At 50.0% G+C, this 60948-nt stretch overlaps 1 protein-coding gene across 1 annotated transcript; it reads right to left on the bottom strand.

The window, feature by feature from the left end:
* Window positions 1–609: 609 nt before the first annotated feature.
* FBLN2 (fibulin 2) lies at window positions 610–52748 on the bottom strand. The gene is made up of 13 exons (XM_083155765.1): window positions 52657–52748; window positions 43459–44773; window positions 23876–23981; window positions 14304–14433; window positions 10166–10352; window positions 9354–9488; window positions 8109–8252; window positions 7298–7426; window positions 5276–5401; window positions 5037–5153; window positions 4594–4722; window positions 3851–3974; window positions 610–2897 (listed from the first exon to the last, which is right to left on the bottom strand). Exons 2-13 carry the CDS (start codon window positions 44720–44722, stop codon window positions 2540–2542), a joined length of 2949 nt encoding a protein of 982 aa, XP_083011891.1. The 5' UTR covers window positions 44723–44773; window positions 52657–52748; the 3' UTR covers window positions 610–2539.
* Window positions 52749–60948: the final 8200 nt, after the last annotated feature.

The raw sequence follows: 60948 nt of genomic DNA, 5'->3' as shown, positions 1-60948 counted from the left end.
GGGGCTACAGCCAGCATGGGGTTCTCGTTGGGTCTTTAGCAGTGATAGTTGGTGAGTGCAGACCGTATTCTCAGCTTTGATGGGATCCTAGTAGGGTTTGTGTTTTTATCAGTGGTTGGGTCTTCAGTAGTTTGGGGACGTTGGGACGGGCCTGGTACACTGCTATCTCAGTATTCTTTTTACCGCATGGCACTACAAGTCTCAGCATGATAGCACCTCATGTTTGAAATGAGGGTTTACAGTCTGACCCTAACCTTCAAAATAATGCACAGTAATGGGACTTACACACGTAATGATTTAGAAGCATTTTCTAAGTGCTATCACTAGATCACATCTGTGTACCAGGTCAGATCACCTCGCATGCATGCACCCGAAGGGGAGAGAAATCATACAATGGTCGACAACTTTTATTTCCGTTGGTGTCTACCGAAGCCAACATCAGAATGGGGCCAAATTCACTTAATTGCGTTAAAGCCGAATCACCCCCTTTTTTCTCTGTTCTTCTCAATCAAAACTTTTTCATTTCCTAAATAATATCTCTACGACTCTGAAATCTGGCTCACAGACGAGGGTCCCTCAGGTACATGACCATGTTTCATTTGATTAGGAAACTTTTATTTGGATTAAACAATGTTACAGCCATTTCCATAAATAATAACGTAATAAATTAACCATAGCACAGATGTGACATGCAGCCGTTATTCCGTGTACAGGAGCGGAGTTACTACCGGATAACGTCTCGTCAGCTTCACCAGATGGAATCTGATCCCTCAGTTCTTACAGAGGAAACAAAGCGACTGAATGAAACCCCAAGAACATAAACATGGGGGACTTCCAAATTACGAGGGGTAATGCATGATAGTGTAATGTGTATACCTGTTTTTTTTTTTTTTTAAACATTTACATTTTAATACAAAAATATTATAAAATTGATAACAAGAAGCTTCAGTTGCCTTTTAGTTACAGACTAAAATATCTATTAGCTAGTACAGCGCTATTCCTGGGCGGAACCAATATTCCTGTGCGTGACATCACTGAGATGCAAAGTACCTCCTCCCTCGGTGATGTCACTCAGCCCTAGAGCATTGATTGGATGAAGAACTCCCCCAGCACACTCTAAATAGGCCGGCATAATGGGATTTAATCCCTACATGATAATAGTAATACAGAGATCTCTGTTACATACATAGCAAACACACGGTAAGCCACCAGCCACGGTAAGTGGTCTCTGCTCTGGTGGTAATACACTACATGATGATAGTACTCACTGTGGGTCATATATGTTTCTAAATTGAGAGCTAATTTACCTGGAGGCCTCCAGACAAGGATTAGTATATTAACTACGTACTGACCCCTACCATGCCCCACATGTATCATCTCCTCAGCCTCCCCAGTCCATCCAGTTCCAAGGAAAGCTACGAGGGGCAACAGCCAACGGTACTTGTGCGTCTGAGTCCCCTTGCGGGGCTCGCTTCGCTCGCCCACGCTGCGGGCTCGGTGACTCGCTACGCTCGCCACGCTATTTAAGATCAACTCCATGCCAACATGGATAGTGGAGGTATGAACTATCCATGTTGGCATGGAGTTAAGTTACTTTTTTTAACATAGTTTGTGGCGAGCGTAGAACCCGGAAGTAGCACGGCGCCATGAAACTACACAAGTACCCAGCCAACACCCAGGAGACTTGCTTACCCTTTCAGGTGTCTTCCTGACCGATTCGGGAGCGTAGGCAACATTGGGTTAATCTAGAAAAGGCCACTTGCAGTGTGCTGGGGAAAGTTGTTTGTTGATTTTACTATGGTTGTGGATGATTGGGTTGGTTGACGGGCAAAAATTCGACACATATTAGGTCAACATGGCCAAAAGTTTGAAAAGATCGACGTGGTCAAAAAGTCATCTCGAGGTTTGAATTTTTTGGGGGGTGTCTATGTCGACATAGGTCAACATGAACACCGTATTAGTGTACTGCGTGCCCTCGCCATTCTTCAGGCACAAATATATTCTCCCTCTGCCTACTAGGATGGTAAAGTCGGTTTTTGAAAAAAATCTGTGTCAACAATTAACTTGTGTCCACCTTTTCACCATGTCACTCTAATGCATGTCAACCTTTTTGAGGTGTCCACCTGTCTGTTGACCAATAGTAGTTAACCTTTTGATGACCAAGACACTGTCAACTTAATGACCGCATAACTTTTTTTATAGTCTAGATTAACTCCTCCCTTTCATACACCTGTGATATGCCCTCAATAATGATCCCGCCCACAAGATGGCCGCCTGCTCTGTGTACAGAGCTTCAGATATGAAACCGGAACTGGAAGTGTCACCTGAGTAAGACATTTTTTTTGGTCCATGTATTTAACAAACCTGTATTCCACCCCACCCCCACGTATAGCTGTATATACACAGATACCAAGATGTGATATGACCTATTCTTAGTATGTCATATACACAGACAGCGAGATGTTACATGATCGATACTTAGTATATAATGTACATTAATGTGCATCCCTAGGGTCACCACCTGCCCACTTACAATACATTAAGATATGGGCGCAGTGATAAATATGTAGATTCTGGAGAGGAAACTCGTCACCATTCCCTGTCGGAACAGTTTCATCTCAACGTCCAGCAGGAAATCTTTGGGCTTCCGGACGGGTCTCTGCAAGTAAAGGATCCCAGTGTAGGGGTTGAATTTCCTTGCGCTGAAATAATTTTCCTCATTTCCCTTCTTGATGTCCATGATGATATTATCCCCGGCATATGCCGGAGATGGGGCGATGCGGAATATCTGTGCCGGCACCACCACGCCGGTTGGGAAGGTGAGCCGGTGGTAGGAGATCCGCAGAGGCGTGTTCTGGCAGTCCTGGTAATTGGAGCAGGTGTTTCGCTCACATTTCCTGCACAATTGAAATACATTCATAAGACTTATTCTTAAACAGTGTCATTCTTTTGGGAGAGACCACACCCCTTTTTGTAACAGGCCACGCCCATCCCAGCTTCTGAAATGCTGTAAAGTGTGGGAAAAATGACGACTGTTGGCAAATACTTTTGTCAGGAGACACAGGGAGGTGCTCAGCCCTGATACATTCTCAGATGATAAAAATGGGCTGATATCGAGATAATTGACCGATGGTCATTATCGCAGTAAGCAATTATTACAGATTTGAGCAACTGTTAAGTATACATGATTAATGTGATGTATATGCAATATATTGCAAATGCAATTTGACCTTGTGTGAATTCATCCCTAAGCATGTAAGTATGTTTTGCATAGATTACATTTATTTTATTGTGAACACTGACTGTCCGCATCTTGTAGGCACTACCTATATTTAATGGATGTCCTGTTTTCCATACTATTTTAGCATTAACCAAATCAGAACAGACACCAGATATTCTAATTAAACAAATGCAGCAGCACACTATGAATGAGTGCACACAAACACAGATAAGAACACCCTGTGTGATCATGTGATGTTGTATCTCTCTCCTGTCAGGGTTTACCACAAGGTGGATAATTAGTTGTCAGCAAATCCTTGCAAAGAAACTCCTTAGTGGCACCCCTGGCAGAATCTGAAGAATCCGGGAGATTAGAAGTACAATGCAGTGCAGCAGGAGATTAATTACTGAAACGGGAGCCTCCCGCAGGCTGCAGGAGGTTAGGCAACTATGGGTCACATCTGTAGCTCAGTCCATTTTGTAAGACAGGTATCACTGCTACTTAGGGTAACCCAGGTGCCCTGGTTCTAATACCGGGGACTCATGGGAAAGGAATATTTAGGGATACATGAGGAAAGCTGCGATATGTACAGACAACAAAAACATATTTCCTATAGTGCATAAAACTTACATGTTTGAAACCCGTCTGTAATTTTCCGGACAGTCGAACGCCAGGCACTTGTAGCTGCCCTGGATATTGTAGCATTCCTCCGACGATGAACAGTTGTGTGTCCCAATTTCACATTCGTCAACGTCTTACCCAGAAGCAAACACAACACATGAATATAAAGCATTTATATTACATGGAAGTCACAGATGCTATGGGCCAGTGAGAACCTGAAAACTGTCAGCAACTCCAGCGCACGCTATATAATTATACTAAAAGGATATTAAATAGAAGATTCATATATTAATATTGCATATATTCTGCATCCTTGCTGTCCAGAATTGTTGCTGGGACCGTCTGACAATTGGGATGCAGCTGATGCTTCATACTTGTACAACACACCCTACATGAATAGTACAGGAGTGTTGCACTAAGCATATTCTGCCACTAGGTGGCACTAGACGGGTTGGTTGGTTTTTAGCTGATGTGAAAGATGGATGTGACTTAATAGATAGGTCCATGCATACATGTTACTTCCTGGCTCCTAGCATTTGAACAATTGTATTAGAGATGGTCAGTGCAGATCAGTGCAGTCACCATCGATGGTTGCCATCCAGCTATCAATCGCAACAAACTAGATGATGGGTGACCATTTATACTTTTATCTATCGATGGTCATCCATTTCCTTTGACTGATTGGCCCGTGGGCCAATCAGAACGTGGTAGTGGGGCTTCAAGGCTGTTAGGGGTGGAGCTATGCGTCGTACCTTTGCAGGAGAGGCCGTTGGCTGACATTGTGTATCCGTGTTCGGGGCAGGCGCACTGGTAACTCCCGGGGGTGTTGATGCAGGCGAAGACACAAATGCTTCCGATGCTCTGAACACATTCATCAATATCTACAATTGGAAAAGAGAAATCGATGAGTGAGTGATGTCATAGATTCCTCACCCCTAGAACGCCGTGCCAGGATCATCTGCCTCAAACACTGGGAACTATGTACTAAGCATTGGAGAGAGATAAAGTAGCAAAGATTCAGCTCCTAAAGCTGGGTACACACTGAGCAACCGTGCAAACGACACAATATCGTGACCGATTTCCCTTGAACTCCCAGAGGCAGTATGCATCAACTGTCATTTTTCAAACCCTGCCTTTAACACAACAGTTAGGAGCTGATTGACTTGTTTTATCTCTCTTCACATGCCCCCGTTACCTTCGCACGTGATGCCGTCATCGGCCAGCTTGTAGCCCGGCTTGCAGTAGCACTGATAGGAGCCGTAGATGTTGCTGCACTCCTGGTTACACGGGTTCTCCTCACACTCGTTCACGTCTGCAGAGAGGAGACATGTCAGTGGGCACTGCCGCCTGTCACGTATGGCATTGAGCCAACGTCTGCGCTCCAAGACGTGCCATACTATGACATAGCAGGTAAGCTGTGGTGCCAGTAATTACCTTCACAGTGTTTCCCATCCTCCGCTAAGCGAAACCCAGCAAAGCACGAGCACCGGTAGGAACCCACCGTATTGTCACAGGTATGGTGGCACAAACGCCCTGGGTACATCCAGCATTCATTTATGTCTGAAATAACACCAAGCTGAGAATAAGTAATATAAGCGATAACAGGCCGTCAATATTACCAGGCCATCTTACCGGCAATATAGGCCATGGGCAAAGTAATGCCCAGTGGCGGCTCCAGGGGTGGGTGCTGCAGCACAGTTCAAAATACAAATAGTGCAGCCACACCCACTGCCATCAACTGCCATTCCAAACGGACTCTCTGGCAGTGGGTGTGGCTTCCTTATTTAATTTCTGAACTGTGCTGTCTCTCCCTTCTCTGGATCCGCCACTGTTAATGCCCCTACCCACCCATTCATGGGACCCGATACAAAAATTGTGACTGTGGTACTGCGCCATCTCTCGCCATGCTTACACTGAGGGGCCGGGAACTAGTTCATAATGATGCAATAAATGAAAGCGTTTACAGAATATGTTGGCCCCATATCAGTAAATGTTAATAGATTATACCATCCGTATGTGATATCTGATTTGAAGTTCGGCCACGGACAGTCAGATCTTTCCTCCGCCCCAGGTGATGGTGATCTGTACTTAGCTGCACCTAAAACTGTGATGAGCCATCGTGGCTCATGTATATGGGGTGGCCAATAAGGGAAACATATCTCCCAACTATCCTGGTAATATAATTGCGGGAGAAAATAGGAAAACCTCAAGTTTCAAGCTCCTCACACTCACTTACAAAGCCATAGCCCATTCCTCTCCCTCCTACATGTCTGACCTTATCTCTCCCTACCTCTCCCTACCTCTCCGCTCCACAAATGCACGCTGCCTCTCCTGCCAACTGGTTACTTCCTCCCACTCCTGCCTCCAGGACTTTGGCCGTTGTGCTCCTTACCTCTGGAATTCTCTACCTCTCCCGATCAGACTTGCCACCTCCCTACAAAACTTTAAACAGGCTCTCAAGACCCCACTTCTTCACTAAGGGCCTTATTCTGATCGGTGCGGATTTCTCCGCATGCGGACGGACCGCCGATGTTGATCGTCTGCGCATGTGCAGAGGTCACTCTGCGCATGTGCAGGCGATTTCGCAGCACGAATTCTTTACACGCCGCACAGGGGGCGTAGAGGGGCGTGAGGGACTACTAAGCCTCATTACCCTATGCATACGCCCCGCGTTTCATGGGCGTTCCCATGCAAACGCGGGGCGTATGCATGGTAATGAAGCCGTGACGCGTGTGTAGGGGGCGGGCATCTGACATCGCCGGATGTCAGCTGCCCGCCCACATACATGATTTCACACGGACAAGTGTCCGTGTGGTCTTGGGTGGCGGGACCTAGTGGAGCGTGCGGCCCTGCATTCGATGTTTGGCGCGTTCGAATGCAGGGGCTGCTCCCAAGACGGAGGAGGCGTATCCCCGTCCACTTTCATGCGGATCGCCACATATCCGCGTACGGACGGAGGTGGCGATCCGTATGGAAGGCGGGGATTCGCCTGCACGGTCGTGGCCGCATATTCTGATCGGGCAGCACCGATCAGAATAAGGCCCTAAATCTAACCAATTCTCATTAGAAAATGATGATCATGCTCACTTCTATCCCTGCTGTGTCACCCCAGTCTGCCTGCCCCTTCCCTTTAGATTGTAAGCTCTCACGAGCAGGGCCCTCTCTCCTCATGTGCTTCTCTAAGTATACCGTATATCTTTGCGACTGGTACAATAGTGTGAATGTCAGCTGCTGCAACTGTCTTTTATTTACCATGTACTTGTCCTAACTTGTATTTGTACTGTCAATCACTGTTTTCTTGTATCTTTGCTCATCTATGTGTTGTCAGGCGCTGTGGAACCCTTGTGGCGCCATATAAATAAACAATAATAATAATAAAATAATTAAGGATGTAGCTCAATAGTGCCAGTGGGGACAGGGGTATGTCCATCTGTCCGATGATGTTACAGCACTTACCCATGCATTTCCTTCTGAACGTGTCATAGCGGTACCCGGCCTTGCAGTCACAGCGGTACGTTCCGGGGAGGTTGTGACAGGCTTGTTCCGCAGAGCAGTTATTGGCGCCGTTGCTGCATTCATCGATGTCTGCAATGATCACAACAAACCATCGGTTACATCGATGACATCTGATGGGAACTGATTGGTATCCGGATATCTGACAAACAATGTCAAGATCAATAGGTCAACATCATACGGTGAATATGTCGACATTAGCAATAGGCCGACATGGCTATGGTTGTCATATTAAAAAGTCGGAAGCAGTTTTTCACATTTTTTTCGCCATTTTGTTCGGACTATTGCACTTTACCATCTACGTACACTATGATTGGGAATGGTAAAGGGCCCGGAGCCTGTACGGGGACGTAGTTTGCTAATTGGGCACCCATTTGCTCAGATGTCAACATGGACAAAAAAATCATGAAAAACTCATATCGAAATTTTTCTGCCTCAACCTTTTCATTGTTTCGACCTGTGGCGATCTTATGCATGTCAACCTTTTGGGGTCAACCTAGACATCGTCGACTTGCTATACAACACCTGAATTGACTGACAGGTGTATGTGTGCGGGGGATGTAGGGTAGGTGGTGGAGAAATTGCCCATAGCAACCATCAGATGATGATAGCTAGAAGCTGATTGATTGGTGACATCACGGTCGTGAGGTCCGTAGTTACATCAGGTGCAGGAGACAGAGACGTCCGCTGGGAGCAGAGCCACATTCCGCCCCATGCTGTCCTCGCAGTGTCCTGTACCGTAACTATGTCTCACCGATGCACACTGTCCCGTTCTCGTTGGCTTTGTATCCTCTGTTACAGTTCAAGTGTTTTCTCTGGCACACGTAGGACCCCAGGGTGTTGACGCAGGTGAAGCCTTGCTTGCAGGGGGCCTCCGCAGATGCACATTCATTTATATCTGCAGGACAGGAACAACATGTACAAAGCACGGTTACTATTTATATTACTTCTCATTTATTACCAGTCTCTGATACAGGGGCCAATGTATCCGCCTGCACCATTCTGTGCTAAATAAGCGCCCAATAGACGGTCACTAAACAGTCATCTGGTGCAAATCTGAAAAGTGTGCGGTGAAGTTCTGCGGCAAAAGAGACCATGCGGAGCAGCATAGACGTTCTGCGGCAGAACAGACCATGCGGAGCAGCAGAGAAGTTCTGCGGCAGAACAGACCATGCGGAGCAGCAGAGACGTTCTGGGGCAGAACAGACCATGCGGAGCAGCAGAGAAGTTCTGCGGCAGAACAGACCATGCGGAGCAACAGAGAAGTTCTGCGGCAGAACAGACCATGCGGAGCAGCAGAGAAGTTCTGCGGCAGAACAGACCATGCGGAGCAGCAGAGAAGTTCTGCGGCAGAACAGACCATGCGGAGCAGCAGAGACGTTCTGCGGCAGAACAGACCGTGCGGAGCAGCAGAGAAGTTCTGCGGCAGAACAGACCGTGCGGAGCAGCAGAGAAGTTCTGCGGCAGAAGAGACCATGCGGAGCAGCAGAGGAGTTCTGTGGCAGAACAGACCGTGCGGAGCAGCAGAGGAGTTCTGCGGCAGAACAGACCATGCGGAGCAGCAGAGGAGTTCTGCGGCAGAACAGACCATGCGGAGCAGCAGAGAAGTTCTGCGGCAGAACAGACCATGCGGAGCAGCAGAGAAGTTCTGCGGCAGAACAGACCATGCGGAGCAGCAGAGGAGTTCTGCGGCAGAACAGACCGTGCGGAGCAGCAGAGGAGTTCTGTGGCAGAACAGACCGTGCGGAGCAGCAGAGAAGTTCTGCAGCAGAACAGACCTTGCGGATGATAGAGAGATAAATGGATAGATAGATGATATATAGATAGATAGATCAATAGATAGATAGAGTGATAAATGGATAGATAGATAGATAGATAAATGGATAAATAGATGGACAGAGAGATAAATAGATAGTAGATAGATAGATACTGTATATAGATTGATAGATAGATAGACAGACATAGAGATAGATAGATGAATAGATAGATAGATAGATACCTTGACAAACTCCTTCCTCTAACAGAAATCCGATCTGACATCTGACCTCCGGTACACACAGGAACGACTGTGCGGTGTTAATGCACCGCTCGCCGCGCACACAAGTGTGTGTGTTCAGGGCACATTCATCCACATCTGCAGATCAGCACAGAGGAGAGAAGAGAGACATAATTAGGACACTGTGTATCTGTACTGTCATTAGAGGTTCATAGCCCACATTCTGCATACCGGGGGGAGAGTGTACGGTGTCTATTCAGCCTATCACACAGAACATGATCTCATCACCCCATAATATAGATGTCCAGGGCTTAAAGTGGTCATGGAGAGGTGGTGGAACTCTCCTTGCTTGCCGACTGGTGTAAGGGTTAGCATTACTGCCTCACAGCACTGATGTCATGGGTTCAATCCCCACCATGGCCCTAAATGTGCGGAGTTTGTATGTTCTTTCCGTACTTGTGTGGGTTTCCTCCGGGTACTCTGGTTTCCTCCCACAATCCAAAGACATACTGGTAGGCTAATTGGTTCCCAACAAATATAACCACTAGAATGTCTGTGTGTGCGTGTACATGTGGTAGGGAATATAGATTGTAAGCTCCACTGGGGCAGGGACTGATGTGAGTGTTCAAGAAACAAACTTTTATTTCTGTCAGAGTGCGCTGAAGAGGGGATGTCATGTGACATCAGCCGCCCCCGCCCCCTGCTGCCATCGACCCGCCTGTGTCCCCAGGGGAATCCCTCTCTATAGTGAGGGTGCCTGTCTGCACACAGAGGCGAGACGAGCGTTCTAGGTCTGTGTACCGGACTGTTATTACCTCTGTCAGGCTTAGGCGTCGCTTCTGTCCTAGACAGGAGTTTTACATCGGGCGGAATCAGCTGCTCCTCTCCGTTGCAGCACAGGACGATCATATGGTTACAAGGGTAGCCCAGATTTAGGTTGGACTCACAGGAGTGACCCTCATTCCTGATCTTCAGGCCTAACGCGCAGCAGTCGCAGCACAGCTGGATGGAGGCAGGAATAGGGCATAACAGACATGACAAACGTTACAGTGTGTCCTCATTATATATATAAAACTAATAATAATAATAATAATAATAACAACAATGATAAAATATAAAGCCTTGTGTTTTACACAATTATCTTCTATAGTGCAATATCCATAACAGCCAGCAGGTGTCACCATCGCTATCAGTATAGGATAAGAAGGAAGGAATTTACTGGCTGGGTGGAATTTAGCAGGTCAGACATTGAGCAATCTAGGTGGATTTTAGAGAGAACAATAACCACCATCATCTTCTCACTTCATATGATTTTTAATAAATTAAGTTTAATCTACCTCATAGTTGCCTACCCTCCTGCATTCTGCAGGAGACTCCCTGATTTAGCAGCAATCTCCCTCTCTCCCTCATAAGTCTAGCAATTTCCCTCATGTCATCTAGCCTACATTACACTGTTACACCATAGTTACCTCCCCTCCTGCATTCTGCAGGAGACTCCCTGATATAGCAGCAATCTCCCTCTCTCCCTCATTAGTCTAGCAATCTCCCTCATGTTATCTAACTCACATTACACTGTTACATCATAGTTACCTACCCTCCTGCATTCTGCAGGAGACTCGCTGATATAGCGGCAATCTCCCTCTCTCCCTCATAAGTCTAGCAATCTCCCTCATGTCACCTAGCCCACATTACACTGTTACACCATAGTTACCTCCCCTCCTGCATTCTGCAGGAGACTCCCTGACATAGCAGCAATCTCCCTCTCTCCCTCATTAGTCTAGCAATCTCCCTCATGTTATCTAACTCACATTACACTGTTACATCATAGTTACCGCCCCTCCTGCATTCTGCAGGAGACTCCCTGGCATAGCAGCAATCTCCCTCTCTCCCTCATTAGTCTAGCAATCTCCTTCATGTCACCTAGCCCACATTACACTGTTACATCATAGTTACCGCCCCTCCTGCATTCTGCAGGAGACTCCCTGACATAGCAGCAATCTCCCTCTCTCCCTCATTAGTCTAGCAATCTCCTTCATGTCACCTAGCCCACATTACACTGTTACATCATAGTTACCTCCCCTCCTGCATTCTGCAGGAGACTCCCTGATATAGCAGCAATCTCCCTCATGTCACCTAGCCCATATTACACTGTTACATTTTTGGGAAAAAAGGAATGAGAGATAGATACATTTACATTGAATCATCAGCACCATTTCCCAGCACGTTACCAAGTATAGTAGCTCTTACTAACTGCTTTGGGGCTCATCTACATTTGGATATAAGTCATTTTAGAAGATTCCTCTCAGATGCAGCAGTACACACCCACGCTTCTAGGTGCCACGTTCACAATCTCTTTTCACAATCTCTCCATATATGGAACTAGACACGCCCTTTGGGTGGAGCATGATACGCCCCCTCAATGGTGCTCTGTGCAAAATTCTACCACCAACTATAATCTCCCTAAAACTAGTTTTGAAAAGTAGGCAAGTATGAACTACCTCATTCATAGATATATAGAAATGTTTTAGGTTAGGATTTGGATCTGGGTTTCTTTTCAAATCGATAGACACAGCTAAAATCCTGTAACTTGGGCCTGTTCTTGTTCCTATTGTATCATAGACATCAATAAAATGAATCTCCAGTCATTCCAGGTCATTTAGCCACCTCCTAAAACACTCTCCTGAGTGGCATGGCACATATAGGGGTTATTCTGGTTCACTCGCAAAGGAAAATTCACTCTTATGGACAAAACCATGTGCACTGCAGGTGGGGTTGATGTAACATGTGCAGAGAGAGAGTTAGATGTGGGTGTTTTATTGTTTCTGTGCAGGGTAAATACGGGCTGCTTTATTTCTAAACTGCAATATAGATAATAGTTTGAAGTACAAACCCCACCCAAATCTAAATCTCTCTGCACATGTTACATCTGCCCCTCCTGCAGTGCACATGGGCCCTTAGGCCCTTATTCTGGTTGGTGCGGTAATATCCGCGTGCGTTCGTGCCGCCGATGTTTTGTGTCTGCGCATGTGCAGAGGCGTCTCTGCGCATGTGCGAGCGGGGCGTACGGCCAAATCCTGCATGAAATGTGAACACTCCGAACAGGGGGTGGAGAGGGGCGTGAAGGGCTATTTGGGCTCATTACCATATGCATACGCCCCACGTTTCATGGGCGTTCCCATGCAAACGCTGGGCGTACGTATGGTAATGCGGCCGTGACGCACGTGTAGGGGGCGGACATATGACATCGCCGGATGTCAGCTGCCCGCCCCGATTCCCTGCTTTTGCACGGAAAAATGTCCGTGTGGTCTGAGGTTGCGGGAGCTGGTGGACCACTCGGTCCTGCATTCGATGGTCTGCGACCATCGAATGATGGGGGAGGTTCCCTGAGATGGAGGAGGCGTATTCCATGAAAAATACACGTGCGGTCCGTTCGGCCAGCTTCTTACCGCGTACGGACGGAGTTGGCGATCCGTATGGAAGGCGGGGTTTCGCACGCACGATCCTGGCCGCATATTCGGATCTGGCCGCACCGATCGGAATAAGGGCCATGGTTTTGTCCATTAGAGAGTGAATTTGCCCCTGAGAGTGAGCCAGAATAATACCCATAATCACTCAAGGGAAGACCCGGCTCCTGACTCGGTCTACAAAAGGGATTCCAAGCCGGCAGTCTGTTCTACTCGGATCCCCAAAGTTCTGGTGTGTTTGGTTTAGTTATAGACTTGGAGGACACTGTGACACTGGGTGAGTATGAAGCAGTGGTGCAAGTAGAATTTTTTTCTTGGTGGTACTGATAGCCTCCACCAAAAATGGGCATGGTCATGTGTCATCAGGGGGCGTGGTCACACAAAGCTAGAGGAGTGACTAAATGACAATAGAGGCGTGGACACAGGAGACAGGGAATGAGAAACAGGGAATGACTGGGGGTGGGTTGGCTCTTGCTTGGGGGAGAGCCAGGCAGCTTGAGCTTACAATAGTGGAGCCTGCTCTTCATGCTGTCGGCGCTGCTGATGCCAGTCAGTGTGACAGGCTAAATCAGCAGTAGCCGGTAGCTGCATACAGCACCAATCATAACGCTGGGTGGGCGGGCTGCGGATGCATTATATTTAGACTTAAAATGAAAATAGAAATGACAGTGGATCAGGGGTAAGTGGTACTGCGTACCTGCAACATATTTCTTACAGGTACTCCGTACCACGCCGTACCCCCTTACTTGCAACACTGGTATGAAGTGTGAATAATAATTATTAAAAGTGCATAATCCCGCCCCACCAACACCAGCGAAGCCTCGCCCATCAGCGGCGTAACTATAGCACCGCAGCCCCCGCCACCGCGGGGGGGCGCTGTGCATGTGGGGGCGCCGGGGGCTGCGGTGCTATAGTTACACCCCCCATTCCCCCGCAGACTTAGCTATCTCGCTGGTCCCGGCGGATCCGTTCTTCTGCTGAGGACCACCACAAAATGGCCGCCCCCATATAGCACACAGTTCTCTGAAACTGTCTGCTGTATGGGGGCGGCCATTTTGTGGTGGTCCTCAGCAGAAGAATGGAGCCGCCGGGACCAGCGCAATAGGTAAGGCTGCCGGGGATTGGGGGGGGGGGGGGGGGATTGCATGGGCGGTGGGTGTTTGGCGGGGGGGCGCCCAAAACTTAGCTACGCCACTGCCGCCCATGTGTTTTGATTGGCCTACAGATCAATCAGTCAAACATAATGGATGGTCATCGATATGTAAAACTATCGATGGTCATCCATTGCACAGTTTTACACTAACGATGGCCAGTTGCACTTTTGCCATCGATGGCAAAGGCAACGTTGGCCATCCCCAGGCAGAAGCAGATTGGCTGGTACTTTATCTCTCCTTGATATTTGATAAACAACCCCATAATAGTTTTGGCGGACAACCCTTTACAGGGTATCAGTAATCAGGTGTAATCTGGTGTGTCAGGATCTCTTCACCTTGAAGTGCGACCTCTCGCAGTTCTCATTCTCCGTCGGCAGGCAGACGCCGTCTTCTTTAGCCGCAATCATCCCAGCGATACAGGTATTCTCCCGCACGTAAGAGATGCAGCATTGCTTTTGTGCCAATCTAAAACGCATAGTAAAATAATCATTGTAATTATTTAGGGCTCATTCACATCCAAAGTGCAGGAATTGAACACTCTGAAAATTAATTTATGTGTGAGGGGGATGGGGCGCATTATTGGGGCTTATACCGCTTTGTGGGAAGGAGCACAGACTTTCCCTGCACAGGCAGAAATAATTTCCCCCCCCCCCCCCCCACCGGGGTGACAGAGGGGCCAAGGACCAGGAGTCAGGAATACCAAGCCCCCTCTTATGCACATACCACCACAAGACCCTTATTGTGATGTTACCACCACCAGCTCCTTACACACATACCACCACCAGCCCCCTATTATGATGTTGCCACAACCAGCCCCCTATTGTACTGTTACCACCACTATCCCCCTCTTACACACATACCACCACAAGACCCTTATTGTGATGTTACCACCACCAGCTCCTTACACACATACCACCACCAGCCCCCTATTGTGCTGTTGCTACAACCAGCCCCCTATTGTACTGTTGCCACCCCCCTTACACACATACCACCAGCATCCCCCTACTGTACTGTTACCACTACCAGCCCCATATTGTACTGTTACCACCACTAGCCCCCTCTTATGCACATACCACCACAAGCCCCTTATTGTGCTGTTACCACCACCAGCTCCTTACACACATACCACCACCAGCCCCCTATTATGATGTTGCTACAACCAGCCCCCTATTGTACTGTTGCCACCTCCCCTTACACACATACCACCACCAGCCCCCTATTGTGCGGTTGCTACAACCAGCTCCCTATTGTACTGTTGCCACCCCCCTTACACACATACCACCAGCATCCCCTTACTGTACTGTTACCACTACCAGCCCCATATTGTACTGTTACCACCACTAGCCCCCTCTTATGCACATGCCACCACAAGCCCCTTATTGTGCTGTTACCACCACCAGCTCCTTACACACATACCACCACCAGCCCCCTATTGTACTGTTGCCACCCCCCTTACACACATACCACCAGCATCCCCCTACTGTACTGTTACCACTACCAGCCCCATATTGTACTGTTACCACCACTAGCCCCCTCTTATGCACATGCCACCACAAGCACCTTATTGTGCTGTTACCACCACCAGCTCCTTACACACATACCACCACCAGCCCCCTATTATGATGTTGCCACAACCAGCCCCCTATTGTACTGCTGCCACCCCCTCTTGCACACATACCGCCAGCATCCCCCAACTGTACTGTTACTACTACTAGCCCCCAATTGTAAAGTTATCACCAGCCCCTTACACACACACCACCACCAGCTCCTTACACACATACCACCACCAGCCCCCTATTGTGCGGTTGCCACAACCAGCCCCCTATTGTACTGTTGCCACCCCCCCTTGCACACATACCGCCAGCATCCCCCAACTGTACTGTTACTACTACTAGCCCCCAATTGTAAAGTTATCACCAGTCCCTTACACACACACCACCACCAGCTCCTTACACACATACCACCACCAGCCCCCTATTGTGCGGTTGCCACAACCAGCCCCTTATTGTACTGTTGCCACCCCCCCCCTTGCACACATACCGCCAGCATCCCCCTACTGTACTGTTACCACTACCAGCCCCATATTGTACTGTTACCACCACTAGCCCCCTCTTATGCACATACCACCACAAGACCCTTATTGTGCTGTTACCACCACCAGCTCCTTACACACATACCACCACCAGCCCCCTATTGTGCGGTTGCCACAACCAGCCCCCTATTGTACTGTTGCCACCCCCCCCTTGCACACATACCGCCAGCATCCCCCAACTGTACTGTTACTACTACTAGCCCCCAATTGTAAAGTTATCACCAGCCCCTTACACACACACCACCACCAGCTCCCTATTGTGCTGTTACCAATACTATCCCCCTATTGTACTGTTGCAACCCCCTACACATACCACCACCAGCCCCCTATTGTACTGTTACCACCCCCTCTATGTACATACAGTACATACCACTACCAGCCCCCTATTGTACTGTTACCACCAGCCACAACTCGAGGGGGAGAGAGAGTGAGGGATTGAGAGTGGGAGAGAGAGTGAGAGGGGGAGAGAGATTGAGAGGTTGAGAGTGGGGGAGAGAGAGAGTGAGAGGAGTGAGAGGAGTGAGAGGGGAAGAGAGATTAAGGGGTTGAGAATGGAAGATAGGGGAAGAGAGAGTGTGGGGTTGGGAGAGGGGTAGAGAGTTTGAGGGGTTGAGAGTGGAAGAGAGAGAGTAAGGGGGTAGAGTGAGCGGTTGAGAGTGTGTTTGTGTGAGAGAGAGTTATATCCAGCTGGTGGGCTTAGGGTGCTTCTACCACACTAACTACCCAGCTGCAGGACTTCCCATGCCCCAGGCCTCTCCTTCTGCACAACCTTGGGCAGCCTCTGTGGAACACCGCACAGAGGTGTAAGCATGACCTTATCCTGGCCACCGTACACCGTACCATGGGGGTTATTCAGATTCACTCGGAAAAGCACAATCAATCTCTAATGGACAAAACCATGCTGCACTGCTGGTGGGGCAGATGTAACACGTGTAGAGAGAGTTAGATTTGGGTGTTTTATTGTTTCTGTGCAGATAAATACTGGCTGCTTTATTTTTAAACTGCAATATAGATATCAGTTTGAAGTACACACCCCACCCAAATCTAACTCTACCTGCACATATTACATCTGCCCCACCTGCAGTGCATATGGTTTTGTCCATTAGAGAGTGATTGTGCCTTTCCGAGTGAATCAGAATAAGCCCCCATGTTCTAGGGACCATTCACTCTCGGGACACAGATATTTATTTTGCAATTTATCAGAGAGAGGAGGCCACCACCACTCGGACATAGTTTGGGCAAGGAGCCCATTCCTGGGATTTATTACTCCTGCAGGAGACCAAGAAAAACAGACAATTAGGAGTTTGTGAATGTGACTCCTTTGGCCTCCGTGTAACTTCTTGAGTTTGTGGCCAAAGCCGCCACGGGATCCCAGAACGGGGGTTACGGGGGTCTCATCACTGCAGTGTAGACATACATGTATTGGGGGAACATTTAGTGTCTCGGCATATAAGACCTCCGTGTTTCTCCAGTTCATTTCCCAAGGTTTTATGGAGAATGAAATCCCTTGTAAGTAGCCGGCTTATACCTCATACATTAGGCCATTGTCTGCCCTTCTCACTACCTCACACATTGGGCCATTGTCCCCCCTTCTCACTACCTCATACATTAGGCCATTGTCTGCCTTTCTCACTACCTCATACATTGGGCCACTGTCCGCTCTTCTCCATACCTCACACATTGGGCCATTGTCTGTCCTTCTCACTACCTCATACATTGGGCCATTGTCTGCCCTTCTCACTACCTCGTACATTGGGCCATTGTCTGCCCTTCTCACTACCTCACACATTGGGCCATTGTCTGCCTTCTCACTACCTCATACATTAGGCCATTGTCTGCCTTTCTCACTACCTCATACATTGGGCCACTGTCCACCCTTCTCACTACCTCATACATTGAGCCACTGTCCGCCCTTCTCCATACCTCACACATTGGGCCATTGTCTGCCTTTCTCACTACCTCATACATTGGGCCATTGTCTGCCCTTCTCACTACCTCATACATTGGGCCATTGTCTGCCTTCTCACTACCTCATACATTAGGCCATTGTCTGCCTTTCTCACTACCTCACACATTGAGCCACTGTCCACCCTTCTCACTACCTCATACATTGAGCCACTGTCCGCCCTTCTCCATACCTCACACATTGGGCCATTGTCTGCCTTTCTCACTACCTCATACATTGGGCCATTGTCTGCCCTTCTCACTACCTCATACATTGGGCCATTGTCTGCCTTCTCACTACCTCATACATTAGGCCATTGTCTGCCCTTCTCACTACCTCATACATTGGGCCATTGTCCGCCCTTCTCACTACCTCATACATTGGGCCATTGTCTGCCCTTCTCACTACCTCATACATTGGGCCATTGTCCACCTTCTCACTACCTCATACATTGAGCCACTGTCTGCCCTTTCCCATACCTCACACATTGGGCCATTGTCTGCCTTTCTTACTACCTCATACATTGGGCCATTGTCTGCCCTTCTCACTACCTCATACATTAGGCCATTGTCTGCCTTCTCACTACCTCATACATTAGGCCATTGTCTGCCTTTCTCACTACCTCATACATTGAGCCACTGTCCGCCCTTCTCCATACCTCACACATTGGGCCATTGTCTGCCTTTCTCACTACCTCATACATTGGGCCATTGTCTGCCCTTCTCACTACCTCATACATTGGGCCATTGTCTGCCTTCTCACTACTTCATACATTAGGCCATTGTCTGCCCTTCTCACTACCTCATACATTGGGCCATTGTCCGCCCTTCTCACTACCTCATACATTGGGCCATTGCCACCCTTCTCCATACCTCATACATTGGGCCATTTTCCGCCCTTCTCACTACTTCCTACATTGGGCCATTGTCTGCCCTTCTCCATACCTCATACATTGGGCCATTGCCCGCCCTTCTCACTACTTCCTACATTGGGCCATTGTCGCCATTCTCCATACCTCATACATTGGGCCATTTTCTGCCCTTCTCACTATAATGCATCATTAACAATTATTTGTTATACTTAGTAAAATCGTACAGAAAGTGTAAAGGTCCATAGACACTGTGCGATTATGCCCAGCTCGTATGGACAGCGATGAGCGGCTTTCCCCCTGCCCGGTGCTGTCAGCTCATGGTAATACCAGCAAATGAGCAGCGTCCGGCAATGATGATGCGGGAGCACGCATCACCGCTCACCACTCATCGCTGCCCTGTACACACTGGGTGGCCTACATGCTGAAAGCCGTTAACACAAGAAAACTGAGCGGCTTTCACATGAAAGTCGCCCAGTGTGTACGGGGCAGCGATGAGTGGTGAGCGGAGAGGGGAGGGTGCCCAGTTAGAGGCTGAACACGGACCCTGTCCTCTCTTAATACACCCCTGGTGAGATGTATTATCCTGTACTGTAGCATCCAATCAGCTTCTACCTCTCATTCTATAGCATGTACATAATGCTAGCTATGACCTGACTGGATTCAGTGGGAGAATTGCCCGTTCTTTTGGAGGCCTGATACACGTCCCCATATTCCCTGACTCCGGGATCCGTGACTCGTACCAGAAGGTATGGCTCCTGGAATCAGTCCCAGCCGGTGAGCCGGCACTCCCTGTATAACACTAGCACATTGTTATGTAAATCCCCGGCTGCACATCCGTCATGCGGGATATATAATGCACACACTCATCTAGCAGACACATCTGTGTGTAATCCTATCAGATGCAGCCTTTCATCTGGGAATCGGACCCCACCCCGGGAATACCAGGAATCCTGCTGTTTAACAACAAATATATCATAATGTTACTGTGTTTAATGGGAGATTCTGTGCTGAGAAATGAATGGGTAACTTATGGCACATATCACCTGGCACCTATCACCTGGCACCTATCACCTTGCACATATAACCTGGCACCTATCGCCTGGCACCTATCGCCTGGCACCTATCACCTGGGACCTATCACCTGGCACCTATCACCTGTCACATATAATCTGGCACCTATCACCTGTCACATATAATCTGGCACCTATCACCTGGCACCTATCACCTGGCACCTATCACCTGGCACCTATCATCACCTGTCACATATAATCTGGCACCTATCACCTGGCACCTATCACCTGGCACCCATCACCTGGCACCTATCACCTGGCGCCTATCACCTGGCACCTGTTACTTGGCACCTATCACCTGGCACCTAATGCATGGCACATATCCCCTGTCACCTATAACCTGGCACCTATCCCCTGGCACATAATGCATTGCATCTATCACCTGTCACATGGCACCTGTCACATGGCACCTGTCACATGGCACCTGTCACATGGCACCTATCACCTTGCACATATAACCTGGCACCTATTTCCTGGCACCTAATGCATGGCACCTAATCCCTGGCACCTATCACCTGGCACCTAACGCATGGCTCCTATCACATGGCACCTAACACCTGGCACCTAACGCATGACTCCTATCACCTGGCACCTATCACCTGGCACATATAACCTGGCACCTATCACCTGGCATTTAACACATTGCACCTATCACCTGGCACAAATCATCTGGCACCTGTCACATGGCACCTTTCACATGGCACCTAATGCATGGCACCTATCACCTAGCACATATAACCTGGCACCTATCGCCTGGCACCTATCACTTGGCACCTAACACGTGGCTCCTATCACCTGGCCTCTAACACATGCTTCCTATCACCTGGCACCTAACGCATGGCACCTATAATCTGGCACCTATCACCTGGCATTTAACGCATTGCACCTATAACCTGGCACCTACCGCATGGCACCTAACGCATGGCACCTATCCCCTGGCACCTAACGCATTACACCTATCACCTGACACCTATCACCTGACACCTATCACATGGCACCTATCACCTGACACCTATCACATGGCACCTATCACCTGGCACCTAATGTGTGGCACCTATCACCTGGCACCTACTGCATGGCACCTATCACTTGGCACCTACCACCTAACACATGGCACCTATCACCTGGCACCATTAGCTTGCACCAATCACCTGCCACCTAACGCATGGCACCTAGCACCTAACAGATGGTACCTATCACCTGACACCTATCACCTATCCCCTGGGTAATGATGCCAGTTATTAATTCACCTTTTTTTGCAGAAAAAATGTGTTTGCCCGCAGTAATGATGGCGCAGCTACGCATGCAATAGCAAAATAAATTCCTTTCATCTGGCTCTGAGGCACCAGTAATGAGGCAGATGCTGGCACCACACGAGTAATGTGGTAGACGCTGGCACCCCACGAGTAATGTGGCAGATGATGGCACCAAACAAGTAATGTGACAGATGATGGCACCAAACAAGTAATGTGACAGATGATGGCACCAAACAAGTAATGTGACAGATGCTGGCACCATGCCAGTAATGTGGCAGACGTTGGCACCACACCAGTAATGTGGCAGACGTTGGCACCACACAAGTAATGTGGCAGATGATGGCACCACACCAGTAATGCGGCAGACATTGTCAGCACACCAGTAATGTGGCAGATGATGGCACCACGCCAGTAATGTGGCAGATGCTGGCACCACGCCAGTAATGTGGCAGATGCTGGCACCACACCAGTAATGTGACAGACGCTGGTACCACATGAGTAATACGGCAGACTTGGCACCATCCAAGTAATACGCCAGATTTTGGCATCACACGAGTAATGCAGCAGACTCTGTCTCCACACCAGTAATATAACAGACTCTGACACCACAAGAGTAATTCGGCAGAAGCTGGCACCACCTGAGTAATGCGGCAGAGACTGTCACCACACCAATAATTTGTAAGTAAGTAAGTTTATTTATATAGCGCACTTTCTCCAACAGGACTCAAGGCGCTTTGTGGCAGATGGTGGCACCACACCAGTAATATGGCAGACACTGGCACCACAGGAGTAATGTAGCAGACGTTGGTACCACACCAATAATGTGGCAGACGTTGGCAGCACACCAGTAATGCGGCAGGCACTGGCACCACACGAGTAATGTGGTATACATTGGCACCACACCAGTAATGCAGCAGACACTGGCACCACACCAGTAATGCAGCAGACGCTGGCACCACACCAGTCATATCACTATGGTGGCCTATCTATAATGATACAGATCTGTCTGTTGTCTGCGTATGAATATGGCTGATACTATGACCAGATTTTCCCCAATATCCTGTTTTTGCTCTTTCTGCTACATGACGTTATCATTGCAGCCGCATTCTGTGTTAAATCCCCACTGGTGTCCCTGTGGGTTATCCTGCAGATGTTTCTGTGTTGTGTGTCCCAGACATAACTGCATTCTTACACACTGGGAGCCCACACCGCAGTGTATGCGCCAATGTATCCAGGCCATTGTGTGACAGAGCGCGGAGAATGCTTGTAAATAGTTACTGGTTCCGCTGCCGCTACACATCCAAAAACTCATTTTTATGGGCACAAATATCTTCACATAATAAACAAAGTCAGAAAAAAGTTTCTAATACTTTCCAAGTGACTCTTATTTCATACAGTTACACATTTCAGTTCTGTGCAATACGCACCATACAAAACCTGGGATTTCTGTGCACAACGGTGGGCCGGATTCTGCATGGACTGCAAACTTAGCGTACGCGATGCATAGCAATGCCAATGCAGGAGGAGGGGCATAATGCCCCCTGCCTGCACACCACCCCCTGCCTGCACACCACCCCCTGCCTGCACACCACCTCCTGCCTGCATACCACCTCCTGCCTGCATACCACCCCCTGCCTGCACACCACCTCCTGCCTGCACACCACCCCCTGCCTGCATACCACCCCCTGCCTGCATACCACCCCCTGCCTGCATACCACCCCCAGCCTGCATACCACCCCCAGCCTGCACACCACCCCCTGCCTGCAAACTGCCCCTTGCCTGCACACCACCCCCTGCCTGCATACCGCCCCTTGCCAGGACCCAGGAGGGACTCACCACACCCAGAATGACGGCCTCTAGGGACAGCAGTGGCTGTGAGCAATGGAAGGGAATGACACGTACATCAGGACGCCCAGCGGGACTGTACCAAGTGACGGGTTACTGGGAGGGGGATATAGAAAGATGTCCGTGCGCAGTGCAGAGCAGACAGCAAACAGCCATCTCCGACCCACACACATGCAGAAGATGAGAGACACAGCGGCAGGCCACACAAAGTGAGACTCAGCGGCCACGCACAGATGGGCGGACCGACGGCAGTAACAGTTGTCACAGTACATGGCCGGGCCCCGGGGTGCCACTGACTCACAGCTAATACAGGCGGGCGGCGGCCGGGCCGGGACATGGAAGCTTTGGGGCCCTTCAGATCGCCGGGGCCCGTCACACTTGTCCCCCTTCACCCCCCCTGTCGCCAGACGTAACATGTGCAGAGAGAGTTAGATTTGGGTGGGGTGTGTTGAAACTGAAATCTAAATTGCAGTATAAAATTAATGCAGACAGTATTTGCCCTGCACAGAAACAGAATACACAAATCTAACTCTCCCTGCACATGTCACATCTGCCCCACCTGCACTGCAGCTTGGTTTTGCCCATTTTGAGATCAAATTTGCACAGCGATCAGATCTGCATAGATAAAGCGTCTGTACTGCGTGTGATGTACACAGGCCTGCGGGATGTTGTTGTGTCTGTCGGCTCCTGGCGCCCTTATAACGTTACGGAATCTATAAGACCGATGAGGACGGCGCCAGGTGTTTGTGTTGTGTGAGCAGGGGCCTCTCTCTGGCCTCCATCAGTAAATCAGTGAGAGCCTGTCTGGCTATACCGAGAGTCACCTACCGGCAGTGGTCCTCGGCGCTGAAGGGCATATTCTCACATTCCCCGTGGTCAATAGACCACTGCTGTCCAGCTGCGCAGCACGTCTCTACCAGATCCTTAGCTGACCCTGGGTACACAAATCATAAGAAGGACAAAATGTAACAATGACACACTTCTGCCGGTCTCCCTGCATTGTGCTTATATATATATATATATATATATATATATATATATATATATATATATATATATATCTTATATATTTAGCCAGATCTGTCACTCAACCCCTGTGGAGAACGTTCCTGTGTAGAACAGTTTCACTTTCATGTGTCTAACGTTCCACCCCCTTGACATCACCTCCCCCCGCCCAGCCAGGGCTACAGTACACGCCCACCATCCACCATTACTCCACAGCCACCATCCACCATTACTCCTGCACATCCCTACCCTCTGCCAGGACCCCCGCGACCCCCCTTCCGTGATTCGCGGGCCCCCCCGCAGGCCCCCCCTCCCGCGATTTGCGGGACCCCCCCGCGACCCCTCCTCCCGCGATTCGCGGGACCCCCCGCGCCCCCCCTCCCGCGAATCGCGGGACCCCCGCGCCCCCCCTCCCGCGAATCGCGGGACCCCCCGCGACCCCCCTCCCGCGATTCGCGGGACCCCCGCGACCCCCCTCCCGCGATTCGCGGGACCCCCGCGACCCCCCCTCCCGCCATTCTCAGGACCCCGCACCCCCCCTCCCGCGATTCGCGGGACCCCCGCTTTCCACCCTCCCGCGAGTCTCGGGACCCCCGCGACCCCCCCCTCCCCCCCCTCCCGTGATTCGCGGGACCCCCGAGAACCCCCCCTCCCGCGATTCGCGGGACCCCCGCGACCCCCCTCCCGCGATTCGCGGGACCCCCGCGACCACCCCGGTATCCGGACTATTGTTAGACAGCACTTACATCGACAGCCATTACATCGACACCATTAGTTCGACAGCTCAATAGGTCAACATGGTTTTAGGTCGACATACCATTAGGTCGACGTGTCATTATGTCGACAGCTCATTAGGTCGACAGCTCATTAGGTCGACATGTTTTTAGGTCGACACTGCCATTAGGTCGACAGTGTCTATGTCGACAGTCAAAAGGTCGACATCGGTTTTTTCACTGTTTATTGAGCCGACATGTGCCGACAGGCGGTATTTCATGCCCTACTATCCACTAGGGCGTGGTGGGAGAATAAAATAGTGTGCCGAGCGCAGCGAGGCACCGTGCCCGAAGCATAGCGAGCGGCTGCGGTACACTTCAAACTGTGTCCATGTCGACTGTGTCGACATTTCGGCCAAAAAACAGTGAAAAAACCCATGTCGACCTTTTGACTGTCGACATAGACTCTGTCGACCTAATGGCAGTGTCGACCTAATGAGCTGTCGCCCTAATGAGCTGTCGACATAATGACATGTCGACCTAATGGTATGTCGACCTAAAACCATGTCGACCTATTGAGCTGTCGAACTAATGGTGTCGATGTAATGGCTGTCGATGTAAGTGCTGTCTAATATCCGTCCCAGACCCGACCACCCCCTCCCGCGATTCGCTGGACCTCCGCGACCACCCCCTCCCGCGAAACGCGGAACCCCCGCGACCCTCCCGAAAATCGCGGGACCCCAGCGACCCCTCCCTCTCGCGAGCCCCCTCCCGCGATTCGCAGGACCCCTGCATCCTCCCCTCCCGCGATTCGCGGGACCCCTGCGACCCCCCCTCCCGGCATTAAAAGGGCCCCCCACGACCCCCCCTCCCGCGATTCATGGCACCCCCCCCCCCTACTGTGATTTGCGACCCCCCTCCCGCAATTCGCACCGCCCCCTCCCGCGATTCACGGCAACCCCCCCCCCCCTACTGTGATTTGCGACCCCCCTCCCGCAATTCGCACCGCCCCCTCCCGCGATTCACGGAACCCCCCGTAGCACCCCCCTCCCGCGATTTGCGGGCCCCCTCGGCACTTCTCGCGATTTGCGACCGCCACCTAATTCACACATTCGGGGACCCCACCTCCCACGATTCATGCCCCCCTCACGCAATTCACGGCACCCCCCACACCCCCCTTCCTGCGATTCGCAACCCCCCACGACCCCCCCTCCCGCGATTCACGAAACCCTCCGTAGCGCCCCCCTCCCGCGATTTGCGGGCCCCCTCGGCACCTCTCGCGATTTGCGACCGCCCCGTAATTCACACATTCGGGGACCCCCCCTCCCGCGATTCATGCCCCCCTCACGCAATTCACGGCACCCCCCATACCCCCCTTCCTGCGATTCGGAACCCCCCCACGACCCCCCCTCCCGCGATTCATGCCCCCTCCCGCGATTCACGGACCCCCGCACCACCCCCCTGCGCCCACCCTCCCTTGATTCACGCCCCCCTCATGCAATTCACGGCAACCCCCCACACCCCCCCTCCTGCGATTCGCAGCCCCCCCACGACCCCCCCCTCCTGCGATTCATGACCCCTCCCGTGATTCACGGACCCCCGCACCACCCCCCCTTGACTCACGGCACCCCACGCGCCCCTCCCGCAATTCACGGACCTCCGCAACCCCCCCTCCCGCAATTCACTAACCCCGACAACCCCCCTCCCGCAATTTGCGGACCCCCCTTCCCACGATTCAAGCCCCCCCGCGCCCCCGCCCACGATTTGCGGACCCCCCCCCTCCCGCTAACCGCGGATCCCCACACACCACCCCCCCTCCCGCAATTTGCAGACCCCCCAGACCCCCTTCCGGCAATTCCACCCCCCAGCGGACCACCGTGGCCCCCGCTCCCGCATTTCACGTACCCCCATGACAATGGGGGATCCTGTACCACCACAAGCAGGTACCGCCCCTAGGTGGGAAATCCGGCCCTGGCTGCCGCACTGCAGGTTTCCCCACTGCCCTCTGCACCAGCGCCACAACTTTTATCAATGTCTTGCCCACATACCACTATTATACAGCCTCCTGCTCTCATGCACGCTCACTACCTCCCAGTGGGAGGAGACGCTCACCCACTGCCGGGAGCTGCATACTGTCCCCCACCCTCCTCCAGTTCTAGGGATGCCCATCGACCATCAATGGTTTTCAAATAATCGATGGTTTATGGCCGATGTTGAATACTTTTGCCATCAATGTGGGAGGACACTGCCCTGCCTCCTGTTCTCCTGCCCCGTAACTTCCGCCAGTGGAGACCCGCTCACCCTGTGTTGCCCACATTCCCCTATCATGCTTTACCGCCCAGCCTCCTGCTCTCATGCACCCTAACTCCCACCCAGTAGGAGGAGACACTGACTCCTGTATTTCTGTGCTGCCACGCTGGACCCTCACCCACTGGCAGAAGCTGCAAAATTAAGGGGCGTAGCCCCTTACGCCGGTGTGAAGAGCGCCCGTAGGGCGCGATGAATCACCTAGTATATATATATAGAGCACCCTCCACCAAATATACTTTACATTTTATGGTATAATCCAATGCCTTTCAGCAAGGCCTATGTAGTGTTATGTAGTAATAATTAAAAGCCAGTCAAATGACGGCTTCTGCAATGTACGTTCACTTTGAGCTGTGACAGTTTTTACGTTCACTTTGTTTTTTAGCCCTCAAACTCTCCACCTTACCCCCAGTTCACTTTTGGTCCATCAAGTGGCCTCTAGGATTCACTGGTGGTACTTCACCTCCTAGAGGTGATGAGTAGTTAGTCTTTTATATACAGTATATAGATGAGCAATGTGGTTTGCATTTGCTGCCCTTGGATATGACACAGACCTGCACTCCGGATACAGTCAACTCTGATGCATAGAAATATAAAGCAATGCATTTACTAAATATAGCAGGACGCTGCTGGTAATACGGCACGTCACACTGCACACTGCCACAGAGCCGCACAGCCGGAGTCAGAAGCAGGCGGCCAGTGTCTGAGCAGGTGCCCAGCTCTGATTGGATTAGATTTGCACATGCGCAGGCTAATCCCGGAATTCTGGGATTGCAAACTCAAATCCTGGGACTCAAATTCCAGCGTTTTTAGGGTAAAATCCCATCGATCCCTATCCTGGAATTGGCCACCCAGACCATTACTGTGCTTCACTGCGTACCCTACGCGTTTCAGGCATCTAGTGATCTTACTAAGTGCAGCCAATAGCTGGCTCAGGCTGTGAGAACAGGACTTCTCCTTTAAGAAACTGCAATTCCCCCATTTCAGTTATTTTATTTCAGCTTCCCTTCCACTTGTTTTATGTTGTTACTTTTCCAGCCGGTTACATTTCCTCCTCCTCGCCTCTGCCTGCGCCAAGCTGAGACTGCTGGAACCGCTTTATGATCTTATGTTACCTGCAGGGGTATTTTAGGCTGCAGCTGTGGGTTTCGCGATTGTTTATATAGAGCTGCTACAGAAATAAAATCTTCTATTGAGGGGGAACGTAGCTGGAAGGAGAAGGTCATTTTCTGGGAGTCGAGAACCCGCAAGCGTGACACTGAGCACGCAGAGCGCCAAACCCACCGAGTTATCCCGGTATGTAAATAATGAAACAATGAAAGTAGAGGAATAAGCCAATGTAAACACTGCGCCAAGCGCCGACGCATCAGCGGCACAACAACGGTTTGACGCCAAATAGAAAATGAGAAAATAGGAAAGTGTCAGGCAGTGGGAAGAATCCACGTGTGTAAGGTTATGGTCAAAAGGTCGACAACTATTTGTCAACAGGGTCAAAAGGTCGACATGGTTGAAAGGTCCGGAGTTGACGTCAGCGTTCCACCCATAAAATGCCTGGTTCCCGTCTGCATTCTTCCAGACACTCCCATGAAATGGGGTGTAGACAGACAACTGGAGCAAGATGGTACTGCGCAAAAACAATGAAATGGGCTGCTGGTTATAAAGTCCAAACCCCAAAAGACCGCCTTCCCAGATGACGGTCAATACAAAGCAATGGAGGTAAGTATCACGAGGATACAAATGGGATCAGCCTTCACTACCAGCGCTCTCTAAGATGTATCTACCACACCTCCCTTAGGATGAAGTGGCGATCCTCTTCTCCGAATTAGAATATGCCAGAGAATGGTTATCAAGGACCCTGTATCACACTTCCAATCCTCACCGGTTCAATCCCATAGATGATGTACCACATAGGAAGAAGGGAGAAGTATATAGTGCAATACCACTTATTTATTTAAGCACACATGACATACAAATCAAAGATATAAAACAGATCCAGGAGTGAAGGAGAAGGGGTGGAGTTTTTACCAGAAATGGTGGAGAACCTGGCAAAAAGTTCTCTTATTAGGCATACCTCCCAACTGTCACGATTCCGTCGGGACAGTCCCGATTTTCGGGTCCTGTCCCGACGTCCCACCCGCGGCAGGCATTGTCCCGCTGCGGGGGGGTGGCAGTTGGGAGACCCCCCAATGTAGTAGAATAGACGCTGTGCGCATGCGCACAGCGTCTATTCTCGTATGAAAATGAGGTCGCGGCTAATTAGCATAAGCCGCGCCCTCATTTGCATACACCACGCCCCCTTTTCGGGCGCTCCCTATTTCTTAACATGAAAAGTTGGGAGGTATGTATTAGGCATGAGCGGTGATAGATGTAAACCCGGGTGGTCACTGCGTCAGTCCAGGCAAGAGGTGACTCCTTCTCCAAAACAACCAGTCCAAAAAGTGCAGCTGCTCCGACGCGTTTCGAAACACGTCGTACAGACATATCGGGGGTACACACGTCATACAGACATATCTGGGGTTCACACGTCATGCAGACATATAGGGGGTACACACGTCATACAGACATATCTGGGGTACACACGTCGTACAGACATATCGGGGGTACACACGTCATACAGACATATCGGGGGTATACACGTCATACAGACATATCGGGGGTACACACGTCATACAGACATATCTGGGGTACACACGTCGTACAGACATATCGGGGGTACACACGTCGTACAGACATATCGGGGGTACACACGTCATACAGACATATCTGGGGTACACACGTTGTACAGACATATCTGGGGTTCACACGTCATGCAGACATATCGGGGGGTACACACGTCGTACAGACATATCGGGGGTACACACGTCATACAGACATATCGGGGGTACACGCGTCATACAGACATATCTGGGGTACACACGTCGTACAGACATATCCGGGATACACACGTCGTACAGACATATCGGGGGTACACATGTCATACAGACATATAGGGGTACACACGTTGTACAGACATATCGGGGTATACACGATGTACAGACATATTGGGGGTACACACGTCGTTGTACAGACATCGGGGGTACACACGTCATACAGACATATCGGGGGTACACACGTCATACAGACATATCGGGGGTACACACGTCATACAGACATATCCGGGGTACACACGTCGTACAGACATATCGGGGGTACACATGTCATACAGACATATAGGGGTACACACGTTGTACAGACATATCTGGGGTACACACGTCGTGCAGACATATCGGGGGTACACACGTCATACAGACATATCGGGGGTACACACGTCATACAGACATATCTGGGGTACACACGTCGTACAGACATATCGGGGGTACACACGTCGTACAGACATATCGGGGGTACACACGTCATACAGACATATCGGGGGTACACACGTCGTACAGACATATCGGGGGTACACACGTCATACAGACATATCTGGGGTTCACACATCATGCAGACATATCGGGGTATACACGTTGTACAGACATATAGGGGTACACACGTCGTACAGACATATCGGGGGTACACACGTCATACAGACATATCGGGGGTACACACATCATACAGACATATCGGGGGTTCACACGTCATACAGACATATCGGGGTATATACGTCGTACAGACATATCGGGGGTACACACATCATACAGACATATCTGGGGTACACACGTCATACAGACATATCGGGGTATACACGTTGTACAGACATATAGGGGTACACACGTCGTACAGACATATCGGGGGTACACGCATCATACAGACATATCGGGGTATACACGTTGTACAGACATATCCGGGGTACACACGTCATACAGACATATCGGGGGTACACACATCATACAGACATATCGGGGGTACACACGTTGTACAGACATATCGGGGGTACACATGTCATACAGACATATAGGGGTACACACGTCATGCAGACATATCGGGGGTACACACGTCATACAGACATATCAGGGGTACACACATCATACAGACATATCGGGGTACACACGTCATGCAGACATATCGGGGGTTCACACGTCATACAGACATATTGGGGGTACACACGTCATACAGACATATCGGGGGTACACACGTCGTACAGACATATTGGGGGTACACACGTCGTACAGACATATCGGGGGTACACACGTCATACAGACATATCGGGGGTACACACATCATACAGACATATCTGGGGTACACACGTTGTACAGACATATCGTGGGTACAGACGTCATACAGACATATCGGGGTACACACGTCGTACAGACATATCGGGGGTACACACGTCATACAGACATATCGGGGGTATACACGTCATACAGACATATCGGGGGTACACACGTCATACAGACATATCGGGGGTACACACATCATACAGACATATCTGGGGTACACACATCATACAGACATATCGGGGGTACACACGTCATACAGACATATCGGGGTACACACGTCGTACAGACATATCGGGGGTTCACACGTCATACAGACATATCGGGGTATACACGTCGTACAGACATATCGGGGGTACACACATCATACAGACATATCTGGGGTACACACGTTGTACAGACATATCGGGGGTACACACGTCGTACAGACATATCGGGGGTACACATGTCATACAGACATATAGGGGTACACACGTCGTACAGACATATCCGGGGTACACACGTCGTACAGACATATCGGGGGTACACATGTCATACAGACATATAGGGGTACACACGTCGTACAGACATATCAGGGGTACACACGTCATGCAGACATATCTGGGGTACACACGTCATGCAGACATATTGGGGGTACACACGTCATGCAGACATATCGGGGGTACACATGTCATACAGACATATCGGGGGTTCACACGTTGTACAGACATATAGGGGTACACACGTTGTACAGACATATAGGGGTACACACGTCGTACAGACATATCGGGGGTTCACACGTCTTACAGACATATCGGGGGTACACACTCTCCAATGGGCCAGAGTCTAATCAGCAGACCCCGATCCCTCTCCCTAGTTACTAACCCTAACCCCAGATTCAGACCACATCCTGCATCCAGAATCTTCTAATGCTGATGCCTCCTCGCCAGGAGGCATAGCGCAGCTACGATATTTCATATTGCGCGCCTGCCTCCTGCCTAATTTATGAACGCTCAGCATCGCTGACCGTTCCGCCGCCTGCAGCTGTCGACTTCGCCAGCTGCAGGCGGCGATGCCCTATACCTAACAGCAGGGACAGCCATGTCCCTGCTGCTGGCTCTGAGCTGCGCTGGGATCTCGCGTGAGTAGCGAGATCTCGCGCATGCGCAGTCCAGCCGGCCGGGGGGCAAGGAGACGGCGCATCAGTATTAGCTGATGCGCTGCCTCCAGGAGGGACATCGCCGGAGGGGGGAGTTAGCGCTCCCCCCCGCTTCGGGGGGCAAGATGTTAATACATCTTGTCGGTCTCTCCTCCTGCTTCGCCTCGCTAATGAGGCCAAGCAGGAAGTGTTATAGCGGCACGTTTAGCGCCGCTATAATGAATCTAACCCTTAGTTAGGGGGTTATTCAGACCTGATGGTGATCGCAAAGCTGCTTTTTTAGCAAATGGACAAAACATGCTGCACTGCAGATGGGGCAGATGTAACATGTGCAGAGAGAGCCCACAACTAATGAGAGCTAAACCATAGATTCCCCCCAGATTTTGTAAAGCAAGTAACTTTATGTTTGGTACAAACCATGTTGCCATGCATTTATATTGTTTCTGTGCTGTGCAAATACTGGCTGCTTTTGCGTGTAGCCCACAGATATCAGACAGCTTTATTTTTACACTCAGAATGAAGTTGGAACACACACCACCCAAATCTAACTGTCTCTGCACGTGTTACATCTGCCCCACCTGCAGTGCACATGGTTTTGCCCATTTACATGCCGTACTAACCATGCTGAGTGAGACGTTGTCCTGCTCTCGGTACGGTTCAGCATAAGACACTTATAACTGCGCCATCGAGCGACTTGCATCATAAAAATACTGGGAATAAATGTGATTTACTGAAATATCGCTGGATATAGCCTCACTTATTACTTTGCGGAATCCACCGTGACCTGTTTAATATGTAAACCTGGCACATCGGCTGGAATACACATATACTGTAGCCGTGCCAAGATAGGCACTTAGATGTGAGCAATAAGACTACAAGCTGGGAAAGAATGAGTCAGAAGAAGAGGAAAATAAAGTCTGTGATTTCTATTAGAGGATGGATTTGGCTGTGACTGGGAGTGATGTAAGAGGCAGGTACTCAGACACCTCGCACACTCCCTGCACCACCGTACAGGCCGGGGAACGACAGCCAGTCAGCTCCTCTCACTTCTGCTACAGTGACATGACCTGGGGATACCTCTACAGTCGCATACCTCCCAACAGTCCCTATTTTTGCGGGACAGTCCCGATTATCAGGGCCTGTCCCGCTGTCCCACCCGCGGGCGGCAGTGTCCCACGGTGAGAGGGGGCTGTTGGGAGTCCCCCCTGTCGGCTGCTAAGCAGGGGTGAATAAACGCTGTGCGCATGCGCACAGCGTCTATTCCCGCTGCCAGAGGGCTGGGGGCATGGCTAGAGGCTCATACAGCCTCTGGGCCATGCCCCCATAGCGGCAAGATAGGGGGGCGTGGCCTTGCGGGAGAGTCGCGAGTATAGGCCCCCTAAATTAGGCCACATCCCCGAAATTTCCAGCACGCCTTCGCCGCGCATCAGCAGCGTCCCGAGTCCGGCAAGAAGAAAGTTGGGAGGTATGCAGTCGGAATCCCAACAGTCATTTACCAGACATCGGGATCCCGACTGTGAAAACACTGACAGACGGGTTCCCGACGGCCACCGGCTATTCTCCCTCGAGGGAGAATAGAAAAGTGTCGAGCGCAGCAAGCCACCATGCCCACAGTGTGGCAAGCCCGCAAGGGGCTTTGTTGTGCTCGCCATGCTGTCTGAGTCCGCCCAACCGGGATCCCGACATCGGGCTAATGACTGTCGGGAACCCTATACCACACCCATAGCCTAGACGTGTAATACCCGAGGGTAGCTGTGCCCTGGGGTCTGTGCTGTGGTGCGGCAGAATATTAGCAAACAGGGGGGTATATGTATGTGGGCACACAGGTCCCAGATTCCAGTGGGGCTCACACGGCATATGCTGCACCCATTATTTTAATACTTACCTCTCCGGGGTCCTGCGGCCAGTGCTGCAGAAATCGATGGAAAACTGTCCGATGCTTAATTTTTCTGGAGATCTGCGCATGTACATCAGTGTGGGGGCCCTCTAGTGCTCCGACTCTACAGCGCGATGCTGCTGCCGGCAGAGAGGAGGGGCCTTGATAGAGGAGGGTGCACACGGGCCTCACCTCTCTTACACGCCCCAGTTAGCAACAGACAAAATTAATTTGGGCATGAAAAACGCTGGCAAAGTGGGCACATGCACCATATTTAACAATTTTGAATAAGTAGCTGCAGTTGTGCAAGGGTTAACAAATCTTCGGCCACAAAATTTGACACCTGAAATCAACAGAGGGGTGTCACTAGCATATGACCCAAGTGCATTTTGCCTGGCCCAATAACCACCTGGCCCGGCACACTGTGCCCCCACCGCATTTGCATGGGAACACCCATGAAACACTAGGCATTCCCTTGTCATTGCCACTATCCTGCCCCCCCCCCCTTCCTTATTGGCCGTTGGGATTCCCCCGGTCTACTGTACTTATTCATAATGGTAAATTATAATATGGTGAATGTGCCCACTTTACCCGCGTATTTCATGCCCAAACCAGCGTTGGGCCAGGCAAAATACAAATGGGTCATACAGTATGTCAGTGACCCCTCTCTGTTGATTTCAGGTGTCAAATTTGTTAACCCTTGGAAAACTACAGCTACTTATTCAAAATGAGACATTATGATGTCTATGTGCCCACTTTGGCCGTGTATTTCATGCCCAAATCAGCGTTTGGCCAGGCAAAAATACACTTGGGTCATGACCCTTATTCTAATTCACTCGCAAAGGCAAATTCCTTCTCAAATGGACAAACCATGCTGCACTGCAGGTGGGGCAGAAGTAACTTGTGCAAAGAGAATCAGATTTGAGTTATTTTGTTTCTGTGCAGGGTAAATACTGACTTTATTTTTAATAAAACCCCACCCAAATCTAATTCTCTCTGCACAAGTTACATCTGCCCCACCCGCAGTGCACATGCTTTCGTCCATTTGAGAAGGAATTTGCCTAATAATGGCCCATATGTAAATGACACCCCTCTGTTGATTTCAGGTGTCAAATTTGTGACCCAAGACTCATTAACCCTTGCACAACTGAATGTTCTGAATAAGAAGCTGGAGCTCGAATAAGAAGCCAACTTCAGCCTCGTAACAGACTGTGGGGTCTATGTACTATGTGTTGGAGAGTGATAAACTGGAGAGAGGTAAAGATGTCTATTTACTAAGCATTGGGGGGAAAGTTACTAAGATGTGAGTCCTATTTCCCATTGGACGATGCTGTGGATAAACCAATCCGAATCTACTTCTTTATTTAGCACCATCTAGAAGATAATAGAGAGGATCTGACTGGTTGCCCATAGCAACATCCCAGATAAAGTAGAACTCCCATCTTAGTAAATTTCCCAGTTAAAGAGAGATTTAGTACCAAGCCGAGCAGCTCCTAACTGCCATGTTACAGAATGTGTTTGAAAAATGACAGTTCAGAGCTGGATGGCTGGTACTTTATCTCTCTCCACTTCACCTATCTCCAGGCACAGGCCTCTGTGTCTGTCTCTCTCACACACACACACACCCATGGGGTGCCGTGCCATCTATGTACGGGATGCATACTAAGGGCCAGATGTACTAAGCTTCAAAAAGTGATGGGTGGGAGAGAGATAAAGTCGCAATCAGCTCCTAGCTGCTATGTTATCGACTGTGTTTGAAAAAATGGCAGCTAGGAGCGGGCCAGCCAGTACTTTATCTCTCTCCACTTCCGTTTTTTGAAGCTTAATACATCTGGCCCTAAATATGTGGCACATAATCATTTATCAAAATGACACATTTCATAATATGACAACGTTTATTGATAAACCCATAATCTGGACTTTATGCCCCTTAATGTTCAAAAAAATATATATTTTAGGCCCGCTTGAAGGTATGCTGTATATAATTATCTATGTCATGTGATCGACAAACGAACCAATGCAGACGAAGCGTGGTAACTGCGCATCGTTTGATTTCCACCAGAAAGACGCGGACCATTGACCTGACCTCAGGGCCCCCCGGCCGGGGAATTACATGGACAGAAGGGACCTGGAGTAATGTGGAGAGTGGTGGGGGACCGGACTCATGCCGCCAGGACAGATGTCTCCTCGGTGCACACAATATTGTGTTAGGAGACAATCCGTACGTCACACTGGTCGCGGAGCGAATGAATAATGATTTACGGATGGAAATGATTATCCCGTCATTATTCGCTGTTTCCACTAAACGTTTTGGAACATTCATGAAGGATTTGCTCAATTATCCGAGGGGTGGGAGAAAGTGTTGTTGGTGTCACGTGAACCCGAGACTGCCACATGGAAGAGACCCGCTAGTGTTCTCTGTGCTGTACTCTCTGCAGCATGCCCCTCTCATCAACTGTACCTGCCCCCCCTCCCACGTAAACTTAATACATACTGGCAGACACTTAATCAGCTTAGTGATATCACTCAGGTGCGTGAGAGGCAGGGGTAATACCGAGCAAGAAATAACAAATGACATCAGTAACCAGATTTAGGATTCAGAGATATTGGTTTCATATATTTGCAACTACATGGATGAGCCCCCAAGCAGTCCGATAACGCTTTTCTGTGTATTGGGGGTCCCTATTGCTCTATTTAGGTGCAGAGTGCGGCACCCCAATAAATCAGCATAATAATCTCACCACTTACACTATTCCTTTAATATTTTAATTATATTCATCACTTTTGTACATAGCTCTGGTCTCTTAACACTTATAACACCTTAGTTGTTGCTCTGAGCTTATGCTGATTTATTGGGGTACTGTACCCTGCAGCTAGATATAGCAATAGGGACCCCCAATACTCAGAGAAGCCTTGACGCATGGCTTTGGAACTTATTCATAGATTTGGCAAATATATGTAGCCAAGATCTCTGACTGTACTATCATGTGGCTTTAAATCTGGTTAATGGTCTCATCCAGTGTTTTTTCACCCCTGTAACATTACCTGCCCTCCTTGCAACTGAGCCTGGTTACTGTATGGATAGGAGCCTAGTGACTGTATGGATAGGAGCCTAGTGACTGTATGGATAGGAGCCTAGTTACTGTATGGATAGGAGCCTGGTAACTGTATGGATAGGAGCCTAGTGACTGTATGGATAGGAGCCTGGTTACTGTATGGATAGGAGCCTAGTGACTGTGTGGATAGGAGCCTGGTTACTGTATGGATAGGAGCCTAGTGACTGTGTGGATAGGAGCCTAGTGACTGTATGGATAGGAGCCTGGTGACTGTATGGATAGGAGCCTAGTTACTGTATGGATAGGAGCCTGGTGACTGTATGGATAGGAGCCTGGTGACTGTATGGATAGGAGCCTAGTGACTGTGTGGATAGGAGCCTAGTGACTGTATGGATAGGAGCCTGGTTACTGTATGGATAGGAGCCTGGTTACTGTATGGATAGGAGCCTGGTGACTGTATGGATAGGAGCCTAGTTATTCCATGGGTAGGAGCCTGGTGACTGTATGGATAGGAGCCTGGTGACCAGTGTTCCCTCTAAGCTGTGTGCGCGCACACAACTCGACGAGTGTGCGCACAGACATTACAACATAGCGCACAAAGCAGCAGTGCTCCCTTTTTGCAGTTGTGGACTCAATTAATGTGTGTTTCACCCATTAACTACCCATTAACTACATTGTGTGCTGTGTTTTGAATGTTTAAATGTTTAATATAATTTTGAAGTCAAGTTAACACAAATGCTGAATGTCATGTTCCAGTTATATATAAGTGACGCACAAAAATTTAAATTTCCTTCCAAAGTTGCACATCCAAAATCATTTGCCGCACTCAGCCTTCGTAAAATTAGAGGGAACATTGCTGGTGACTGTATGGATAGGAGCCCGGTGACTGTATGGATAGGAGCCTAGTGACTGTATGGATAGGAGCCCGGTGACTGTATGGATAGGAGCCTAGTGACTGTATGGATAGGAGCCTGGTTACTGTATGGATAGGAGCCTAGTGACTGTATGGATAGGAGCCTAGTGACTGTATGGATAGGAGCCTAGTTACTGTATGGATAGGAACCTGGTGACTGTATGGATAGGAGCCTAGTGACTGTATGGATAGGAGCCTGGTTACTGTATGGATAGGAGCCTAGTTACTGTATGGATAGGAACCTGGTGACTGTATGGATAGGAGCCTAGTGACTGTATGGATAGGAGCCTGGTTACTGTATGGATAGGAGACTAGTGACTGTATGGATAGGAGCCTGGTTACTGTATGGATAGGAGACTAGTGACTGTATGGATAGGAGTCTAGTGACTGTATGGATAGGAGCCTGGTTACTGTATGGATAGGAGACTAGTGACTGTATGGATAGGAGTCTAGTGACTGTATGGATAGGAGCCTAGTTACTGTATGGATAGGAGCCTGGTTAATGCATGGATAGGAGCCTAGTGACTGTATGGATAGGAGCCTAGTGACTGTATGGATAGGAGCCTAGTTACTGTATGGATAGGAGCTTGTTTACTGTATGGATAGGAGCCTAGTGACTGTATGGATAGGAGCCTGGTGACTGTATGGATAGGAGACTAGTTACTCCATGGATAGGAGACTGGTTACTGTATAGATAGGAGCCTGGTTACTGTATGGATAGGAGCCTGGTGACTGTATGGATAGGGGCCTGGTTACTGTATGGATAGGAGCCTGGTTACTGTATGGATAGGAGCCTAGTGACTGTATGGATAGGAGCCTAGTGACTGTATGGATAGGAGCCTGGTTACTGTATGGATAGGAGCCTGGTTACTGTATGGATAGGAGCCTAGTGACTGTATGGATAGGAGCCTGGTTACTGTATGGATAGGAGCCTGGTTACTGTATGGATAGGAACCTGGTGACTGTATGGATAGGAGCCTAGTGACTGTATGGATAGGAGCCTGGTTACTGTATGGATAGGAGACTAGTGACTGTATGGATAGGAGTCTAGTGACTGTATGGATAGGAGCCTGGTTACTGTATGGATAGGAGACTAGTGACTGTATGGATAGGAGTCTAGTGACTGTATGGATAGGAGCCTAGTTACTGTATGGATAGGAGCCTGGTTAATGTATGGATAGGAGCCTAGTGACTGTATGGATAGGAGCCTAGTGACTGTATGGATAGGAGACTAGTTACTCCATGGATAGGAGACTGGTTACTGTATAGATAGGAGCCTGGTTACTGTATGGATAGGAGCCTGGTGACTGTATGGATAGGGGCCTGGTTACTGTATGGATAGATGCCTGGTTACTGTATGGATAGGAGCCTAGTGACTGTATGGATAGGAGCCTGGTTACTGTATGGATAGGAGACTAGTGACTGTATGGATAGGAGTCTAGTGACTGTATGGATAGGAGCCTAGTTACTGTATGGATAGGAGCCCGGTTAATGTATGGATAGGAGCCCGGTGACTGTATGGATAGGAGCCTAGTGACTGTATGGATAGGAGCCTAGTGACTGTATGGATAGGAGCCTAGTGACTGTATGGATAGGAGCCTAGTTACTGTATGGATAGGAGCCTAGTGACTGTATGGATAGGAGCCTGGTTACTGTATGGATAGGAGCCTGGTGACTGTATGGATAGGAGCCTAGTGACTGTATGGATAGGAGCCTAGTGACTGTATGGATAGGAGCCTAGTGACTGTGTGGATAGGAGCCTGGTGACTGTATGGATAGGAGCCTAGTTACTGTATGGATAGGAGCCTGGTTACTGTATGGATAGGAGCCTAGTGACTGTATGGATAGGAGCCTGGTTACTGTATGGATAGGAGCCTAGTTACTGTATGGATAGGAACCTGGTTACTGTATGGATATGAGCCTGGTTACTGTATGGATAGGAGACTAGTGACTGTATAGATAGGAGTCTAGTGACTGTATGGATAGGAGCCTAGTTACTGTATGGATAGGAGCCTGGTTAATGTATGGATAGGAGCCTAGTGACTGTATGGATAGGAGCCTGGTGACTGTATGGATAGGAGACTAGTTACTCCATGGATAGGAGACTGGTTACTGTATAGATAGGAGCCTGGTTACTGTATGGATAGGAGCCTGGTGACTGTATGGATAGGGGCCTGGTTACTGTATGGATATATGCCTGGTTACTGTATGGATATGAGCCTAGTGACTGTATGGATAGGAGCCTAGTGACTGTATGGATAGGAGCCTGGTTACTGTATGGATAGGAGCCTGGTTACTGTATGGATAGGAGCCTAGTGACTGTATGGATAGGAGACTAGTTACTGTATGGATAGGAGCCTAGTGACTGTATGGATAGGAGCCTGGTTACTGTATGGATAGGAGCCTGGTTACTGTATGGATAGGAGCCTGGTGACTGTATGGATAGGAGACTAGTTACTCCATGGATAGTAGCCTGGTTACTGTATGGATAGGAGCCTAGTGACTGTATGGATAGGAGCCTGGTTACTGTATGGATAGGAGCCTAGTGACTGTATGGATAGGAGCCTGGTTACTGTATGGATAGGAGCCTGGTTACTGTATGGATAGGAGCCTAGTTACTGTATGGATAGGAGACTAGTGACTGTATGGATAGGAGCCTGGTTACTGTATGGATAGGAGCCTGGTTACTGTATGGATAGGAGCCTGGTGACTGTATGGATAGGAGCCTGGTTACTCTATGGATAGGAGCCTGGTTACAGTATGGATAGGAGCCTGGTTACTGTATGGATAGGAGCCTGGTGACTGTATGGATAGGAGCCTAGTAATTATATGGATAGGAGCCTAGTGACTGTATAGATAGGAGCCTGGTGACTGTATGGATAGAAGCCTAGTGACTGTATGGATAGGGGCATAGTTACTCCATGGATAGGAGCCTGGTGACTGTATGGATAGGAGCCTAGTTACTGTATGGATAGGAGCCTGGTTAATGTATGGATAGGAGCCTAGTGACTGTATGGATAGGAGCCTGGTGACTGTATGGATAGGAGACTAGTTACTCCATGGATAGGAGACTGGTTACTGTATAGATAGGAGCCTGGTTACTGTATGGATAGGAGCCTGGTGACTGTATGGATAGGGGCCTGGTTACTGTATGGATATATGCCTGGTTACTGTATGGATATGAGCCTAGTGACTGTATGGATAGGAGCCTAGTGACTGTATGGATAGGAGCCTGGTTACTGTATGGATAGGAGCCTGGTTACTGTATGGATAGGAGCCTAGTGACTGTATGGATAGGAGACTAGTTACTGTATGGATAGGAGCCTAGTGACTGTATGGATAGGAGCCTGGTTACTGTATGGATAGGAGCCTGGTTACTGTATGGATAGGAGCCTGGTGACTGTATGGATAGGAGACTAGTTACTCCATGGATAGTAGCCTGGTTACTGTATGGATAGGAGCCTAGTGACTGTATGGATAGGAGCCTGGTTACTGTATGGATAGGAGCCTAGTGACTGTATGGATAGGAGCCTGGTTACTGTATGGATAGGAGCCTGGTTACTGTATGGATAGGAGCCTAGTTACTGTATGGATAGGAGACTAGTGACTGTATGGATAGGAGCCTGGTTACTGTATGGATAGGAGCCTGGTTACTGTATGGATAGGAGCCTGGTGACTGTATGGATAGGAGCCTGGTTACTGTATGGATAGGAGCCTGGTTACAGTATGGATAGGAGCCTGGTTACTGTATGGATAGGAGCCTGGTGACTGTATGGATAGGAGCCTAGTAATTATATGGATAGGAGCCTAGTGACTGTATAGATAGGAGCCTGGTGACTGTATGGATAGAAGCCTAGTGACTGTATGGATAGGGGCATAGTTACTCCATGGATAGGAGCCTGGTGACTGTATGGATAGGAGCCTGGTGACTGTATGGATAGGAGCCTAGTGACTGTATGGATAGGAGCCTAGTTACTGTTTGGATAGGGGCCTAGTTACTCCATGGATAGGAGCCTGGTGACTGTATGGATAGGAGCCTGGTGACTGTATGGATAGGAGCCTAGTGACTGTATGGATAGGAGCCTAGTGACTGTATGGATAGGAGCCTGGTGACTGTATGGATAGGAGCATGGTGACTGTATGGATAGAAGCCTAGTGACTGTATGGATAGGAGCCTGGTGACTGTATGGATAGGAGCCTGGTGACTGTATGGATAGGAGACTAGTTACTGTATGGATAGGAGCCTGGTTACCGTATGGATAGGAGCCTAGTTACTGTATGGATAGGAGCCTAGTGACTGTATGGATAGGAGCCTGGTTACTGTATGGATAGGAGACTAGTGACTGTATGGATAGGAGCCTGGTTACCGTATGGATAGGAGCCTAGTGACTGTATGGATAGGAGCCTAGTTACTGTATGGATAGCAGCCTGGTTACTGTATAGATAGGAGCCTAGTTACTGTATGGATAGGAGCCTGGTGACTGTATGGATAGGAGCCTGGTTACCGTATGGATAGGAGCCTAGTTAGTCCATGGATGACAATATTGTAAAATTATGACTTTTTAAAATGTTTCTATGGACAGGTCTCTCAGCCGGACAGACGTTATTTTTCAGACATAAGAAACAGTAATGTGCAGAGAATAGAGACAAAAAGTCTTCCGACAGTTTGTTTGTGGAAATGAGCTGACATTCCAGCGGCCCCTTTTCCTCCCCGTTCCCACAGATACCATCATCCGACCAGCACAGACACTTCTACACCCAGGAGAAATGCTTATCTACATAGACAGATAATGCCCATTGTGATAGATCTGGCTGAGAACAGCTTCCACACTAATTACACAGGAACAAGTTGCCTGAATGTTTGCCCGAGATTGAGATCTGTCACTGTTTTTTTAAGATTGACATAACACAACATTGCCCTAAAGCCCAAGAATTTACTGTTATGACTACGTACTGTACTGGTATCAATCTCAGGGCTGACATGGCTAGGCATTAGTGCGATCATACATAACATCACAAGAAGAGAGGTACAAACCGACAAACATACAGTACATAGAGTAAGGGTATCATCCAACCTGATTGAGCTACCTAAATTTGATCTGCTAGGGCATGCTGGAACTTGCCCTTCTCCAACAGCCAGAAAGTTGCGATGAGAAATTCTGCAATTTATAGAACTATTCTAGCAAGCCCAAAATAAATCTTTCGCTTACCATCGGGTGACTTTGAATGATTTAGACTGTTCAGTGGAACTCCGCCCTCAACCAGCAGAACGGGGAACAGAACTTGAGGTTCCGTGGAGGGACTCGGGCTGAGATGACCAGCTGCTGTCGTCACCTTGATTGCTTGGGAGACAGTATTTGCTTCCTTTTGCGCCTCTTTTGGTAGACCAACTCTAGGGACTGGTGGAAACGTGTACTCAGCGTTAACTACTGGAAGACCTAATTTGAGAGACTTGCTTTTCTCAGGGCCCTTTGTCATAGTCGAGGTCTTGCTTGGCTCAGTTGGCTTTGGCGTGGTTGGTGGAGTTGAACTGTTCTGCTCAACTAGACCTTGTTGAGTTGACTGTGTTGTGGTCTCCATGGGGTCATCGGCACTACCATTCTTGGATGTGGTCAACGACGCAGTACTTGTGCTCCTGGTAATGTAGGGATTATCTGTAGATACCCCGAGTGTTGGTGACTGGGAGGTAAAGGGAGTTGTAGAATCGGAATTTGTCAATTGTACCACCTTGGTTGGGTACATGGTTGTAAGCAAAGAGTTGTCGTCTACCTTATCATTGTAATCCAACATGGAATGGTCTTGCATGGCATTCCTTTTGTAATTGTTATTCTTTTCATAAACTTCATGGCTTGTGGAGTCCACGGGGTCTTGCTCGTGGCTGTACGGATAGTCATATTGTCTCTCTGGGTCACTCTCGGTCGTGTCCATAAGGTGAGTGGTACTGTTGGCATCTGTGTCGCATTGAGGCACAGCGTAGCACATTAAGTCACCCCCGGTATTGGGGCAGTGACAAAACTTGCATTGTGACATGTGGAAGGTGTGGCCCGCTTCGTACTTTTCACTCCCATGGAGGCAGCCAATCCTCCCGCATTGGATGCAGCCATCCGTGGGCTGGATTACGTCAATGCAGTTGGGTGGCAATTCGGGACAAGGGATAAAGTGGCAGCTGATCCTTCCACCCCCGGTGGCACAGGAGCATTCTGTGCTTCCGAAGTCAACAAAGTAGGAATCGCCTTCGGGAACTTTCCCATCTTTAAACCCAACATTCACGCAGTCGTAGTACTGGTACCCTTCGCAGGTACATCCGACCTGGGCACAGACCGGGCAGCAGGAGCCCTCCTCTAGCACCTCTTCAATGCAGTTCACCGTCGGCTCGCACACAACACCTGAGCAGTCGGTCTGAGAGAAGGACGGTTTTGTGTAGGACAGAAGAAGGACGAAATAGATTGGAAATCCCAGCATGTCAGGGGCCATAGTCAGACACAAGCATCTGTGAAATTATCGATGGATGGAAATGGGAGGTGCCTGCGGGGAAACAAAAATAATGGCTGGTATGAGACAATCTTTCGGTAACCGTTACAGAAAAATGTGCAATAAACAGTGAAAACAATTCTGATACTCAAGGGTGCCATGATCGAAAAAAGTTTGGGAACCACTGACCTAGCCTATGTTAGAGCTCCGCCCTCCTGTCCTACCTATACTAACCAGCTATGGGCAGACATATGTGTGATGCCACTCTTACGTGCTCTGCAGGTTCCAGAAAGTGCTCTGCAGGTTCCAGAAAGTGCTCTGCTTGGGCTCTATACTGTAAGCGTAGATCCTACACACTGTAGATGTGCATCTACAGATGACTATACCTAAGCAACTCAACGTAGTATTCAATGGCGTAGCTAGAAATTTTTCTACCCCCTGCCCAAAAAGATTCCGGCTGATCTGACAGGCAACCCAGGCAACAGTGAGCGCTGAGCTGGTCCCGCTCTGTGCATATCTAATGAGCGTGTCCCCGCCCCATGCATATGTAATGAACGGGACCCGCTTTATTACATATGCACAGGGTGGGGACCCGCTCATCCAATATGCACTGCACCGGGCCCCCGCTCATTAGATATGTACAGGACAGGACCAGCTCACAGCTCACTGCTGCCTGGGTCATCTGTCGGTTCAGCCAGCAGCGCCCACTACAGACCCGCTGATGCCTCTCTCCCAAGCCTCCTCGGGGTCTGCCATATATGTAGCTACGCCACTGGTGGTATTAGGGACAACAGACGCATGGGCAGTGTCGCTTCTTCTCCGAGCCTGCTGGCTCCTAGAAGTGGCGGCATGGTCCACCCTAGGCACTGTCTATGTGGCTGATTCAGAGTCATCCACAGACGTGGTGGCATTGCGTGCTCAGAGATAAATGTGGATCTATGTGCGTATTCAGAGACAGCGGCATCTCTGCAGCCAATATGTCTCCCTCCATTCGCTTGGATAAGTAGCTATCAGCGCAGACCAGACCTATCCTTGGTGTAAGATCTCTGCACACGCTCAACTATGTATAGCCCCCAATTCTACCAACATGCCCACATCTCCCAGAGAACACGTTCCCCACATACAAATGCCTTACTGCCGCTCCCCTGCTGCACCCTATACATACATATGGTATAATATAAGAATCTCTCAGTATCTAGCGTTCCAGCCACCAGTGTAACATACCCAGACACCAGTGTAACACCCCAGCCACCAGTGTAATATCCCCAGCCACCAGTGTAATATCCCCAGCCACCAGTGTAACATTCCCAGACACCAGTGTAACATTCCCAGACACCAGTGTAACATTCCCAGACACCAGTGTAAAACCCCTAGCCACCAGTGTAACATCCCCAGCCACCAGTGTAACATCCCCAGCCACCAGTGTAACATCCCCAGACACCAGTGTAACACCCCCAGCCACCAGTGTAACATCCCCAGCCACCAGTGTAACACCCCCAGCCACCAGTGTAACATCCCCGGCCACCAGTGTAACATCCCCGGCCACCAGTATAACATCCACAGCCACCAGTGTAACACCCCAGCCACCAGTGTAACATCCTCAGCCACCAGTGTAACATTCGCAGCCACCAGAGTAACATCCCAGCCACCAGTGTAACACCCCAGCCACCCCTGTAACATCCCCAGCCACCAGTGTAACATTCCCAGCCACCAGAGTAACATCCCAGCCACCAGAGTAACATCCCAGCCACCAGTGTAACATCCCCAGCCACCAGTGTAACATCCCCAGCCACCAGTGTAACACCCCAACCACCAGTGTAACACCCCCAACCACCAGTGTAACACCCCCAGCCACCAGTGTAACATCCTCAGCCACCAGTGTAACACCCCAGCCACCCCTGTAACATCCCCAGCCACCAGTGTAACATTCCCAGCTACCAGAGTAACATCCCAGCCACCAGTGTAACACCCCCAGCCACTAGTGTAACATCCCCAGCCACCAGTGTAACACCCCCAGCCACCAGAGTAACATTCCCAGCCACCAGTGTAACACCCCCAGCCACCAGTGTAACACCCCCCAGCCACCAGTGTAACACTCCCAGCCACCAGTGTAACATCCCCAGACACCAGTGTAACATCCCCAGACACCAGTGTAACATCCCCAGCCACCAGTGTAACATCCCCAGTCACCAGTGTAACACCCCCAGCCACCAGTGTAACATCCCCAGCCACCAGTGTAACATCCCCAGCCACCAGTGTAACATCCCCAGCCACCAGTGTAACATCCCCAACCACCAGTGTAACACCCCCAGCCACCAGTGTAACATCCTCAGCCACCAGTGTAACACCCCAGCCACCCCTGTAACATCCCCAGCCACCAGTGTAACATTCCCAGCCACCAGAGTAACATCCCAGCCACCAGTGTAACATCCTCAGCCACCAGTGTAACACCCCAGCCACCCCTGTAACATCCCCAGCCACCAGTGTAACATTCCCAGCCACCAGAGTAACATCCCAGCCACCAGTGTTACATCCCCAGCCACCAGTGTAACACCCCAGCCACCAGTGTAACATCCCCAACCACCAGTGTAACACCCCCAGCCACCAGTGTAGCATCCTCAGCCACCAGTGTAACACCCCAGCCACCCCTGTAACATCCCCAGCCACCAGTGTAACATTCTTAGCCACCAGAGTAACATCCCAGCCACCAGTGTAACACCCCCAGCCACCAGTGTAACATCCCCAGCCACCAGTGTAACACCCCCAGCCACCAGAGTAACATTCCCAGCCACCAGTGTAACACCCCCAGCCACCAGTGTAACACCCCAGCCACCAGTGTAACACCCCAGCCACCAGTGTAACATTCCCAGCCATCAGTGTAACACCCCCAGCTACCAGTGTAACACCCCCAGCCACCAGTGTAACATCTCCAGCCACCAGTGTAACACTCCCAGCCACCAGTGTAACATCTCCAGCCACCAGTGTAACATCCCCAGCCACCAGTGTAACACCCCAAGGCACCAGTGTAACATCCCCAGGCACCAGTGTAACATCCACAGCCACCAGTGTAACACCCCCAGCCACCAGTGTAACACCCCCAGCCACCAGTGTAACACCCCCAGCCACCAGTGTAACACCCCCAGCCACCAGTGTTACACCCCCAGCCACCAGTGTTACACCCCCTGCCACCAGTGTAACATCCCCAGCCACCAGTGTAACACCCCCAGCCACCAGAGTAACATCCTCAGCCACCAGTGTAAAACCCCAGCCACCCGTGTAACACCCCCAGCCACCCGTGTAACATCCCCAGCCACCAGTGTAACATCCCCAGCCACCAGTGTAACATTCCCAGCCACCAGTGTAACACCCCCAGCCACCAGTGTAACATCACCAGCCACCAGTGTAACATTCCCAGCCACCAGTGTAACATCCCCAGCCACCAGTGTAACATCCCAGCCACCAGTGTAACACCCCCAGCCACCAGTGTAACACCCCCAGCCACCAGTGTAACACCCCCAGCCACCAGTGTAACATTCCCAGCCACCAGTGTAACATCCCCAGCCACCAGAGTAACATCCCAGCCACCAGTGTAACACCCCCAGCCACCATTGTAACATCCCCAGCCACCAGTGTAACATCCCCAGCCACCAGAGTAACACCTCCCAGTCAACAGAGTAACATCCCCAGCCACCAGTGTAACATCTCCAGCCACCAGTGTAACACCTCCAGCCACCAGAGTAACACCCCCAGCCACCAGAGTAACATCCCCAGCCACCCGTGTAACACCCCAGCCACCCGTGTAACACCCCAGCCACCCGTGTAACACCCCAGCCACCCCTGTAACATCCCCAGCCACCAGTGTAACATTCCCAGCCACCAGAGTAACATCCCAGCCACCAGTGTAACACCCCCAGCCACCAGTGTAACATCCCCAGCCACCAGTGTAACACCCCCAGCCACCAGAGTAACATTCCCAGCCACCAGTGTAACACCCCCAGCCACCAGTGTAACACCCCAGCCACCAGTGTAACATTCCCAGCCACCAGTGTAACACCTCCAGCCACCAGTGTAACACCCCCAGCTACCAGTGTAACACCCCCAGCCACCAGTGTAACATCTCCAGCCACCAGTGCAACACTCCCAGCCACCAGTGTAACATCTCCAGCCACCAGTTTAACACCCCCAGGCACCAGTGTAACATCCCCAGGCACCAGTGTAACATCCACAGCCACCAGTGTAACACCCCCAGCCACCAGTGTAACACCCCCAGCCACCAGTGTTACACCCCCTGCCACCAGTGTAACATCCCCAGCCACCAGTGTAACACCCCCAGCCACCAGAGTAACATCCTCAGCCACCAGTGTAAAACCCCAGCCACCCGTGTAACATCCCCAGCCACCAGTGTAACATCCCCAGCCACCAGTGTAACATTCCCAGCCACCAGTATAACACCCCAGCCACCAGTGTAACATCCCCAGCCACCAGTGTAACATCCCCAGCCACCAGTGTAACACCCCCAGCCACCAGTGTAACACCCCCAGCCACCATTGTAACATCCCCAGCCACCAGCGTAACATCCCCAGCCACCAGAGTAACACCTCCCAGTCAACAGAGTAACATCCCCAGCCACCAGTGTAACATCTCCAGCCACCAATGTAACACCTCCAGCCACCAGAGTAACACCCCCAGCCACCAGAGTAACATCCCCAGCCACCAGAGTAACATCCCCAGCCACCAGTGTAACATCCCCAGCCACCAGTGTAACATCCCCAGCCACCAGTGTAACACCCCCAGCCGCCAGAGTAACATTCCCAGCCAGCAATGTAACATTCCCAGCCACCAGTGTAACATTCCCAGCCACCAGTGTACCACCTCCGGCCACCAGTGTAACACCCCCAGCCACCAGTGTAACATCCCCAGCCACCAGTGTAACATTCCCAGCCACCAGTGTAACATCCCCAGTCACCAGAGTAACACCTCCCAGTCAACAGAGTAACATCCCCAGCCACCAGTGTAACATCTCCAGCCACCAGTGTAACACCTCCAGCCACCAGAGTAACACCCCCAGCCACCAGAGTAACATCCCCAGCCACCAGAGTAACATCCCCAGCCACGAGTGTAACATCCCCAGCCACCAGTGTAACATCCCCAGCCACCAGTGTAACACCCCCAGCCACCAGAGTAACATTCCCAGCCAGCAATGTAACATTCCCAGCCACCAGTGTAACATTCCCAGCCACCAGTGTACCACCTCCGGCCACCAGTGTAACACCCCCAGCCACCAGTGTAACATTCCCAGCCACCAGTGTAACACCCCCAGCCACCAGTGTAACATTCCCAGCCACCAGTGTAACATCCCCAGCCACCAGTGTAACATCCCCAGCCACCAGTGTAACATCCCCAGCCACCAGTGTAACACCCCCAGCCACCAGTGTAACACCCCCAGCCACCATTGTAACATCCCCAGCCACCAGCGTAACATCCCCAGCCACCAGAGTAACACCTCCCAGTCAACAGAGTAACATCCCCAGCCACCAGTGTAACATCTCCAGCCACCAGTGTAACACCTCCAGCCACCAGAGTAACACCCCCAGCCACCAGAGTAACATCCCCAGCCACCAGAGTAACATCCCCAGCCACCAGTGTAACATCCCCAGCCACCAGTGTAACATCCCCAGCCACCAGTGTAACACCCCCAGCCACCAGAGTAACATTCCCAGCCAGCAATGTAACATTCCCAGCCACCAGTGTAACATTCCCAGCCACCAGTGTACCACCTCCGGCCACCAGTGTAACACCCCCGGCTACCAGTGTAACACCCCCAGCCACCAGTGTAACATCCACAGCCACCAGTGTAACACCCCCAGCCACCAGAGTAACATCCTCAGCCACCAGTGTAAAACCCCAGCCACCCATGTAACACCCCCAGCCACCCATGTAACATCCCCAGCCACCAGTGTAACATTCCCAGCCACCAGTGTAACACCCCCAGCCACCAGTGTAACATCCCCAGTCACCAGTGTAACATTCCCAGCCACCAGTGTAACATCCCCAGCCACCAGTGTAACATCCCCAGCCACCAGTGTAACACCCCCAGCCACCAGTGTAACACCCCCAGCCACCAGTGTAACATTCCCAGCCACCAGTGTAACATCCCCAGCCACCAGAGTAACATCCCAGCCACCAGTGTAACACCCCCAGCCACCATTGTAACATCCCCAGCCACCAGCGTAACATCCCCAGCCACCAGAGTAACACCTCCCAGCCAACAGAGTAACATCCCCAGCCACCAGTGTAACACCTCCAGCCACCAGTGTAACACCTCCAGCCACCAGAGTAACACCCCCAGCCACCAGAGTAACATTCCCAGCCACCAGTGTAACACCCCCAGCCACCAGAGTAACATTCCCAGCCAGCAGTGTAACATTCCCAGCCAGCAGTGTAACATTCCCAGCCACCAGTGTAAAACCCCCAGCCTTCGGTGTAACACTCCCAGCCACCGGTGTAACACCCCCAGCCACCGGTGTAACACCCCCAGCCACCGGTGTAACATCCCCAGCCACCAAATTAACATCCCAGCCACCAGTGTAACACCCCCAGCCACCATTGTAACATCCCCAGCCACCAGTGCAACATCCCCAGTCACCATTGTAACATCCCCAGCCAACCGTGTAACATCCCCAGCTACCAGAGTAACACCCCCAGCCACCAGAGTAACATTCCCAGCCACCAGTGTAACATCCCCAGCCACCAGTGTAACATCCCCAGCCACCAGTGTAACATCCCCAGCCCCCAGTGTAACATCCCCATCCACCAGAGTAACATCCCCAGCCACCAGAGTAACATCCCCAACCACCAGAGTAACATCCCCAGTCACCCATGTAACATCCCCAGCCAACAGGATAACATCTCCAACCACCAGTGTAACATCCCCAGCCACCAGTGTAACATCCCCAGCCACCAGTGTAACATCCCCAGTCACCAGTGTAACATCCCAAGCCACCAGTGTAACATCCCCAGCCACCATTGTAACATCCCCAGCCACCAGTGTAACACCCCAACCACCAGTGTAACATCCCCAGCCACCAGTGTAACATCCCCAGGCACCAGTGTAACATCCCCAGCCACCAGTGCAACACCCCCAGCCACCAGTGTAACACACCCAGCCACCAGTGTAACACACCCAGCCACCAGTGTAACATCCCTATACACCAGAGTAACACCCTTAGCCACCAGAGTAACATCTCCAGCCACCAGTATAACACCCCCAGCCACCAGTGTAACATCTCCAGCCACCAGTGTAACATCCGCCGTCACCAGAGTAACATCCCAAGCCACAAGTGAACATCACCATTACCACAAACACCTCCAGCCACCAGTGTAACATCACCAGCCACCAGCGTAACACCCCAGCCACCAGAGTAACATCCCCAGCCACCAGAGTAACAACCCCAGCCACCAGAGTAACATCCCCAGCCACAAGTGAACATCCCCATTACCACAAACACCCCAACCAACCACCCCCAGCACCAGCGACCAGTGACTGCAGGACGGAGACCCACCACAGAACAGTTTCCTAGCAGCATCTATAGTATAGAATAATCAGAAGTCTATGTAATAGTCACTGTACATGATATTCCATCTTCATAAGTCTCCTCATATATTAATACGGCATGAAAAACATGTACTATACCTCCCTGATGTTCGCAGACGTGCATGAGGAATATTCTGCATGCCACAAAAATACATTTTAATGCCAATATTAAGTAACTAAATAATACAGTTATATAACTGCCATTGTCAGTTCTCCACCCTGCGACCCTCCTCTGGTAGTGATACAATGTGATGGGATACAGACAAGTACCCTATACCTGGTATCCTCCAGCCACAGTATATACAGTATTTCCCTACTACAAGTCATGTGAGTCTTTACTAACCTCCAAGCAGCCCAAAAATTCTCCTCCTCACAGGCGACTCCTCTTAGAGGTCTGTGCAGACAGAGTATTGAGTCTGCTCTATTCCAGAGGAAAGAGGGGACTGAGCTGTAACATGAGAACAACAGGACCATATGTGTATGATAAAGCCAATTTACGTTACCCCCCCCCCCCCCCCCCCAAGGATCTGCAAGCAAATAGCTGACATTTTCAGGCATTTTTGTTATTTTCGGGGCCAGAAGAAACGATTTTAAAACTAATATTCAGAATTATTAAATTATATGCAAATAGTGGATGTCGCTGGATTTTCCACTTTTATGAGTCCAGAAAATAACCGGAGCGTGGAGGAGACTGTAATGCAATTCCTGCCCTGTGTATTATACAGCCGCTCTCTGGGGTTCCTAAGTAAATATCAGAACTGCTGAGCTACAGGCAGAGCAATTTGTCTCTGGGTAATGTGGACTTGGAACGCTCCAGACAAATGCTGAAAGCTGAGTTACTATAACTGGTATAGGGGATTAAAGGCTACGCCAACTCCATTTAGTGGATAGTTACTTTTCTCTTTTAAGTTAGAATTAGATGCACGGCATTAATGTACAAATGAGCACTTACCTCTGCTCTTGCAACCACTGGATTTGCTAGGTTTCCAATGACTACTAAAGTCCAGCTCTATATATATATATATATTATATACTGCTAACCTCTAATTTTCTATGTCCCCAATGGCTGTAGTGGTTCAGCTCTGGGCCTCTCTGTTGGCTGTGATAGTCCATTTCTTTTCCTCCCTGTTGGCTGTGATTGTCCATCTCTTGACCTACCCGTTGGCTGTGATAGTCACATTCTTGACCTCCTTGATCCATTTCTTGCCATTTCTGATATCTGTGATGGTCCAGCTCTTGACCTCCCTGTTAGCTGTGATGGTCCAGCTCTTATCCTCCCTTATCCTCCCTGTTGGCTGTGATGTTCTAACTCCTGACATCCCAGATGGCTGTAATAGTCCAGCTCCGGCCCTAACTGATGGCTGGAATAGTCCAGCTCTTGACCTCCAAAATGGCTGTGATAGTCCAGCTCTTGACCTCCCAAATGGTTGTGATAGTCCAGCTCTTGACCTCCCAAATGGCTGTGATAGTCCAGCTCTTGACCTCCCAAATGGCTGTGATAGTCCAGCTCTTGACCTCCCAAATGGCTGCGATAGTCCAGCTCTTGACCTCCCAAATGGCTGCGATAATCCAGCTCTTGACCTCCCAGATGGCTGTGATAGTGCAGCTCCTGGCCTAACTGATGGCTGGAATAGTCCAGCTCTTGACCTGCCAGATGGCTTTGATAGTCCAGCTCTTGACCTCCCAAATGGCTGCGATAGTTCAGCTCTTGATCTCTCAGATGGCTTTGATAGTCCAGCTCTTGACCTCCTAAATGGCTGTGATAGTCCAGCTCTTGACCTCCCAGATGGCTGCGATAGTCCAGTTCTTGACCTCCTAAATGGCTGTGATAGTCCAGCTCTTGACCTCCTAAATGGCTGTCATAGTCCAGCTCTTGACCTCCCAGATGGCTGTGATAGTCCAGCTCTTGACCTCCTAAATGGCTGTGATAGTCCCGCTCTTGGCTTCCCTAATCCCTGTTATAGTCCAGCTTTTGACCTCCCTGATGGCTATGATGGCTTCATTGGGTAGGTTCCCCCAGCTGGGTTGTTGTAACCTCATGACTGTAAATCTTTAATGAGAAACCCTTAGGGGAACTATGTTAATAACCATTTTTTGTTGTAATTTTAGTCAAACATATTTTATTATATTTTGTCAGAATCAACGTTTAATTAGAAAGCATTATTATTGCAGAAGCTAAGGATGATTACATGTTGGGGGAAATTTACTAAAGGAAATTTGTAAAAAAAATAGGTGTATTTGTATCCAGAAATACACTTATTTTTGACATTTACTATCCCGAAAATACGGCAATTCGTATTCGTATTGATAGCACATCAATACGAATACGAATTGCCGTGTTTTCGGGATAGTAAATGTCAAAAATAAGTACATTTCTGGATACAAATACACCTATTTTTTTACAAATTTCCTTTAGTAAATATCGCCCGTTGTGTCCATTAGTTTGGGTTCTGAATTTTTTCTTTTTATTCTCAGTCTTGTGGATTTTGTAGCTAAAAGTAGAGTGATCGTGTTCTCTCTCTCTCGCGTGTCCTAGCCAGATCCACTTGTATATTCAGTTCAGCCTAAACCACATGTGAAATGTCTGCAATCTCCTACTGGTTGTTATCCTGCTGGAGTCATAAGTAAATATATACGCATCCTTTGTAATTCTATTTATCCTACCAGTGTTCTACCCATGCAAGAGTTTTCCACTTGGTATGCTTTACTTTTAGAACCTGTACATAGGCCTTGCTTCCAAATTTGCTAATATACTGCAGCTCAGACCTTCTATTCCATTGTTCATTTGTAAGTTTCTATGGCCGTACTAGGTAAACAAGTTTGGGGGTAGCAGATCATCATGATAACAACCCAAAATGTCACTCTTATATCTGTGTAGCATAATGTGTGAATCCAGAGTCAATTCTTACATCTTAAATGCTGGATTGTTATCTGGGCACTTTGGAGGTTATACTGGTTCACTCGCAAAGGCACAATCACTCCCTGCACCTATGGTAGCTTCACCACAAGTCAATAAGATTTGTTTGATATGATCTTCCCCCAGTAAACCCATGCTGTTTTGGATCCTCTAAATTGCTGGTTTTGAGATATTCTACAACTCTTTGTTTTAAGAGTGTTTCCATCAATTTCCCTACTACTGATGTAAGGCTCACTGGTCGATAGTTGCTTACCTCTTCCTTGCTTCCACTTTTGTGCAGTGTGACTACATTCGCTGTTTTTCAGTCTTCTGGGATTACTCCAGTAGCTAGTGACTGGTTGAATAATTCTGTTATTGGTTTTACCAGCTCCCCTTTAAGCTCTTTTAGTATCCTTGGATGTATCCCATCTGGCCCCATTGATTTATCCACTTTCAGTTTTGAGAGTTCTGTGAGCACTTTCTCCTCTGTAAATGTACTTGTTTCTACCTCAGTTTTCTGACTATACTTGCAACTTAACTGTGGCCCTTTCACCTCTCTTTCAGCAGTGAATACTGAGCAGAAATAATTATTAATATTATCTGCTATTACATTGTCCCCCTCAAGAAAACTTCCACTCTCTGTCTTCAGTCTAATTATTCCACTTTTTGTTTTTCTCCTTTCACTTATATACCTAAAAAAAGTTTTCAGCGTGCTGCCAGTGTTTTCACAACAGAAGCGCTTCCGCATAGCCCGGCGGATAGCGCTTGTTATTTCTAATGGACTGCAGGGACCCCCACTGCCTCCGCCGCCAGATTTAAATACACAGCGCCGCAGGACAGGTACCCCCCCCCCCCCGGCACCGGGGCGCCCCCACCCCGACTCTCCTGGGGCGCTCCGGTGCCTTGCACCGGCCCTGCTTACGAGTGGGCTCCCTCACCAATTGCTGGAGGGATGCTCCTTGCAAGGAATTCAGCATGTCCCTACCTATGGTAGTTACACCTCTGTGTATAACACATGTAACTGTGACAGGGAAGGTGGCCCCTCTCCTCTCTGGGCCCCATAGCAGCTGCACCCCCTGCACCTATGGTAGTTACACCCCTGTATATAACACATGTAACTGTGACAGGGAAGGTGGCCCCTCTCAGCTCTGGGCCCCATAGTAGCTGCACTCCTGCCCCTATGGTAGTTACACCCCTGTATATAACACATGTAACTGTGACAGGGAAGGTGGCCCCTCTCAGCTCTGGGCCCCATAGCAGCTGCACTCCCTGCACCTATGGTAGTTACACCCCTGTATATAACACATGTAACTGTGACAGGGAAGGTGGCCCCTCTCAGCTCTAGTCCCCATAGCGGCTGCACCCCCTGCATGTATGGTAGCTACAACCTGTATATAACTCATGTAACTGTGACAGGGAAGGTGGCCCCTCTCAGCTCTGGGCCCCATAGCAGCTGCACCCCCTGCACCTATGGCAGCTACACCCTGTATATAACACATGTAACTGTGACAGGGAAGGTGGCCCCTCTCAGCTCTGGGCCCCATAGCAGCTGCACCCCCTGCACCTATGGTAGCTACACCCTGTATATAACACATGTAACTGTGACTGGGAAGGTGGCCTCTTTGAGCTCTGTGCCCCATAGCAGCTGCACCCCTTGGCCCTTACACCTATGGTCGTTAAGCCCTTGGGTGCTGAGGCAGCGGTGAGACGTAAGTACTGGCATGTTCTGCTACAGTAATGCTGCCACCAGCTGCCTCTGCCCATTAGCACCCAGTACCAAGAACATACTATATGTCTGCATGCCAGCCTAGAAATGCCTGCCAGCCCTGGCATTCACATTCATCCAGAGACTTGCGGCTCGCGGGGTCTTTTCACATGTATATGGGACTTTGGTGCAGGAAACCTCAAATTATAGCTATGTCTGTGGATGGTAATTTACTGACATCCTGCTCCGAATAATAGAGATGGAAACCTAATGAGCAGAATACAGACTACGTCACACTGCCATATGCACGGGCATTTCTATAATGAGTGCAGTGTGTGCTGTGAATATGGGTCCCTGAGTGCAGGGGGGCCACACCTCACACACTGCACCTATGTTTAAATATTTACCGGTCTGGAGTCAGCGCTGCGACAAAAAATCACTGTGAGAATGACTGCAACACATGCACAATAGTGATTAGCTGCCAGGACATGGTTGGTGCCATGTTTCTGGAGACCTTCACATGTACAGTAGTGATTAGCTGCCAGGACATGGTTGGTGCCATGTTTCTGGAGACCTTCACATGTACAGTAGTGATTAGCTGCCAGGACATGGTTGGTGCCATGTTTCTGGAGACCTTCACATGTACAGTAGTGATTAGCTGCCAGGACATGGTTGGTGCCATGTTTCCGGAGACCTTCACATGTACAGTAGTGATTAGCTGCCAGGACATGGTTGGTGCCATGTTTCTGGAGACCTTCACATGTACAGTAGTGATTAGCTGCTAGGACATGATGGGTACCATATTTACGGAGACCTTCACATACGCAGTAGTGATTAGCTGCCATGACATGGTGGGTGCCATGTTTCCAGAGACCTTCACATGTGCAGTAGTGATTAGCTGTCAGGACATGGTGGGGGCCATGTTTCCTGAGACATTCACATGCGCAGTAGTGATTAGCTGCCAGGACATGGTGGGGACCATGTTTCGGGAGACCTTCACATGCACAGTAGTAATTAGCTGCCAGGACATGGTGGGTGCCATGTTTCCGGAGACCTTCGACAAGTAATCCGTGTCCCCTCGCGGGGCTCACTGCGCTCTCCATGCTTCGGGCTCGGTGACTCGCTGCGCTCGCCACACTTTATAAATTCTATTCCACACCGACATGGATAGTGGAGGTATGAACAAGTCGGGAGGACGCATCTCCTCGTGGGGCTCTCCACGCTTCGGGCTGGTGTGGATAGTGGGGGTGTTTCAGGAACACATTTACACCTGTCATGTCAGGCAGGTTAAAATGGTCAATGGTTCCCACACAATGTAATAAGCGTTGACTGACTACGCTCAGGGCCGGCGACAGGGGGGGTCAAGGGGGGCAAGTGTGATGGGCCCCAGTGATCTAAAGGGCCCCAGAGCTTCCATGCCCCGGCATGACCACCGCCTGTACTAACTGGCCTGTCAGTGACCCTCGCAGCCCTGCCGTATACTGTGCACCATCTGTGTGTGGCTGAGTGTGACTTACTTACTGTGTGCCACTGCCATCTATTGTGTGTGCGCCCTGCCACTTGGCGCTCAGAGCCATCTACTCTGTGTGTGCACATTGCCTGGGGCTGCAGAAGCACAGCCGTGAAGTCCGCACCTGAAAGCAGGATCTGGAGCAGTGAAAGGTTCAATGAGGCTCATACAGAATAGAGTTGTATGGATTTGGGATTAGGTGGGGGGCCCCAGAAATATAATTGTACAGGGCCCCAAGATTTCTATTGCCGGCCCTGACTACGCTAACTTTGTAAGCTCCGGTTAGCCGCGAACGGGCGGCAAGACGACGCTGATCCTGACAGGGACACCTGACTGACTACACTAACTACTTAAGCGAGCCGCGGGAACACTACGCTGATTCTGATGGGGACGCTACGCTAACTAAGTAACTGCCGCCATGAAACTACACAAGTACCGTTTTGAGATTCATAAGTCTGATCTAGAACCAAAGAACATCTCAGCTGCACTCGTGGTGCGAAACGCGTTGTGAGATCCCGTGATCATGCGCAGTAGGGTCACTACACGGAGCGTGTCCGTATTACTTGTGTTATTACGTGCTCTGACCGCTCCCCGGCCACATCTGCAACCCTCCGCTCAGTGCTGCGGGATTTGTGGCTCCTTATAAATAAACTTTTACGATGATGAACTTGATGGCGGATTCCTGTTATAGAACATGTGCAGACGCGAGGACAGCTGCCGATGATGTCATGTCCCCCGAAGAGTGAGGGAATCTGTGTAGAAATATGGTGTTGGCTCTTAGGAAATATCCAGCAATCTGCAGGGTAATGCCGCGCAGGACCAGGGAGCTGGAAGTGATTAATGCTGGACCGAGTCCCGATAGTCTTCCTCTGCTCACACCCATTAGTGCTACAATTAGAGGATTTTACAGTAGTCGTGTCTGTGAAGCGGCGCAATGAGTAACCACGACGACGGGTGAGGTCTCTCCGCGAAGTTCTCAGTACAGAAGTACAAGGAACTCTGCAAGACTGGAGGGGGGTGCATGGAAAGGTCTCCAGAGTCCAAGTCAAGAGTCAATAGGCCGACATCCAAATGTTGAAAATTGACAATAGGTCCCTATGAGATGGAGTGCAGTGCACAGGTGTTTGCACAGTGCACAGGATGCACAGGGTGAGGACACATTGCGCGTTGCTGCATTACATGCTAGGAGGATAGGAGTAACTGTCCGGATACTATATTGTGTCAGCCGTACATAACACAGATGTACCGAGGCCATGAGAGAACCCAGCGTGACTCATGGAACGGCTTCAGTGCTCGGATGCTGGATATTGCAGTCGCTGTTATTGTTTTAGCTGCTGTTCATCCACATGACTTGGCGGTGGCGCATCCATGAGGGGTGCAGATGTGCCCCTGTGTCAGGGGGTCTCACACCGCTCTCCCTGCACCCGTATAATTATACTTACCTCCCCGGAGTCCGGAGCAGCAGAAATCACCAGCAAAAACGATGTGGCGGCAATTTATCAGGAGAATTGCGCATGCGGAGTAGAGAAGTCGCAGGGAACGTGGTGCGGGCACAAAGTCAGAGTGTACTGTGCTACCAGAGACCTGCACGGAGCCAGCACAGGCCACCCTCCTTTTATTAAGTCACCCCTTTCCTAAGGGAAACCCGCCAAGACTCCCTAGGTCTCCCGTCGTATATGGGGAGATGTCGCAAAAATGACAACTCCTCCTGAATCAGGCCCATTATACTCGAGTAGGCTTACCGTAATATCCCTTTAAACCAGGACCCCTATAATTTACACAGGTTCTGCAGCTGGCTGACTACAAGCCTGCATTTCACCTGGTGTTAATCAGTCCCAGAACCTGTATAATCCATGAGTGTCCCGGTTTAAAGGCACAGTATGATAAGTCTATACAGACCGCACAGTTATCATGTGCACATGACTGCAGCCTCAGGTCCCCTATCCTTGCATCCACATCCCATTGTAGCTGTGTACATGTACTGCACCATATACTGTAGCACGCTGCAGCACTGGCCCGTGGGGTTAGTCTGCAGCTGTACAGTATATGAGCTACAGACACAGGATCTCCGGTGTATGAGTGCTCGGAGTATAACTGTGCACAGCTGAGACCAGTTATCCAGCCAGTAATTACATGCATGGTCTGTAAGAAGAGAAGAGGGCTCATTGTGATTATTTCCTTCTGCCGACCCTGTGTCAGGGCTGGCGGCACGCAGGGAACAGAGAGATGCAGACACTGCCCAGGAGAATGGGATATAAGTCAGGGAGATCCAGGCTGATGGTCCCATGGGGCATTGTGAGAGAGTCTCAGCCCAGATGGGTCCATCCGGAAGTCTTACATCGACCATACCTCCCAACATGGCCCAGTCCAGTAGGGTTACAGTGTTCTGTTCCTGGGCTTCCCTCTTCAGAGGGAATTCCAGGAACGGAGCATTGTGTCCCTCCTGGACTGGGTCATGTTGGGAGGTATGATACATGAAGAGGGAAGCCCGGGAACAGAGCATTGTGTCCCTCCTGGACTGGGT

This window comes from Crinia signifera, chromosome 8 (genome assembly GCF_055691185.1).
Source record: "Crinia signifera chromosome 8, ASM5569118v1, whole genome shotgun sequence".
Classification (NCBI taxonomy): Eukaryota; Metazoa; Chordata; class Amphibia; order Anura; family Myobatrachidae; genus Crinia; species Crinia signifera.
This window is presented reverse-complemented; position numbering and strand designations above follow the sequence as displayed.

Bases quoted from the DNA above. Each gene is read 5' to 3' on its own strand.
- FBLN2 (XM_083155765.1), bottom strand. From the start codon at position 44,722: ATGGCCCCTGACATGCTGGGATTTCCAATCTATTTCGTCCTTCTTCTG. The intron at 23,982-43,458 runs GTAAGCGAAAGA...TTGTGTACCCAG, and splicing joins TCATTCAAAGTCACCCGATG to GGTCAGCTAAGGATCTGGTA. The intron at 5,402-7,297 runs GTAAGTGCTGTA...GTGTTATTTCAG, and splicing joins GTTCAGAAGGAAATGCATGG to ACATAAATGAATGCTGGATG.